At 36.2% G+C, this 72,089-nt stretch overlaps 1 long non-coding RNA gene across 1 annotated transcript; it reads right to left on the bottom strand.

Annotated features, from left to right (window-relative positions):
- Positions 1 to 33,515: 33,515 nt before the first annotated feature.
- LOC132072817 (uncharacterized) lies at positions 33,516 to 40,434 on the bottom strand. The gene is made up of 4 exons (XR_009418401.1): positions 40,083 to 40,434; positions 39,911 to 39,957; positions 36,174 to 36,295; positions 33,516 to 33,950 (listed from the first exon to the last, which is right to left on the bottom strand). It is a non-coding gene; the product is annotated as an uncharacterized LOC132072817 (long non-coding RNA).
- Positions 40,435 to 72,089: the final 31,655 nt, after the last annotated feature.

Here is a 72,089-nt window from a genome sequence, read left to right on the forward strand (position 1 = left end):
GGATCTATTTACTTCCTTTTCTCTATTTGTCCTTTTCCATCATGGAACAGCTTTAACGTCACTAACTCATAGGAAAAAACAGCTATTAAGAAACTTGACCTAGTGTTTTTCATGAGACTACATGTACAAAGCTAACTATTAAAATACATTATCTACCTGTTAGGACTTTTTGTTCATATACTCAGAGGTGTAATAATTGACTTGTTTTTATAAGTTTTCATCAGAAACTATGGTACTGTCAAGTTTTCACAGAAAGTGAAAGGGATTTTTCTAACTGGCTACCCTATTAGACGAACTTTATATTACTTCCTCCCCATATTCCAGACTGCATCGGCTCTGACAGCTAGCAGAATCCTGTCAGTGATCTTGTGTGTTTCATTCATGTTAATGCCTAAATCAAGGTTATTGTCTTTTCTATAGCAATTTTTTCATCTTGTATTTCCAGTTTTATGTTACTTTTAGCAAAAAAACACCTCCTAACATTCTTTTATGTATTGTTGCCATTGCCTTATTTCTTCCAGCTTATACAAGCAGATTTTTTTTTCTGTATAAGAATAAAGGAATAGATAAACAAGACAGTGCTCACAATACCCAGCTATCTCATCTACTGACTAACCTGGTGATAGGTGAACAAAAAATGTTATTTGCCCTGGCAGTTTCCTGGTGGTGAGTGAAAAGGAAATCTCCAGGTTGTTGGCAGATTGGTGTGTTAGCTCCCACGTGCAGGCAGCGTGGCCAATGCGCCACAGGGTGAACCACAACGTGATTTGTAGGTCAGGGCAGACTCTGTGCAGTGTGCCCACCCTCCTTTAGTTCTAAAAACACATATGCTTTTCTAGGTTTAGGAAAAATTAAACCTTCTCTGAGGAGTACGAAGCCTAACTTTGCTCACGAATGTCAGACGTAAAAAGGAAAGCACAGGATAATTTGTTCTGTGAAAAAAAATCTCATTGACTATAAAATCTTTTGTACTTCCTAAGAACATATTTACCCAGGTTTGCCTAGGTTTCATCTGGACTTCTGCTGTGGGGTTAATAAAGTATAAAACATTTTGAAAAAAGTTTATGATTAAAAAAACTTGTAAAAATTTAAAAATCCACTGAAATTTTCTGACCCACTTTATTCTTGAATGCCCAATAGAGTTGACTTCTTTTCTCCAAGAGTTTTTAGCCATGCAAAATCTGCTGTTAATGAGAACGACACAAGAGCAAATGCCCTAATACAATTTTTTTACGGGTTCATTATTAATTTATACTTTTTTTTCTGTTTAGGGTTAAAATTCAGGAATGGTGTCAACATTTTAGATCTACATTCATTTTGCTTAGTGAATGCCCCTTGAAAAGAGTCTTTGGGCATGAACACTAATGGAAAATTATGCTTTGGCACTGACTCACCCTTCTTTCATTGAAACTGATCTGGAAAGCAATTCTTACTTTTTTCTAACCAGAGCATTTCTTTGAAATTTTATTCTTAGCTACCGATGTGGTGTAAATGTGTCTTGTTAATATACCTTGTATTTACATCTTGTTAATCAATCTTCCTAAATTAGTCTTTTAAAATAATTTTATCATTTTTTATCTTGTTTTTTTTTCTACATCTATAGCTATGTTATCATGATTTCACATATCACGCTGGATCCCAAGAGATATGACAGTTTAGAGCAGTTAATGGTCTGTTTCATAATTATTGGAAACTGAATACTGTGTGTGTTAGCACACTGCAATAAATTTAAATACCCAGAAGACAGGAAGCCCATATGTTTGAGTTTTCTATCTAAAGGTGTATCCTGGTGGAATTTCTAACGTTTCCTAATTTATCTCAAAGTTCTGATTTTATAGGTAGATTAGAAACAATGCATTTAAGTATGCCTCAGCATATGTTCACTTCAAAACACTTCCCTTTGTTTGTTCTTCACCCCTTCATCACTTTCCCTCTGTTGAGTGTGCAAAGAGGATGCCCCTGAGTGTGGAAGGTGTAGCACAGCTTTAACACACGTTAGGGAGCCTTGGAGGAGCTGGGCACTGAGCACACGCAGCTGGGAGTCCACAGAAATGAACTGCACATAAATCAAGTCAGATACAGAGATTCAAGTTGCATTGCAAACCTGATGCTTGAAAACTTGAAACATTGGAGACTGCATTTGTTGTTTTGGCAAGACTGTGGGTCTGCTGACACAGGAGCAGCTAGGGGAGATGAATATGAGAGTAAATTATCTGAGACGGAGTTCGGTTTTCATCATGAAGTTTCCTCTGCCTGAGTAGTTGTAAAATGTTATTTTGGGGGACACAATAACAAAACATAGTGTCTGCTCTCAGCTCTCCTCTCCGTCTTAATAAAACCTCTACCACTAATAACCTTCCCCAGTATTTGCATATTTTATTTTTTTTTTAAAGCTAAGTATACTAGTGCTGGTAAATATGCTAGCTGCAGTCACTGCATACCAAGGACAAAACACTGTAAGTTTGCTAATTATAAAATCCAAGATGAGTGCTTCACATGTGAAGAACTTCTTTCTCCCCACAGAATTAACACTCTCATCCATTTAAGTAGAAGGGAGATTTATTTGGACCTACATAGACAAAACAACTTTCAACTTTTAATGTCTTCATCACACCTGTTCTGAAAGCAGGTTTAATGTAGTGTGTGAACTAGACAATAAGATATAGTGATATTTTTTATCCAAGAAATAAATAAAAGAATAAAGAAACTATTTAAAAGTTCAATGAATGTCACCTTATGTCTATATCTCTACCATGATTTATATTGTGCTATTGAAAACAAACATGCAGGTGATGGAATATTAGTCTCTGTTCATACCAAGCAAAGTACTAAAAAATGCAAAGTATTAAATTTCATCAATATGTTCACATACCATATGAGAAAAAATCTACAGCTGTTGAGAAATTTTTTATTCTGGAAGATACTTTATTAATTCCTCATTCTATTGTTTTAATGGATAAAATATTCTAAAATTGTTTTTATTCTTAATTAACATATAATGTTGGTGAAGCTTTTAATTAGTCTTCATTTTGCTTTCAAAATTATAGCACAGTAAACTGACTAAAACTCACATTTTTACTTTTTTTTTCTGTACTGAAGAGAAAAGCCTATGCTGAATCTGATTAAATTAAATCAAGACCAATATAAATAGTGGGGAAAATATGATGCTCCATAGAGCAGCCTCCATATGGTTTGAATTTAACCAGTTTCTTAGTTCATTAGTACATAGCTTTATATTCACTCTCTGTTTTATTTTATTTGTCCTAGCTGGTCTTTATTAAAATTAAAGTCATTAAGTCAGCTCTGTAAAGATGTAGGAAACTCAAAGGGTAAGTGAATCCCTGGGTTGCAGGGATATCTGGTTTGAGTCAGAGTATTGGGTGAGTGATTTACTCACTAGTAAACAGAAAGAAGAGATAGGAAAAGTAGTAAGTAAATACACATAATTAGTCAGGAGATAGCAGCGAGCATAACAAAGATAAGAGCTCCCATGCCACCAATGGCTGAGCCACTGACACAGTCCCTCAAGTGTCCCCATGAAGAAGCTCAAACATAACTTTGTAACTGATAGGAAGGGGAAGCTAGATTATGGCGGCACTCATGGGAATTAATAAACTTTTTATGGGATATATCAGGGGCCTGCTGGATCATGCAAAACTTGCTAGGGGATGTTTTAAAAGGAATGTGGAAATGTGCAAAACAACTGTGGGGTGGTTAGAGGAAAAAACAGAAGTGTGGAAATTGAGGGAGAAATTTGGATCAGGGTGGAACAAGAGAGAAGTGGGGACAGGGGAATAAAATATCACATTTAACCAGGATGCTGACAGTACATGGTTTTGGCCAAGCACTGTGCCGGTAATATTAAACTTAGAAGTTTTGTAAAAGTTGTTAAACTCTCTTCCTATTGTCTATGCCATTTAGCCCCTATTTTCTCTGTGGTTCAGTTCACTATTCTGTGTGTGGGTGTGTGAACCTCAAGGTGGACTCACTGGTATGTAGGAGATGACCCCTGAACTCAGGCTGCAGGGGAATACCTGCTCTGGCACATGGAGCGCGTCCTTCTCTGACTCTGCTGTTCTCCCTGCTGCTTCTCACCCTCTCTGTTCTGTCTGATTCTGCCAGTCTGGCATTTTCTGCCCCGTCTCAGACATGTTCCCCTGAGGTGCCACCAGCCTGCCTGAGAGGCTCAGCTGTGCCCTGTGCTGTGTCTGCTGCAATGGGCTGGAGCTGGCACAGGGCAGCCCCAGCCTCTCCCCCTGGGGCGTCCCTCAGCTCCAGCTGCCAGCACCGTGCTACATATTGCCAGCAAACCTTCCTAGTTCTTAGCAGGTAAATACAAATCTCATTCCTGAATCAGATGCTTTGTGTATTGGAATAACTGAATGTGTAACACTTTTTAAGGAGAGCTGCAACCTTTTAACCAAGACATATCATGAAAGTGTGTCTGACATAACCTACATAGTGCTGCAAGAAGTATAGAGGCCTTTCAAAGCAATATTTAAAATGTTTATTCTGTGTTCAAATTTAAAAGATAATTCATGAGTCACCTTGCAAGATATAAGTTATTTGTAAAGTACTCTGTGATTTTATCCGTAGGGACAAAGATGCTTTTACATGCTCATGCTTGGGAATTTCCAGTCAAGAAGAGATGTAGCTATGCTCTCATTTCTCAAAAGAGCCCAACTGCTGTTATCTTTCCCCTGATAGTTTAGGACAAAATCAAAACAAGGAGATGCTCAGCATATCCTGCTTCAAGTTCCCCTTTCTCCCAAAAGGAATTCACATTACTGTGTACCTCATGTCCAAGATAAAATACTGAGATGTCATATGATAGAGGAAAGGATTTTGATGCCACAAAGTATTTTCAAAGTCCTTTATGAATGGTTAAGTAGGCAGTATCTCTTTGCTAACTAAAAAGTGAAGGGAGAAAGAAAGCATTTGCTTCCCAAAGGTAAGCACCTACCTGTAGCTCCAAATAAGACCCATGAGATTATAGCTCCAGGTACAAAGCGCTCTAGGATTTAGTTGCTGAGTTACTCCATAGAAAATGAAAAAAAAAAAAAAAAAAAAAAAAGGAAGACAAAATCTAACAGAGACTACATTAGTGCACTTGTGTAACAACAGGGAAATCTGCCTCCTGTGTCTCAGCAGCCCCATCTGGGGCAGTGCCATGGGTGCCATCACATGTGGGTTGGTCCTCTGGGCTTCTCTCCAATTTTTCTGTGCCACTGCCATGAGTGGAAAGAGTGGAGAGCCTGTGATACGAGCAGGATTCATTTATCTCTAGAACAAGAAGGTAATTGAGCTTCTTCTACTCATTTCTGTTTATGTAGAACAACCTTCTCACCACAGGCCATGTGTGTGCAAAGTCAGTATTTTCAGTACTATACTTTTGTACATTTTAAAGGATATTATGGAATATTTTTACATTTACTCTGCAAGAATTTATTTTCTTTTCTCATTTATTTCTAACAAAGACATCAAAAGAAAGGCTGTTACTTTTTCTTTTGAAAACAAGCTTGCATAACATTGAGTAATCTGAATAGGATATTATCTGTAAAGTAGTGTAAAAGTAAACGTTATGCAGAGTTGCCAAATTATATCAAAAAGTTCTTAAACCACTATTTTATGAGGTTACTTTTAAAAATTACTTTTTCTTGGGTGATAGAGAGCAGTAGCATAGAAATGTTAACTCAGTACAAATTATCTTTAACACTCATCAATATTCCTCAAAAATAACAGAGTTTACCATAACTTTGAAGGAAGTCAACATGATAAAAAAGGAAGATTCACACATTTGGTTAAGGAATGTGTTGACTGAAAAAGAATGACTACAAAATACAGAAGAACCTGGAATTTTCTTTTTTAATTCAATTGATAATTGATTAATATTTTAGACTGTGAATAAGAAAAGTGCATCTTCAGTATTTTATGTTTGCTGCCTTTGAAATTATACAATTATGAAAATCAGCGTTTATGTCACAAATATTAAAGCAGTAAGCAACCAAAAGCTAGTACCTACTCTTTCTATCTAACAAATGTGGCTATCACTAATGACACCTCATAAATAAATGATGAATTTTATGTTAAAAATTGTTATTTTCAGTCACTTAATCAAAACTGAGTATTACATGTTACCGGAGATTTTCACAGTCCTTAAGTGACTGCACTGCTGGGATGCATTACCCGTGACGTTCACCTGTCTAATTATTTGCTGGAAATGTACACAAACAGTCAAAATATTCAGGTTTGGGCTTTAAATAAGCAGGTTTTTTTCAATATATTTCAGCCTAAAATTTGCAAGTTTTAATTTCTTAGCTGACATGCTTGATACAGTAAGTAACCCTGGAACTGCAGTGGTGTGATAGAGGAAAGTCAAAAGGTAAGAGACAGGTGATGCAACATTTCTTTCCATTCCAAACAAAGGATCTTGGCTGATATCTAAGGTTGTGCTTCCAGAATTTATAAAATGGTTTGGAAGATCCTTATCACAGTGAATGTGAACAGGGATTGTCAAATACATATAAATTTAAAATATGAGGAAAATATATAAAGTCTGATGACTAAATATAACCTTTCAAAGGTGAACTAAAAAAGAAGCATATGATAGTCTTGTCAGTCTAAGTACCTCCCAGCCACCTACATTTAACACTGATAAAACACATATAAGATCAAAGCAGTTAATAAAAGAATATTCAACAAAATGATTAATGGAATGCCTACGAGTATAATGAAAGGCAATTTGAGAACCTTACAACAAACTTAAGATCTTTAAAGAAAATTTTAATCCTTCATTGAAATTACATTTATTTTCTTTTTTTGATATCTCTAGGCAAATAAATTATGTTTATAGTAATTTTGTTAAATAAACCATGCATAATAAAAACACAGGAAAAAATTAAATTCTATTATAAGAAAGGAAAAATCTACAGCAAAGGCTAAAAAAACTTCAGTTTAAATGTTTGTTTGTGTTTCATGGCTATCATTAGACTGGATGGACATCTGCCTTATTTTAAAAGACTACTGCAAATGTGCAGTTACTGAGTCCTTTTGTTAGTTGTTTTGCAATTTATCAGTCTTACTTATTTTTCTATTTACTTCTATTTTATACTTGAGATAATTTCAGAATTATGTGTTCTATCTCAGGACATGTACTGGCTTGGGGCAAGACTCTGCCCTGATACAAAGCCACATCCAATGCAGAAGTTTCCAGATGCACTGAAATTGCTGCTCATGCGTGTTATCCTGTGTGCTGTGACACTGCGGGGGACGGGGCAGGTATAAGTCCAAGGGTGTCAGGAACCCACGCCTTAAAAAAGGAACCCACTAGGCCGCGGCAAAATATCCAAATATGGATAACATTGTAACCAGACCAGTGAAGAGATTTTTGCTTTTATTTCCAGCACATCAGTCTCAAAATACAAAATGGAGACATGACAGCTCACTGATCCACACCAAAAAATGTCTCCCCCAACAGCGCTGGTACAGCAATACATAAAATCATCTCAGACTAGAATTCAGCCAATCAGACACAGAAAACACATATTGACAAGCATTCTATCCAATCTTATAAAACATACGTAATCGTAGCTAAAACAAAGACTAGTTCATAAGAGACAAAGAACAGAGTTCTATTCATGCTAACCTTCTAAAGATATACATTAAATAACCTTGTTGCCATCCTAAAGCCAATTCCACAAAGACCTATTGTGGTTTGTCACGTCTACTGCTTGGGAAACTTTTCTGCTTGCATGGGAAACTTTTCTGCTGTATTTGCAATGCTAACAAAACTTCAGTCTGAGGCCTATACTTTTTTAACCATTTCCTAAAAACCCTCTAACCTTAAGGATTCCAACATGACACCAATGTGCAAGCCTTGCTGTATGAGATTCTCCAAGAAAAGCAGCTGTGTGCCCCAGCCCTGCTGAAGTCAGTGGCTTCAGAGATTGGCTTCGGTGGATGATTGCTCAAGACCCTGTGACTGTGAAACAAAGGAAATGTACACATATCTCTTTTTAAAAATCTATTACACAGTGTCAACAATATTTTATCTACATTCATTTCACTTTTTGTAAATTCTACACTTGAAAGTGAATCATAATTCAGATTAGTTACATATTGATTTTAACTGAAGCTGAAAAAATTTGATGAAGTATCCACTCGGCACTACTATAGTAGGCATACAAGTCACAATCAGGCAAATATTTATCTGCAAATAGAAGTTCTCAGGAGAAGAGTTAGCAAGTGAGTTTTCAGTGTTTAACTCCCTTTTAACACAGATTTTCCTCCCCTTTCATTCTCCATAAATAGATTGTAATGCAAAACATTAATTTCTAAATTTTGACAAATGTCTCTTTTCATCTTCCAGTTTTCTTTAGTTATAGCATAATTGCAATGTTCAAACAGCACAAAGAAATAAAATCTAGCTGAAAAAATGAGTAGCCAAATTGGAGGTAACAAAATAGGACAAAAATCTGAATAGATAAAAGGACAGATGGTGGATAAATTTGCCATTATCCAAGGATGGTTCCACCACAGGTTAAGTACTGTAGTATTTTCTCTTTATACTATTAACTTGTGTATTGCCAGCTCTTTATGGTAATAAAATGGTCAGCTCCCTAATTTCAAAATATAGTGATATTTATTATTTTCTTACTTTTCTATGGGTAGTGAGTCTAATTATCCAGATGGTGCATGTATAGACCACTTGTGTATTTTACAGGTTCAAGCTATTTCTTGTTCTAGTATGTAGTATGCTTTACCATATGGCATATAATTATTATGTAGCCAATACAGACTTATAATAGTGACTGTGCTGCAGGTTGGGGAAGGTTGGGGAAGATCCTCCCCACCTATTCTGCCTTGACGAGGCCACATCTGAAGGACTGTGTCCAGCTCTGAACTCCCCACTCCAAGAAAGACAAGGAGCTACTGGAAAAGGTGGTTTGTGGGTCTTAGCATCTCTCTCAGGACAAAAGATTGAGAGCTGGGCTTGTTTAGCCTGAAAGGGAGACAGCTGAGAGCAGGTATTATCAATGCTAAGCAATATCTTGAGTGTGGGTGTGAAGAAGGTGGAGCCAGACTCTTCATGGCACTCCTGCCCAGGGGCAGGACAAGGGCCAAGAGGCACAGACAGAAACACAGGAAGGTCCATATGAATATGAGGAAAAACGTCTTTATATTGAGGATGTCAGAGCACTGGAACAGGCTGCCCATAGAGGTTGTGGAGCCTTCTCTGGAGATAGAGACAAACCTGGGTGTGATTCCATACAATCTGCTCCAGGTGTACCTGCTTTGCTGGGGGGTTGGATCAGGTGATCTCCTGAGGCCACTCCCAGCTGCCACCATTCTCTCATTCTGTGATTCTGTGATAAATGTAGATCAAATTGTTGTCATCTGCAATTTATCAGACCTAGTGAGTCAATAACCTTGGGTAATGTAAAGCAAAAAGTCTTGTAGAAGTATAGGATAATAACAATTTTACTTAGATTTAAAAGCTACACACTTTGAAGTATTTGATGCTTCTAATCTAACATTTTATACAGGGTATATATTTTTAAATTCCACTCTTTTGTGTAAAACAGTAACAAATTCTCTATTTCAGTTTCTTGTTCCAACTTTTAAATATTATTGAGCTCTTCAGCATCTACTTACCTGCTGTTCTAAAATATCTGGAGTCAGTCTTGCTGTCAAGACTGTTCATGCATTTTATATTAATGGCCACTGAACAAAACCAGAAATGACCCTGGGACTCCCAAAACTAGTGAATAATTAATTTATTTTAAATAACTAATTGAAATAAAAAGTGAGAATCAGCAGAATGGATTTGCTTTTACTTACAGAAAGGAAAATGTATAAGGAAAAAATAGAGAAAATGATAATACTAATGTCAGTTGGAGTAAGATAGGGACATGTAAAAAACTATGCCCAGGAGACAGACTACTGGGAGAGGAACAGCTCATAAAAGCATTTATTAAATTGAAAGTAAGAGCAAATGTATGTAATTAATCATTGCAGGGCCAACAGAACTATGAACATTGCATTTAGAATAACATCATGACTGAAAATCATATTAAAGTGTATTTGGTGTCTATAAATAAAAGACAAGAACAACAATGTGCTACAATCTGTTATGAGGTATGAACAGATAATACAGATAAAACAGAATACATTTGAATCAGGACTGGTCTGAGGCAGTGTGGTGGATTGACTTTGGGTGGGCACCAGATGCACATCAAAATCTTCTATCACCCACCTTCTCAGTAGGTTGTGGAGGAAAAAAATTGAAAAATAATAAACTCCCCTATTTCTAATCCTAAATTAAATCAGTAAAGTGTTAGGTTAACTGGTATTACTGATTCTAGTTCCTAAATTAAGTATTTAACTGAATCGCTAATATTTCTCAATGTGAATATTACTGATTAGCAAGTTTTTTTGAGCTGATGCAACATTTTATTTTTAAGTTTCTTATGTACTACCAGCTGACACACATTCGTTTGAGTTTCCCTTTCAAAAAGAACTTGTAGGGAAATTAGTATATTCCAAAATATGTAGTTATGGCTGCCTGACAATCAGCATTAGCGAATTCATTGTTTTCAAGACAAAACTGTGACTAACAAATTCCAGGCTAGAATTAAGAAAACTAGATGCTATAAAGTCAGATTAAAAAAAAAAAAAAATTCTAGAAAGATATTAAGCAACATAATGTTTAGGTCTTCCATATCTTTCCTCCTGATAACTTTTTAATTAGATGATCATCCTTATCAGATTTAAAATATTCACTGCGGAGGCTGCTCCTGCAGTACCCAGTGCAGGAGGCACTGAGGATTTAATGCCATCAGGGTGCTTCCCCTTGTAGAGAGCTGGGAATGCTGAGGAGTCTGTGAGCCAACATGTGCAAAGCTTGCGAACTTAATTTGTGGCAAGCTGGCTTTGAGTGTCATGGGAGTGAGCCAGCGTGCTGTGCACCCACAGGTTTGACAACACCATTCCCCTGCACTGTCCCAGAATGGACTGCAAATGATGGTATGTTGTGGCAATCATGAAAATGCCCATTCTATTGAATAGTTTTTAGACCAAACTAAATTTCAAAGTGTTTCCACCGTACCTCTTCAAAGCAGGAATAACTGTTAAAATCTAAATTGTACATTATACTGTTTCAATAGTTGTATTCTTAAATAAAGAATAACTTTCTGAGAAGAAACATGTGAAATTCATGTAGCAGGTTTAAACTATATTAAAAACCACAAAACCATGGCACTGCAAAGGTTAACAAAATAAATTACGATTGTTTAAATCCTGGTTTCCAGTGAACCACGGAATTTCTCAAAATTCTCAATTGTGAAGGTTCATCAGAATGATAAATTGTTCACTGGTATGTCAGCATGGGGTATTATGCAAGGAAACACAATGTTCTTTTTTAATGGTGTGTAACAACAGGTTATCCCAAGAAATATGCAACAAGTCAAATAATTTTAAAAATTCATGGTTCACTGAAAGCAGTGGTTAAAAATATACCCATTTCCTTTTATAAAATATAAAGAACTGAAGGAGTTTAATTTTAAAACATTATTTTTTTTCTTATCTCTCCCAGTAGAAATTTTCTGCCCTGGATTAGGAAATTCAGTATTTGATCTGTTTTGTATTCATATTTCACAGCTCTTTTTCATTAGTTTGGTCTGCTTTCTCTTTCAGGATTTCATGCTGATTAAAGAAAGCTCTCTGAGTATTTTTACACCCTATTGAGTTTGATTTTGGATGGTTTTGGAATCATTCGCTCAAGAATATATTGATGCCTGTAGTATGGATGACTTACTATATCTATATCCATAAGGATATTCCATTGACCATAAAAAATAAATCCCAAGCAGTTAATAAAGGAGTGTACATAAAGGGCCATATTTTCATGCAATTTCTTGTTCAACAATTTAATTTCAATAAATTTCTAATTATCCTCTATGATGTAACCTGTTTGTTTTAAAGTCTAGCTAAAAAAGAAGGGGAAGATAAGTTTTAGTTAATGTTAATATTAATAGTTACACTTCAAGGATTATCTAATGCACTATAACAGTATCACTACTTACATTTCCTTTAACAATTGTCACATATATCTTTACATGTGAGCTCCATGCGAGTTAACCCTCCAAGAACAAAGAGCAGAGTTAGAAAAGCGCTGAGCAGAAGCAAATATATCAACCTTAGCATTATTTGCTAACATAGAGATTGGTGATAAGTGCTGTGTTAACAATTTTTCACACATATGTGGAGCATGGACTGAACACGACCCTGTCTGCCTATGAAATTTAACAGTTACCACCATTACATGTTATTGCTCTTTGGAAACTTTCCATCAGCCACAGGCATCTGTTCTTTAAAGGAATGTAGCAGTAGGGCTTGCTCATCAGTTACAAGGAGTAAAAGAAGAATGAACTTGATGATATTTGTGCATAAATTTCACAGATACTTGTTCACAGCAGAGGAGTAATAAGATTTCAGACTGCTGCTTGCTACTGTACATAACAGAGATTTTCTTGAATGTGTATTCTTCTACAAATATATTTTTTTCTTTCTATTCTCTTTAAACTACTCCTTGGTCTCACAGACAAATCTTCCATCATCCTACTTAAATGGACAGTCCTGTTAAATAGCTTGGTTTTAATTACATTTACACTATGTGGCTCTTCATAACTCATTGTTCCTTAGTGTATAGCCTTCATTATGTAATGTACTTCTACAAAAAAAGGATAAAATTAGAAAAACTAAGAGACAAAATGAGTTCTTTGTAGTGAAAGGAAAAGATAAAAAGAATCTTTTATGAATGTACTATAGAACAAAGTAAAATATATAGGTTAATTACTTATGGGAAAGAGAACAAATTATGATTTAAACAAAGGAGGTTTAAGTAGAATTCGCTTCAGTCTTTGCAAATTTAATTGGGTCCAAGCACATTACAACACTAATCTTAGCACAGAAATAGGACTGTAGGCCAGAATGTGAAAAGGCACTGAGGAAAACTTGAGTTCAAGTCTTCAGTGTCTGATGAACTGAGGAACTAAAGGAATCCACCCTACTTTAAAAATGTTGAAGTAATCTGAACTTCTTATCATGCCTGAGTATTTAATTCTGAAATTCACAGTTAAAATTGGAAAGAGACTAAAAAATAGAACACAAAAAAAAAAAAAAAAAAGAGCATTGTTTTCTGTCTGTGGAGCAGAGCAATATTTAATTATTAAAAATTAAATTAATCAATAATATTAATAATAACTAGAAATGGTAAAAAGCACCTTGTATTGATCAATAACATATCATCTCAATCCAGTTGCTTTTTCTTTATGCTAATATTGCAGTGAATAAGGGGAAAGAAAACACTACAATATTTACCAAGGCCATAGTAAGATTTGGGGACTATATAACACACTCTTATAAGCAGCTTCACAAAGTATGGTTCACATTTTCTTGCCACAAAATTGGTTTACATTTGGATGGTAACCTACATTTAGTATTTAGCATTATTGATTCACTGTCTGTTGGAAGAATTTCAAGTGAGGCACATTTTACTATGACTAATTTTATTGAAGATTTTAGTTCATTATTTAGATGTTGATATATAATTATGTGTACAGATGGTGTTAGATAGGAGAGGTTATGAGTGCTTTAGGAGATCAGAATTCAGTATGATTTGGAGAAAATGGAAAAATGACCTGAAATCATCTATAAAAACAAAGTATATGTGTCACAAATAAGAAGCACCAATAAAATGTATACAAATATGAAATTAAATTTTCTAGGAAATAATGGTGCTAAAAATAATGTACAGCTGCAGTGGGGGCACAAATTAGACAAGATTTTATGTATTGCTGAGGGAAGAAAAGGCAGTTGCATTCCAAGACTTAATTGGACTTAAAAAATATTTTGCATCATATATGGAGGATAACATTTGGTCACTGGCACTGTACAAAAAGGAATGATTATTGATGTTATTTATGTTGTGCATATCACATGTGTTCTAAATAAGCAAATGTGACTTGCACTCTCATGCCTGGGACTGTCTGGAAGAAAGGAGGATGTACAAATTGAGATAAAAATGGGAGTATAAGAATAACATTCCTAAATCATAGAATCATTGAACAGTTTGGCCTGGAAGAGACCTTAAAGATCATCAAATTCCAATCCCTCTGCCAAGATCCAGGACATCTTCCATTAGACCAAGTCTCTCAAAGCCCCATCCAGCCTGGCCTTGAACACTTTCAGGGATGAGACATCCAGTTTCTCTGGGCAACCTGTTTCAGTGTCCTACCAACCACACACAGTAAAGATTTTATTTCTAATATAATCATCTCAACCTACACAGTTTAAAGCCATTCCCTCTTGTCCTATTCTTACATGCCCTTGTAAGCAGTCCCACTGCAGATTTCTTCCAGGCTTCCTTTAGGTCCTGGAAGGCTTCAAATAGCTCACCCTGGATCCTTCACATCTCCAGTTTCAACAACCTCAGCTTTCTCAGCCTGATCTCAGGGGAAGCATGGCCTCTCCCTGCCTCTAATCAGTTTGGTGACCCTCCTCTGGACTTGCTCCAAAGATTGATGTCCTCGCTGTGCTTGGGAGCCCAGAGCTGGGCGCAGGTCTGCGGGTGGGGTCTCACCTGAGAGGGGCAGAGAGGCAGAATCACTTCCCTTGGCCTGCAGGTTGCGTTTGTTTGATGCAGCCAGGACACAATTGGCTTTCTGGGCTGCAAGAGCACATTGCCAGCTCGTGTCCAGCCTGCCATCCATGCACCAGCCCCCTCGAGTCCTTCAAGGCAGGGCTGCTCTCAGTCTGTTTATTCCTCAGCTTGTGCTGATACCCCACTCAGTTCTTGGGTCTTGCACTTGGCCTTGCTGCTGTAATGTAAGCTGTCCTTACAAAGGAGATGTCTTTGCAGAAAGAGATACCAGCTTGCTAAATAATAATAATAAAAAAAAGTATTTCAGTTTGATAGTAAGAGGAAATGGTCTAATTGTAATGTTGGTCCAGAATGCAGTAGGCTACATGACGTTGCAGAGAAATGTTCCTAGACAGGACTTTAAGGGAAGATTAATTGGATGCTCTCAAGTTTGATATAAAAAAAATCTCATTTTAGTGAAGAGGGATTGACCACATGGTTTTTTGGGATTGTCCCTAGACGTGCCTTTTTCTAAATTTGTAATAAAACTATATTTACTGTTTTAGTGCTTCATAAAACTTGGGAGGCTAAATAATTGCACAGGAACCCTGTTGTGAGACCCTTAACTTTTATTAATGTGATATATAACTATAACTACATCTACCTACAGAAATATTCTTTGATGTAAAAAATTAAAAATAGCTTCTTAAACTAATTGTTAATTGTATTTTGCTCCCCCAAATGCTTTGGGATTGGGAGCTCTAAGATGCTTTGGTACTTCTATGCGTTTTGCAAAATTGTATTATTGTTAAAAGTTATTAGTTGATTTAGGGATAAAAGGTGAAAAAATAAACAAAAATTTTAACCTACAAGTTAATGCAACCACTCATCATTTTGAAAACAAAAAGTTTCAGCTTACATCAATTACTTCCTGTCTTAATTTTGAATTGTGTTTTTAAAAATTTATCTCACAAAAATGAATTCACGTATTGTTATACAGAATCTAATTCCTGTTATTTAAGATAATATTTCTGTATTTTAGATAATTTTATTTTTTCATGGTTGTTTTATTATGTCCTACAAAAACAAATATATTTTTAATCTGTTTTTGATCCATTAACTACTCACTGATGAATAAGTAAATATTTTTAAAAATAATACCTTCAGGAGTATACATTATTTCAATTTACCAATGATCAATACCGGAAATCACTAGCAGACTATAAAATAATACATTTTTTGGAATAGATGTATTTTCTTCCATTTACTGTTTTATTGTATTGTGGAGGCCAGCAGGTACAATATTATAGGTGAGAGAACAAACCCCCTGACAGCACAGCTTTGACACTGCTGCTCATCACACTATCCACAGCTTATGTTAAACGAGTGACTAAAACGTTCCCAAGGGAACTCTGAACATTGCAGAGTTCCTTGGCAACCAAAAGTGCCTACAGAGAGCCCTGCCCATCACATTTTATTGTCTTTCTCTTTTCATGTCATCCTGTGGCTGTAAAGCCCCGGTGCAGTGTTCTTCCTGCGGGGGCATTTTGCAGTTCACAGGTAACACAGGGTATTTTGCAGTTCACTGATGAATTCTCCCTCCCATTCCTGTCTTCTGCACGGTTTTAATTCACCGACTTCATATGAAATCTTCATCTTAATGTGACAAATACTGCTAAAAATGGAAAAGAGGGATTTTGCCTGTATGGTTTGATTCTGTTATTGATGGGAAAGGTTAATTCCATACAAATGTCTAACTGCCATTTTGTCCTTCTAATAAAACTGTTCAGGACTTTTGCTGTTTGACTTGATGGACAACTTTGTGTTTCAGAATTTCAAAGATATTAATTTTATTGAAAATTAATTGCAAAGCTAGTTAGCTTTTGCTGCAAATATTTTGCTCAGCAAAACCTACCTGATGGTTTAAAATATCTGAGTATCTATAGAGCACCCAAGAATCTCAGAAGCACTCTTATTCTGAGTGCTGAGCCTTAGCTCAGCCCCCATCTAAGTGATTGAGTCCCTCATACTGTGTCTTTTTTTCTTTTTTTTTTTTCCAATATAGGGTGCATTTCAATAAATCAACCTGTGTTGAAAAGAATTGGAATTATATTTTGGAGGGTTATTTTCATGCAAAATTGTCTGAGTAATTTTTAGTAACAATATTATATCTAAATTGCTTAATTGAGGCTTTTTCTTGAAACTTTGGGATTTTTTTTTTTTTTTTTTTTTATTTCAGGCCGTAGTAAACAATTTGACCTGTTTTATAAATATCTGAAAATAAAATTAATATGATACATGAAAATACTGACAGATCATCAACTACAAGAACACCAGGGAACATGGCACAAATTAGATCTTGATGTGTTTTCCTACAGGAATGTATTTCTTCTGCTCTCTGCAGAAGAAAAGAATGTTCTTGTTTCTCTACATTGCTGAAATTGCAACATTAAAATATTTGAACATGTGAAAGGCCTCTTGAGCACAATCCCTTGTGAACAGTCTATGTAGCAGATGGTAAAACACCTAGATTGAATAAAGTATGTAGACTCCTGCCTCCAATTGAAGTCAGTGGTGAAACATAATTTTTACTCTTATAGAACAGTTCTTTTAGTATAAATATAACAGTACGAGAAGTTAATTAAAAAAAAATTTCTTTATGAACAGGATTATGAATAGGATTTGGATGAATAGGATGAATAGGATTTATGAATAGGAAGCACATGTACACCATTTTTTCCCACTGTAACAACTGCATAATGAATGAAGATTGCTTGCTGCTTTGAAAGAGCTTTCCATCAGGCCATTTAAAACAGGAAGATAAGTTAAAAGCATCTATAGTTGCCCCTGTATTGATATATAATTATTTGTGTGTGAATATATTTAATGTGTGCATGTATATTTATTTATGCATACATTATAGAAAATATACAAATACATCATAAAATTATTGTATGTTTTATCAATGTCATTTAACTTGATGTCAACAGGATTATCATGGAAGTTGCTAAAACAATATTTCATATGTTCAGTGATTGCAAGTTTTTCAAAATGTTGTTAAAGAATCACAGCTTAGCTTTTTGTTTGGTTGGGTTTTTGTTTTATGTTTTTTTTTTAATTCAGGCAGAGTTGAAGACAGTAAAAATAGTGTTAAAAGAGCCTAATGAAATTTATAGGCATGGGACTACAGAAGTGGAATATATTCCAGGTTATTTGGTTTGGCTCTTTCATCCTTTTATATCACTATCCCATAATATTATTTTCATAAAGTGCTTAAACTTAAGAAGAACTAGTTAGTTAGTTAGTTAGTGAGTCAGTAGTCATTCATTTATTAATGCATCCTCATACTCGAAAGTTTTTTCAGAATGTCTGACAATTTTTCATAATTTCTTATCACTTCTGTCCTAAAAACTTCATTTTCCCAGGAAATTAAATAATAATTGTGCAGATTGTTTGAAGGAAGCATGACAGAAAAGGTCTCCAAAACTTTAAAAAATTTATGTAAATCTTTTTCTGTCTGTCCTGGAGCCCTATTCTGAAACTTAGCTCCTACATCACAGAATTGCACTTTCCTGCCAAACAGACGCAACCTGCATGAGCTGCAAAGTGAAACGATGACCAGACAATAATCTTATACTGTCCCTTCATCTTCTGTTTCCAGCAGGTGAGTTACACAGCATGGTAAAAATTATTGGTATTAATCCTGAGGATAGTTTCCCTGTTTTGAATTTGTATTTAATTTATTTATAATTGAATTTCAGGTAATTTTTTATTATTTTACTTCCATGTCATACTGGTATTTCTTGATGTTCTGTTTTATTAATAGCACCTAATTTTGTCATTATCAGCTTTCATTGTTACAGTCTATTGTCACATTATAACTAATGAATCTATTAACCAAGTTTTATCCCAAGACTAATCTTTAGCAACTTAATCAGTAATCTCATCCAAGACTGAAAGTTCCTTTTTCAACACTATCTCTTTTTGCTTCTCTTTTTATCGAGTTTACATGTTAAACATGCTTAGCCAGCATCTATTACTTTCCTTATATTCTCATGGGTAGCACCATTTCAGATACAGGGTGAAAAATAAAATTATGTCTACTACATTCCAATGCCTATAAATCAGTTAAAAAAAAGAAAGGTGATATGGGAGTTTCCATTAATCTGAGAAGAATTCTGTTCTGTCACTGCCACTTCAATAGCAAGTATTTGTTTTGCACTGTTACTGGGTTACCAGCCTATATGCTGTAATGAAGTTTGATTAAAAAAAAGAAAAAACTTCTGATTTTTCCTCGTGAGCCTCCATTTTTGCAAAAAGAAAAACAGCACAAAAAATAAGAAAAAAATCAACCAAAATACCTCTCTTATATTGGTCTTTAAGCAATCTCTGTTACATTTTGTTTCTCTGTATACATATTCTACATGATGCAGAAGCTGAACATACCACTGTCTTCCTCAGAAGAATTTTAAGGAAGGGAGGCATAAGAAGCAGCTAATACTTACTGTGCATGCCTGTAAGCAGTGAAGATGCCTTTCTAGGGTGTCTTTCTAACAATTTCTGCCCATTTCCATGTGGGAATTGCAAAGAATAGTAAGCATAGAAAACTTCCAATAGAGTATGACAATTCAGTCATATTTTGAAAAAAATATATTTTGATTTCACTTTACCTACACAAAAGCAGGATGAGGATTTCACTGGAGTTCAGTTTATGAGTCATGCACTGAAGAATTCAGTCTAGAGTCTTCATAAATTAGAAATTCTACTATACTAGGTACCTAGTATATTAAGACCAACAATCTTTTTAAAATCCTTCACTGTGGAGATAATGAAGTAAAAACCTTATAAAACTCTAGTGGGTGAGTCACTACTGGGAAGTAAAGTGACTTCTATTCAAAGAGACTTCCTCAGGCATTTTCTTTTCATGACATGTCAGTATTTCGCAGCTCACATATGGTGTTAAATTAAGCTTAGCTGTTTATATCTGCCTGGTTTGACTTTTTGACTCTCCCTTTTCCATCAGATGCAGTGGTTTTGCCCCACAATGCTTAGATATTTTATAATATGTGTCTGATAGAGAAGTTTTTTAACATCTTAGTTTAAAAATCACTTTCCCCTTTGATTTGATGGGTTGTGCTGAACTTTCTAACCTCGGTAGGAAAAATAAAGTGTAAAATAGGAAGATTTTAATGCATTGCTCTTAGGTTAGGAGAATATGAACTTAATACTTTCATGTCTCGAAGACTCTGCCCATGGTTTGGATGAAGAGGATCATTCACACATTTCTTTATAATTCTAGCAATCTAGAATTTAAATTATAAAACACTTTAACATATAGAGGATTTGAAAAAAGAATAGCATATTTTATTATATTCAAAATATTATTTCATTTTCTCATTTAAAACTTAATACTTTCATGTCTTGAAGACTCTGCCCATGGTTTGGATGAAGAGGATCATTCACACATTTCTTTATAATTCTAGCAATCTAGAATTTAAATTATAAAACACTTTAACATATAGAGGATTTGAAAAAAGAATAGCATATTTTATTATATTCAAAATATTATTTCATTTCCTCATTTAAAACTTAATACTTTCCTGTCTTGAAGACTCTGCCCATGGTTTGGATGAAGAGGATCATTCACACATTTCTTTATAATTCTAGCAATCTAGAATTTAAATTATAAAACACTTTAATATATAGAGGATTTGAAAAAAGAATAGCATATTTTATTATATTCAAAATATGATTTCATTTTCTCATTTAAAATATGCTAAACATACTTATTGAAAATACTTACAGATGTAATAGTAATCACTAATTAAGAAAATTGTTATGAATTTCAGACAGGGAATGGTAGCTGTAAAACTGCATGTTTCAGAAGTTAGTTAGTTCTTCCACCAGTTCCCTCAAAACCCTCAGGTGCAGTTTGTCAGGTCCCATGAGCTTGTACATTTTCAGGCTCATGGCCTCAAATCTGATTTTGTCTTACAGTGGAGTAGGTGATTCTTCTTTCTCCCAGTCCCTGCCTTTGCCTTCTGTGACTTGGATGGTGTGGCTGGAACAGTTGCCAGTGAAGAGTGAAGCAAAAAAGTAATTCTGTGCCTGAGCCTTCTCCATACCCTGGATAACCAGGTCTCATTTCTTTCCTCAGAGGGCCTGCATTTCCTCAAGTCTTCCTTTAATCTCTGACACTTATAGAAGCTTTTTGTGTTCCCCTTGATGTCCATGGCCAGGTTTAATTACCCCAGGGTTTCAGCTTTCCTTTCTACTTGGAAAATCTGTCTGTATTCCTCCAGGCTGTTTGTACTTGCTTCCAATCTCTGTAGCTTCCTTTTTGTGAAATGTTTTTCCAGGAGCTGTGTGTTCACCCATGCAGCCATCTTTTTGTGCTCAGCTCCTCTTTGATGGGATGCATCACTCATGAGTTCCTAGGAGGTGATCCTTGAATATTAACTGGTTTTCTTGGGCCCCTGTTCCCTCCAGGACTCTATCCCATGGTACACTACCAAAGAAAATAGCCCAAATTCTGCTCTTCTGAAATCCACAGTGAGCTTGCTGTGTGCTCTCCTCACTGCCATAAGGATCTGAACACCACCATTTCATGGTGACCAAGTCACTCTTGAGATTCACATTCCCCACCAGTCCCTCCATGCTGCTGAGAGCCAGGCCGGGCTTACCACCTCTCCTTGCTGGCTTCTCTATCACTCAAAGACATTTTCATCACAGCATCCCAGGAACCTCCTGAAGTGTTTATGTCTTTCTTTGTTGTCCTTTCAAGAGATACCAGTGTGCTTGAAGTGCCTTATGAGGACCAGGGGTTGTGAACTGGAGGCTACTCTGATCTGATTATAGAGGGCCTCATCCCCATGGTCTTGCTGGTCAGATGGAACAACACAATAATGTTGTCTGCCCCTGCCCTCATTTTAATCCTGGTTTGTTAACACTAGGTCAGCTATTTTTTAATTTCAGAATGTTGAGGGTAGCACTATGGTTCTGAAATAATTCAACACATTTGTTAACTTTAGTCAATTTTTATTTTTTTTTAACTAGGAAAAATACTTAGTCTTCATTCATAAGATACTTTTCCACAAGATATAGTACTAAGCAATTATGGACAGGGCCAGCACACTCCCAAGACCAGCTACTCATGGTAATATTATGTTGAGAAAATAGTAGCTACAAATGCACAGTCAAGACAGAATCTGATCCACAATGCTAAGGGAATGTTTGCTGATTCCTTTTTTCTTTGCTAAGAGAATTAAGTTGCTGTGCTAAAAACTAATAGATGAAGAAATTGATCTGTGGTCACTTGGATGTTACATGCTCAGTATGACAGATATTCCTTCACTGGGCATTATCTCTGACAACTTTGCAAGGAGCACTTCTGCTTAGATAAATAAAGTACAGTTGCTTTATTATCAGGATCATCTTTTAGGATTTAGGAAGTCTTCTCAAACCAAAGAGTTGATAGGTACATACCTGTCCAGGACTTCAACAGCGATTACAGGGTGTACACTTGAAGAGCTAGAAATGTACAAAAAGCTAATCTAGCAATAATGGATGAAGATTCTATTCTTTAAAACCTAGAAAAAAGGATAATTTTACCATATGTATTCACTTCTGCTTTGAGCATTTGGTTCATGGGCCAGAACTCCCACTTAGCCCAACCAGCAGAGGTGATTCAGTAATATGTAGAAGGTCAAGGTTGTCCCATAGAAGAATCTCAGTGAGATGGGGGAATGAATCTACATGTTCCTCGTGGATTTAGCAGACATGTGAAAATCTTGCATCTGAGACAGAACAAGTGCACTAATGCAGGGTGCAGACTATCCAAGGAGAGAGCTCTTCAGAAAAGGACCTGTGAGTCCTGGTAGACTAGAAACTGAAAAAGTCAGCAATGCGTGCTTAAGATAATTGCCTACTGGGCTGTGTTAACAAGAGCATAAACAACAGCTGAAGTGAAGTGCTTACTCCTTCCACTCAGCATTCATGAGGTCAAATCTGAAGCACTGTCCAGTTTTGCGACTCCCAGTAGAAAACACATAAACAAACTGCAGTCCAGTGGAGCGCTATTAAGTTTGTCAGGAGTCTGGATCTCATGTAATGTGGGAAGAAGCTGAAGGAGCTGATTTTTTTTATCCAGCAAGGATAAAATTAAAGGTGGATGAACTAATTACAGTGGTCCAAAAAGCTGGAACCAGACACATAAGTGCATGGCAAAAGGGCAAGGGGTAATGGTAAGAGGCTGCATCAAGGGAAATCCTGATTGAAGGAAAAAGCACTTCAGAGTGATGGTGATGCAGGCTGTCCAAAGGGGCTGGAGAACCTTCCTCTTAGAGATTTTCAAAACTCAAATGGATATGATCATAAGCAACCTGATCTTATTTTCAAATCAGCACTGCTTTGAGCATAAGGTTGAACTGGGTGTTGTCCAGAGAGACCTTCCAACGTAGATGCCGTTCTGTGATCAACATCAAAAGTGGCAGGTTCATCATCTTCCTTACAAGCTGTTCTGCAGCTCTCAGTTAGATGCACCAAAGGAAGTGTATGTGAAAAAATGTACGTGCATCTACTGCCTTTTAGACATTGCTCTTGATTAATTTGGCATTGAACGTCACAACTAGATCTTGAACAAAAAGTGCACCCCTAATTTTTCTCTTTTTCCATTTTTTTTTTTAGCTAAGGAGAAAAATTAATTCCCTTAGAAATAAATATAAAAATTGGATAGTATGGATAAAATAAAACTGTCAGGATCCTCTACTAAGAAGAAAAATATTTTTATTTGTTTAAATGCAATTTAGAAAGAGGGTTGGCACTACTGCAGTGTTGTATAACTCGTAATAACAAAAATGGATATAGAGATGAACTGCACTGAACAATTAGTTCCGATACTAGTCAAACATAATATAAATATTATTTACTTATTTATTCTCTACCTCCTTAAGCTGACCTTACCAAGTATTACACAAATGTATTTATCACTTAACAAGCAGCAGGAAGATCTTGAACATGCTACACTGTAAAAAGAAAATCAGTAAGAACACATAAAATAATGAAAAGCAGAAATATGCTGTGGAAAATAATTAGGCTGATGGACTTCCACTGCTTTAGGGGAGTGGCTATGATGGAAAAAGAGGTAGCAAAGAAACCTTCAAAAATTGTATCCAACTAAATGGAGACAGCTTCGACTAAGCGAGTAAAGAAATATGTTTTACAGGCACTAAGTCTCATTTGTCCTGAGGAATGTACAGCATTTCAGATACAGATTCTAATTTAATAGACACCATTAGAAAACATAGCATGTGTAATGAATAGATTCATTGGAATCAGGCAGATTGCTAGGTACCACATACTGAAAATGAGTTTTCAAACAAATGAGACTAGACAAATTCCAGCTATCAATTTAATTCTTGGTGTGTCTGTGTGATACATGCCATTAGCCCCATATAGGTTGTTGGTACTCAAAACGTTTAAGTTCTTTTAGCTTCAGAATATTAATTTGTATCTATTACCTATAGAGTAGAAATACAATAAAATTCTGTATGCAATTCAACACTGGCATCACAGGAATATTTTTGACAGAATTTTATCTCTGTGGTTTTTCACTCTCGCATCAACATAGATCTTAAAATATCTGTGTCCCATACAATTTTCAAAAGACTTAAATGAACTCAAATGGAAAAGATCCTAACCCGAAAATGATGGCACACTAAAGGTCTTTTGCAACAGACTGGTTAACCAGATTATTAGGAGAAAAAGCCCCAAAACTGCAGGAATACATGTAAAGGGGAGGAAATAATGTATCACCTTTCTCAAAGGCTCCATAAATACTAGTTAGAACACTTTCTGACTTTTTCCTATGTTACATTTCTAAGCAGTAATGTGTAGCCTCAGTATCCAAGTACTATCACAGCTGAGCATCCTGATGCAACTCCAATCAAAGTGGGCTTGTTCCTGAAATACCGAATGTATCTCATAAAATATCTAAGCATTAAAATAAAAATCCTAGAAGATACACAACAATGTAAAATGATAATGGGCTTAAAAAGTATTTAATGGCTGACGCTTAGGAGAAGAGGAAAAGTTATGTGTATTTTATTAGTTACTTAAAATAAATAAATTATTTAAAAGGTCTTGAAATTGTAGCCACTTTAGTTTTGAAATATTATGTATCTTAAAAGAGAAAAGAATCTTTCCTCGAAGTTTAACCTAGATATTAGAGTGTATTAACGGAAGAGGAATGAGAAATTCTTGAAAGAAACAGTCCTTCCTGCTGAAGTGCAGCCTATGAATTTTATAAATTATATTCTCTGCTTTTTGTGACTGTACAGATGACATTATTGTTAAATTGCTAAATCAACATGATTATTTGTCTATGATGTGTCCAAATTTATTTAGCTAGGCTTCAATTATGTATATGACACTGATTAAAAATTTAACAATTACACAAAAAATCATCTGAAATTAATTTAGAATTTGCTTGCTTTCACTTTCAAACACTTGCTGTCTGACTAGGTCTACCTATACTGTGCTTTTCTTTGCCAATGAATTTTTTTTCAATATTTAAATGGAATATTTCTTATTATCTAAGAATATTGCCAGGTTGACATCCTTGCTTGATGTGAACAACTTGGAAAGACTGGTAAATAGATTTGTTACTTCAGGGGGAGATTATCACACATTTCATATCTTGGCATTTCTGGTCTATAGCTCATCTAAAAGGCAGCAGCTTAAATCTTTGTCATAGCCATCTGTTAGTTGTAACACTTCAGTTGCAATATATAAAATTTTGTTTTGAATAGATTATTTTTTTATCATATGGATTATTTATAATTGCCTATTGCCACTCCACCACTACTGTATCCTTCTGTATTTCAGTGACATCTACATTAGGATGACATTAAATATTTTCTGCCTCTGCTCTCATGGAAATCACAGGATTGCCTTTTAGAATATGTTGTAACTTTCTGCCTGATGATGATTTCAAATTCTATCAAAGAGGTCTAGGCTTTACTACAGCTTTTAAGTGATTCAAGAGTTGCAGAGCTTATTAGTACTATTTGTTACAAGAACTTCTATATCTTTTGGGGGAAAAGTAAATATATTTATGTATATTTCTGTTTGGGAATTGTGACATCCCTCCTTTGGAGCTATCAATTTTGAAAGAAGTAGCATGTATTCAGAAGTGCCTTTGAAATGCTGCATAGAATGGTAATATGATACGAATTCTTCAGACTGATTATTGTCTTATGTAGGTTTCAAAATTCAAGAAGGAAGTTTTAATTCCTATCAAGGTCAGTTGAATTTATGGAGCTAATCCATCATACTTTCTAACTTACAGCTTAACAAACAAGGAAAAGAAATTTAAAAATTCATGAACTGTTTATAGTCTTCTCTGAACTGTAGCAGTACCATATATGCTCTATGGTATATTAAATTTGCATTATTTAGTATTTTCATTCTCTTTATTCCTTTACAAGCAATGTAATAAAATACTAATTAAAACCCACATTTGCCACTGAGGAAACTCAAGATTTGTCTACAGTTTCAATGATTAATTAACTTCTGTATATCCTTAGGAAAGTTGTGCCTCCAGACATACCAATCATAGGCATAGATATGAACTTTCAGTCATGGGTTGCATTGGAGGGAGCATTGTCAAGGTTTGACACTGGCACAAGGCCAAATGCCCCCATGAAAATACACTTTCTCTGGTGTCTGCTGTGAGATTTTGACCAGGAACAAACAAAGCAGGCTCTCACTTGAAAAAAAGAAAAAATTTATTAACTAAACTACAAAAACAATTACTAAACTACACATAAAAGAAAAAGAAAACACAAGGAAAATGAAAACCTCAGAAAAACACTCTCCTCCTCCTCCCCCCTAAATTCCCAATACAATACATCTTCCAAAATCACCAATTCTGGGTCCAGCACTACCCTTTAGAATGCTCAACTTTCAGTTCCTCAAGAGGAGAGGGAGTCCTTCCGTGTGTCATGGTGGCCTCTTCCGTCCTTGTTCCGGTGCCCTCACCACCGAACAGGGATCAGGGCTGCTTCCAGGGTTGTCTTTTTAAGGATGCTTTGTCCAGTTCCAGAAAAGCACAGTATCTCACCTTCTCACCTTTGGGACATCTATCCCCCCATATTTTATATACCCCCTGGGGCTGAGGGGTACCCACACTGAATCTTCTTTGGCTCTGGGACATTTCTCCCCCTGGACTCAGTCTCTGTATCACACGGAAACATGGCTCTGTCCATGGCTACACAAAAGAGTCCAGCATAAAATGCCACTCCATCTTCTCCATTCTTCCAACATCTCTCACTCTCTCTCTCTCTGGTCCAGACCTTCATCACTCGTCTAGGAAGGGTTAATGTTCTGTGAAGTTTTCATTGTTCAAGAAGGGTTAAAAACTCCTCCAGGCGGCTGGACTCCTGGCTGCACCCTCCCCCCATCTCCTCAGCCGGGCTGCCTGCTGCCAGCACATGTTTACTAAATTTCACGGTAAGGGCCACAAACACAGGCTGCTCTCTCTCTCTCTGTCTGTCTCCAAGGGGGGGAACAGGCTGCACATTGCTTCCTGGAATTTCTTTACTTCTTCCTTCCACCCTTGAGGGGGGCCAGGCCTACCTCTCCCGGGCCGGGCCGCATGGCTTTTCCCCTGCCCCCGCCCAGCCAGCAAGTGGGCCGGGGGAGAGACCCAACTCCTTCCCGCCAGAAACCCAAAGAGAAACTGCCAGGGGAGAGCCCTGCTTTCACCCTGTGTTCTCAGAGGAGGATCCAATGCCCAGTGGTTGGGCCAGATGGCAATATTCAAATCTGAGCACTCATTGGCCCCATCCACAGCATCCCAGAAATCCTGTTTCCGGGTCAAACCATGACAAACATGTAGAAGACACTTCAGAAAAGAAACAACTAACTTTTCTGTCATTGAAGCAAGAGTCCTAGAAATAATACCTTGTTGATATTTTAGTAGCCAAGTAGAGGAAAATTTGAGGATTTGAGGTGGAGTGACCCTTCACACCTGGTTATAAACCAGACACAGTGTTCAAACCAGTCTGTGTATGCATTCTGACTTTGGACTTGATACTCTGGGGAGAAGAATGTAGACTGAGACAGGGTTATGATGTTTGAGGTATTTATTGATATTTTACTTCTTTTATTTCTCCTGAGAGTCTCTCTGGCATGTGTCCAGGTTTATCATTCTCTACTGCTCATTAGTTTCTGTATTAAGAAAATAAAATATTGTGCACTAACTAAACAGAAATACAATGCAGCTATAGCAAAGAGGCAAGCTAAGCAGCCTATAAAGAATGGCTCTCAGTGGGGATATTAAGGGCAGAGTAGAGATTGGTTTATATTTCTTCAGAAACTGGCTCTGTACTGCTCCATTTTGAGATTTATGTTTTCTCTCGGGAAGTCATAACACTTGCAGTTAAGTACACATGCGGTCTATAAAATAATCTTCAAACTAGATATTGATCAATCAGTCAATTCATGTAAAAAAAAAGAAGGAAAAATATAAAAAATTGCTTTCATTTTGCAATATTCATGACTTGGAAAATTTAGTTCAAAAAGTTTTGAAGTTCTTTCATATTACACAAATAAAACAACTGCAAAAACATTTTGGCAGGGTTTTTTTTGCAATTCAGAGCCTAAGCAGGTATATTTTGCTATAAAATTCATTTGGCATTTTGTTTTTAATTGTCTATAGAGACTGAGAGATTCTTGTGATTGTTCATTCACTTCCTACTTCTTGGGGGAAGAAGGAAAGTGATCAGCAAGAAAACAAAATATTGCAAAAAACAGTAAAGCAAACCAAAACTATGGTATAAGCACTTCTCTGTATGCTCCCTCTCTAAATCACAGACCTGACCAACCAATACGTTTTGTTCACGTATTAATTGAAGTTAAAGTTGATAAAAACTCAGTTAAGGTCTTATATGTTGATTTGAAGAGAAGCTATTCTTTTTTAGAACCTATATGAATAAATAAATCTGTGGATTACTTAGACCCCATTGCAAGTATTCTTTCTTCTAATATGTCCAACATGGTGTTTGCATTGTGGATTCATACCTGGCACTAATCTTCATCCAATGTCTCTCATCTCAGAATATTTTGATTTTATATAAGTAGTGTAATGCTGAAATTTAATAAAGAAATTTAAAACAATAAAGTTTTATCTTTTTCATGTCTTCCTGAAAAACAGAGGATAAAATTTTAAAATATGTTATTATTCTTTTTTCGGCAAAAAATCCCACAAATAATTCACTTATAAGTTCAGATTTCAAACATAAGTAACAGAAAATTTAAAATTCTCTTTAATAATGAGAACTCAAAAAATATAATTTAACATCCATTTTAAAGTACTTTTATAAATTTTAGTAATCTATTTTTCAGCTCCTTGAATATAAGGGAAAGCCTGTTTTTAGAATCTCATTGACCAGTGATAGTCCTTCAAAAGAAATCTACACAGGAGGAACAAGAGAAATGTAGGTTTAGATTGCTACCTGAATCTGAAAACCTTCAGTTCCTCACTAGGAGACCCAGGATAATATTTTTTTTTTCATTTTGGAAATGGGGTAGTAAAATCTTAACTACAAGTATGGAGTGGTTCATAAGGAACAAATTTGATTAAAAAATGACACTGAGATCAGGAACATAAAATCATATTGCCAATAATAGCACCATAAATGTGATGGGAGAGTCAGCAGGTGATGGATGCAAACAGAATAAATTTTTCACACAGAAAAATGTCCCATCATCACACTTATGTTATGCTCTTGTTAAAATAAAATTACCATGAACATTTAAAAAAACAAAAAATTCCTTGTCTATTCCTTACCAAGTAACTCTTTTAGGTGTGGCAACCATTTGTATAGAAAATACTTCTGAAATGCCATTGCTTTTATGTGAATTTAGAAATGTATCTTTAGATACATCTAATATATGTTTTTCTAATGTCTTTTTCTTTCTAATATATCTTGAGAAAGTCTGCATTTAGGAAAGAAGATATGACAATAGCTAATCCAGGAGCTGTAAGTAAACAGGGTTTATTAACGCTATGATGATTAATTATAAAAGATAAAATATTTTTATATGACCAGCTTGTTTCAGAGGCAGAACTAATCTTAAGCACAAATTATAGTCGGATTAAATAACCATTGTGCACAGAATATTTTCTCAGGACTCACTCCTGAAGAGCCAAAGCTATTTCTTTAGAAATAAAAGCCTGTATGTTTTATTTCTTTTGTGCCATGGACCAAACGCTTTATTGTTTATATGTAAGTACTTAAATATTGATGTTCTGGTAGTGCCATTGGTGCAACATTGGTGAGGTTATGATCAGAAAGAAGGTTGGTCCATACAGAAAAAATACAGCTCTAGCTATTATTGCTTAGCCAAAGTAATAGGAAAAGAAATTGGAATTTTTGTTTGTTTGCTTGCTCGTTTATTTAGATTTCATAGTGCTTTAGAATAGAATTTATTTTACAGTGAGAAAAATCATTTGTCTCATGTCAAGATCCAAGTCTTTCATGGAGAATTAGGCTCCATTTGAATCAAAGCATAATGCATTTTGACATGAATAAAGTCTGTATTTGTAATCCTGCACTCAATCAAATTGAGTAAAGCCATCACAGACAAAAAATTTTACTCAGTTTTCAACTAATAACAGCACAACTATTGTGAAAGTGATTTACCAGCATCGCTAACCCTTTTCTAGACAGCAGGTACAGTCTAGTTATGAAAAGAGATGCCATACAATCCTCTACACTCAAAACTGGCTTTATTCTACCCAAATTCTAATTAATAAAACGAACCAATAATGCAAACAAAAACCCAGGTAACACTGGACAAAACAGGCAGAGAAAAACGGATAATTTTTTTTTAGGAAATATTATTTATTAAAAAATACTAGCAAGATATGGACTTGAATCAACCCTTAAACACTCAGACTTATATCTTTAATTTAAATTGTTCTTCTTAATTTGAATACAACGATAAAGTTAGTCAAAGGAGCAATGTCAGCTGCAAAATCAGATTTTTGTTGAGATTGTTTCGTGGTTTGTTATCAGTGGTAAAAATTACCTAGTTGAACTGAAAGTTATCTCTAAGTAAAACATGGCAGATCCTTCAACATTAATGGAGAGATGGAGGTACTTGTTGAAGATAAAAGTATATCTGCCTCAGATACATGCAGTGAATGTACAGTTATTGCACTTATACTGACAATAGGATTCATCTTACTGAAAGGTGACAAAAAAGAATTTGGATAACTAGAGTAGGCTAATCATTGAGATCTCATCACCAGAGGAGAGAGATAAATACATTGCACTTGGCTCCATGTGGAGACAGGTTTAAGGTAGGTTGAATGACTTCACTTCCAGAGCTGCCTCTGTGTCTTTGCTGCCTAGAGAGAGATTCCAGATGTGTAGCTATGACTAGAGACTCAGCATCAAGTTATGAGACAAAGGTCTCACCAGCCACTGCTTTAGATAAACTTGTTAGAATTTTACCTCAACTGATGGTCCTTCTGCGTATAGACATGTATAAGCAATATACATATTTCTATATATTAAAATCTGTATATTTTTGAGAAATATATTGAATTCAGATCATTGATAAAATGATAACAAGTGTTTACCGCGTTATTATTTTCACTTTCTCAGCTGCCTATCTCCCCTATGCCAACAAAGTCAACAAATTAAGTCAATGAGAAACTCAATGACAATTTTCATTGCCCATCTTCTTCCTGGCAGGAGTGGTGTTTAATCCACTGAGTGCTGACAGCTTTTAGAGAAAAATGTAGAACTTTATTTCTAACAGTAAGATTTTTGCTCCCCTTCAAAAATTCTGTTGAAGTTCCTATTTCAAACTTTTTTTTCAAAGTTCAAAGGTGGGCTTTAGACACCTTTTGAAACAATCCCTAAAAAGGATAAATCTAATCTCTTTTGTGTCAAGAAAAAGAAGAAGAGTTTTCCTGAAGAATGTTGATTTTGTTTTCCTTCTTCATTCTCTTTAATGTGGAAGAATTTCTGTGTGACTGAATGGGAATGAGGATGAGATCTGGGCAAAAGACCATCCTCAGGAGATGTTTCTTCAGAGACATTCCAAATTTAGTTGCAGTAAGAAGGATGAGGTGTGTATTAGCATGCAATTGTATTAGGATGTATTCAGACATGAATCAGAGCTGTGTTCAGCAAAATATAAATAATGTCAAAAAATCATCCACATCTTTGACTTAAAAATTACCCATTTTTTATCCTGTGGATCTCATGTAGGGCTCAGAACAAAGAGAAGAAACTGCGAGACAGAGGTGATGGATAGACAACTCTAATTAGAATAAAATTTTTGCTAAACAAGGCTACAACTACTTTACAATTTATTTTGCAACTTGCAGTTGGTATCAAAGTAGTTCACTAGAAAGAATTTATTAAAGGACAAAACTAGTGGATTTTCTGATGTAAATCAAAGTAAAAATGTCAACAGCATGGAAAAAGTTCAGTCCCTCTCATGGATACCATGTCATGATTTCACTATTGGATTTAAGTGCTCAATCTCTCTCTAAAGGAAATGGCTTTAACTGACTTTGTATTAGCTAAAATCATACAAAAAACTATTTCTTTGGTGCCTTTGCTTGTAATTTTTTTTTGCTTATATTTTCAAAACTTCTTAGATGTTACTGCTGAGAGCTGTCAGAATGCAAAAAAAAAGCAATGAAAAAGTTTACAAAGTTACTACTAAAGATGCTCACTGTGCTAATATTATACAGTCCCCAGTGATCCTGTCTTCTATCAGAAATTGTATCAAGAATCACTTTGCGAGAAAATATCATGAAATACATTTTTTTCATTGAGATTCTCACTGTATTAGCTGATTGGAAAAGTAGCAGCAGTAGGTAGGAGTTTATAGCAGGAATTAAAGAGCAATAGCTGCTTTAAAAGCTGCTGCTTTGATCCATGAGAAATGGATCCATTATTACCCTGAGAAGTACCCTTAGTTTTTCTTGTATGCTTATGTGTCCAGAAAAGAATAACATGCTCGTACATCTATAATGATTGCCTAAACTACCCAAAACTGTGGGTCTTAAAACTGAAGAACAAATCTGTTACAGATGAACTAAACCTCAAAATGTTATAATTTCTCTACAGATAGGGATTAGTCAGATTTTAATAGATATTGGAAATAACATATAAAAGTTTAAGGACCTATCTAATACGAGAAAAAGAGCAATGTTAGACCTCAGTAATTCTCTTGTAGAAGTTAACATTACCATTCAGGAATTTCTCTGTGAAGCCCTACCATGTCTTTAAAATGGTTTCATCGCTTGAAGGTCCCTCTGAAATGATTTGAACAATTAGAAACTCAAACTGAGTTGAACAATATGTCCAAGAGAGATTTTGCGTTTCAGTAAGGCAAGAAGATGCTGCTTGTAAAGATTTGACCATGGATGTGAAATGCTATTTGTGCTGACTGTGTTGGCCACAGTAGAAAAAAGAAATGGAAACATAGGGCAATGTGGGTAACAGAGTACTCAGTCTTGAGCTAAAAAATCAAGAATTCCTCTAGGGAAACTAATCATAGCTTATAACTCCTGACATATGATTTTATTTTTCACATATTGAATATTTTAAAAAAACAGTTAAAAAAGAATATTTTAGTATTTCACATCTTTTCAAATCTACCTCTCTAGTTTTATCCTGGACTCACATACAGAACACAAACACACAAAGCATCAGTTTTTAATAAGAATAAACAGAATAATAGATAAGCAGTCACACAAAACTATGGTGTTTATCTGTCTCAGGATATGTTGACATAAATCATTAGCACTTTGTTTTTTAAGTTTGGCTTATTTGTTTATTTCTTTAATATTTTAGATTCCTAAAATCTACATATAACCCTCAAATAACTACAAAAATAAAGACTAGTTTGACTTTCTTTTTTATCCTTGTTGATTTTCAGCCTTCTTACTTTCTCATAACATTCTGTCCCATGTTCCTCTTGAGAACATTGCCCTTTTGTTAACAATTGCTTCTAGCCTAAGGGGACAAGCACTTCTGCAGATAGCAGTGGACCCTGACATATTACATCTGCTCACTCCAAGGGAAATTACTTCTCCTTTTTTTCCTTACTTATGCATTCCATCATCAACTTAATAAAAAATTTGGAAAGGAGCGTTACAACTACCTGTCCTAAGCTTCCCACTTCTCCCTCTTTTAGTGGCTGGGGACCCAAGACTCCAAGGATCAACTCAAATAAGACACAGCCTTGATTCACACAGGAAGAACGGTGAGAAAGTCTGCAGAGATATAAGAAAGGTAAGATTACAGAGTGAGGATTGTTAAAACGGCATTAATTGGTGCAGCAGGATTCCGGAGAGAAAAAACCTGCATAGAAGGTTATAAAATGTTAAAGAAAGCAATGGTAGTTGAGCTAGTGCAAAAATGATGACTTGGGTCAAGTTATCTGTGTTAACAGAGAGAGTGGATGGTGCCAGCTGAGCAATATTAAGTCTTGGTCTGGTGTTTGCAAAGGCTGATGGAGCAGCCTTTCTTTCTCTCAAAAGACGCCAGCCAGGGCAGCAAAGACTGCTTGGATACCTTAGCAGGGTGAAAAATCCATTAATCTTAAATACAACAGTTTCCTAAAGCTTGGAGTAATTCTTGGAAGAGGATTGAACACTTGTGTTTTTATGATTTTTATGTGCTTTTTCTCCCAAGATTTCAAAAGCGTTAAGTGTAAAAAACTGCAATGGCTTCCAGTGAATACAACAGATTACGTATAGTTATCCTAACACAAATATTGTGCCACTGAAGTAGAGCTAAAACATTCTAAGAAATATAAAAAAATTAGTAGAAATTAAGAAAACAGAAGAATCTCCAATTATTATGCTTAGGAGGTTGCAGGTTCTTCCTAGTCTATCCCAGGGCATTTTTTTTGTGTTCATTTGCTTTGCTGATCCACCACAGTCTTTCATTTAACTAGATAGCCTTCCTCCTGTAATCAATCACTAGGTTTTTCTGCCACATCTCTTTCTATATTAATTACTAGGCATATAGGTAGCTTTACAGGGTTTCAGAGGAGGTCTAAAAATCCTAAGTATTCCTTTACAGGATCAGGCTAGACCTGGAGGCATGTATAGAAACTATTAGAGGTTCAACTTTCAAAACCTGAAAGTCTCCAGCTGTTCCTATGGTAACCAATTAGATCACTGGATTGAGAGGTACAGCTTGCTCTGAAAAGGGAAAGTTTTAAAACCAGGGATTTCATACCAGTTTAAATACTGAAATAGACTGCTATCACAAACAGTGGGCAAGTGGTCTTTGTTGCTTTCCTCTGCTTCTCCTATTGAGTCAGTTTTTTCTCTCTTTAGAGCTGTTGTGGCTTTGTGTGATTTGATCAAGTAGCCATGCTTTTGGACTGGATTGCTCAGCATTTGGTCTGCATTTATAAAACTCCACAGATCAATTATATGAATTTCCTTATGTGGGTCTTTCAACAATTTTAAACCTGAAGGAAATAGTTTTAATAAGAAACAACTTTGTATATAGACTAAATAAGTGCTAAATTTAGACATATCATTCAGCTGCACTATTGCAGCTTTTGTCTCCTCCATTGATATAATAAACTACTGCAAAATATTTCTCCACTGCAAACCTATTTAAATCCATAAACAAAGGTAAGAGGGTTATTTTCGCAAAAAAATCTATTTAAAACTGTAAAACTATCTTTCAATACATAATTTATGATTAATAAAAATGATTAATAATTAAAATATAAGATAATATTTTAGAAAGATCAGAAGATTAATTTATATTTTAAACACAGAAGACTCTTTCTGTGTGTCTGGAATCAAATAGTCAGGCTTGTTCACCATGTGTGTATGTGAGAGAGATAACATTCTCACCAGTATGGTGCAGTCTTAAATGGTCCATATTCATCAAGGAAACAGAACTGTTAAATCACACTGCACAACAGCAAAGCACAGGAATAACTCAGTTTTACTGAACAGTGGTTTTTTACTTCCTCCATATGACCTCACATTTCTCTGTTCTGGTAATATACTTGAAAATGTGTATTCTGTCCATGAAAGACTCCAGATTGCTCCCTCAACTTTCTTTCATACTGAGTGGCCTCACCAGATGTATCATCTATGGCTAGTAATTTTGGGTGATATCCAAAAGTGGATTTGGATAAACACACAAGGTTGCCCTGGATGCTTGTCCTGAGCTATCTGATGAACTCAGGTGGTTGGCAGGCAGATACAGTAAGCACCTTCAGGGAAAATCAATTGTCAGAGTTGTAATGCATCTACGGTGGGTAGTTAAGAATTTAGTCGCAGCTTAGTTAAGAATTAAGAGGAAATTAAAAGTAAAAAATTATATTTTAAGAATCTAGTATATGTGCTCACTTCTATCACTTCATTGGTCTCATTGTTTTCTTTGCACCATGGTTTTGATAATGCAATAATGAGCAGAGCTACATAAGTGTAAAATTGGGTTGGGAGAAGAGATTCACTTACCTAGAGCCCTTGTGTTTTTCTGATTTCTTAAAAGGCAGAACAGAAAAAAATGGGTAGTTGTACTTTATGGGAAAATGTCCTGCTGTTTCTAAGTAGTGACCTTGTAGACAGCTTCAGCACTTCTGTAAGAAATTCTGTTTAGTTATTTTATACATTTTTTTTAATTAATAATTGGAGTTTTTAAAATCCCTAATCATTATATATATGGTAACTCAATGTAGGAAAAGAAAACAAAAATCAGAAATTAGAAAGCAGACTTTTTCCATCTATAAACAATTTGAAAACTGATAAAAGCATATGCATATACAAAAAAGAAACACTAATGAATACGCAGATTTCCTATTGGTACATTTTTCTGTTCCTTACATGGCAGAAAAAGAAAGGGGAAGGCAGTATTGTAGAATCTCTTTAGTGCAAAAAGATAATCTACTGGGTATTGGAGTTCTCATAATATAAGCAACCCTTTTATGACTTTCTTTTGCTGCAGGTTTGTAATGGTCCAAGGCATTTTAATAATTAGTCTACAGGGAGCCTTAATAGACTAGGGCAACTCTTAATTAATTTAATCCCCAGTACATGAGTTGACCAGGAGACATCAAACCACATTTTAGCTTGGAGGGTATGTGAACTCAGACAAAATCTCATTTTTTAGCTACTGTGGTGCTGCATTTTTTCCTTCTAGCATAGTGTGGTTGTAGCTAAACACTGTGCCATTCTGTCCTGTAGCAACCAGGAGCTTTTATTTCCAGTAGAGTTAATAATAAATGAAGATGGCAATTTCGGCATATTTTTAAGGTGCAAAAATTGTCACAGGATGATGTTCATATGTGGTTAAAACAGAAATTATTTTGCTTAATTTTTTTGCTATTTCTCTATTGTGTATTTCTGATGCTTAAAAGCTCTAGACCTGTTTAAATATATGAAAATATACTGATAATCTTTTTAACTACAGTAGGTTTTAATTAGACATATTCTGTACTTCTATGATTTGGTACTGAGGACAGTATTCAAGTACAGGATTATGCTCCAAACATGTTTTATAAGTATTCAGTTTGTACTTGATATTCTATTCTTGCTTCTCATCAAGATTTGTGGCAAGTCTTAATAGCAGAAGAAAAAATTAACTTCCTGAGGCAGCCTTTCTCTTTTCATTTCTATGTTACTATTCACATATGCAATAATACTTTTAATGAAGTGGGTGTTGCTTTAGGAATATAATCCTGAGGTATCTAAAGCTGTGTAAAACTAATGATTATCACTGAATTGCATGTAGTGACACTGTGGGCAGCCTAACAGCGATGAAAGGAAAAATGTCAGCATAATCACAAAGCATCCATGTGAAAGACAAAGCTATTCTATAAGGTTCATATGCTTCTGAATCAACATTGTTAGCAACAGAATCTATTAAACACACCTATGTTTATTCTTTCAAGTGAGTTGTTTTGGTGTTGGTGTTTTTAGCATTTGCAGCTGATTTCCAACTAAATCTATGAAAGGTACATTGAAATTAAGTGATTTAAGAGAAAAATAACTGGGCATAGAATTTTAATCTAAGCTGTGACACTAGGATACTGTTTAGCTCTTCAGGGATCCAATTTGTCTGTCCCAGCTGCTGAATGCTTTAGGGAACACACCTTAATACTCATTCCATTAGAATCTTAATCAACATCTCTAATGTTACAAATAAGTTCAAAACTAGTTGCAATCAGGTTAACCAAACCTTCAGCTGGACACTTACAGATCTCACTGTCAAGGAAAGAATAATAATTTAACTGTTGCACAGGATCTGAATCAGTGAGAGAATAGAGAACATAAATGCTTTTGTGATATATAAAATCATAAACTATTAGGATATTTCCTGAAAAGGGATTTTTTTACCATTATAGAAAGAATTAGCTATATCTGTGTGCATTGCACAGTGAGGCATTGTAAAACTCAAAAACTATATCAGTAGTAAAATTGCACACATATTTGTTCCTGCTATTAATGTCAAATTTAATTCTCCTCATTAAAACACTTCCCTTCTATTTCAGTAATGTTGCATGTATTCAAAAGCACTGCATTTTATAGTGAATTCAATTTCTTATATTATTAATCCCCTTACACATAGGAAAATTCAATCTCTTAAAAAATCTTGATGTAGTCAGTTTAATTTCCATAACTATAAATCTTTTATAACAAATGAGTTTTAATTAGTTGCTGTCCTTGGCCATGTGCAAGAGGAAGGAATCATCCTCCAATTAATCTATTGTTAGGTTACACTGAATTAAAAAGTCCCATATGCTTAGGATGCTCAGAACACTGTCTTTCCAACTTGTTAGACATTGACTCATAAATTTCTAATATTTTTCAAGTGTTTCCCTTTGTTGCTGTTTTAGAAAAGAGGCCACTTTTTAAGCTTTATGGGCTGATAGGATAACACTAGAAAATAATTCCAGAATTGTCAATAGATATACTCAGGTATAAACTGAATCGAAATCTCCAAACAAATATCCCTAAAGTTAGATTGCTTGAAGCTTTTCAATTTTCTAATTGGAGTATAAAATTAATTTAGTATAAAAAAAAGTATATTTATTTGGAGTATAAAATTAATGGGTGTTGGGTTGATATATGGTCCAACTGAATTCAGGAGTTCAGGAACAGGCTTGATTAATCCCCATCTTTACTTCCTTTTACATTTCACCATTCTAAATTTGCCTGCAGTTTCATGGAGTAATGCGAGTTGCGAGATACCTCAGGAAGTCATCCAGTCCAGCCTTTGGCCCCAGAGAGGGTCAGACCAGGTGTGCCAGGTCATTGTGCACTCACTCTTGCAAATCTCCATGCACCTCCTAACCCATACCCAACCTCCCTGGCTGTCTGTCTGTCCCATCCCCAGCAGGGCCCAGGGCCAGGCTGGATGGGCTTTGGGCACCCAGGGCTGTGCAAGGTGTCCCTGACCATGCTGAGGAGTTGGAAGTAGATGATTAAGACCCCTTCTGACCCAGGCCATTCTATGATTCTGATGAGGAAGTTGCTCCTTTCTCCCCAGTATTTATCTGGGATTTTATGTCTGGTTTTGTTGAGAGCACCGAGAAGGAAAGGGACAGGAAAGATATTACATGTAATTTGTTTCTATGACATTGAAATGAAAATAAAGGTTTTATAGTGACATTTCAAGAAAGAGGTGTTTCAAATGACCTGGAACAGAATGACTAAAAAAAATATCTAAAATTCTGTTTATCTAATGCTTCCTTTCACAGTAAGGGTCAATTTTAGTGGAGGAACAAAAGACTATGTTTGATTTTTAATATAATTATATTGACCTAATTAAGCAATGACACAACAGGAGTTTATAATATTTGAGTAGGTGCTTGTTGGGCTTTTTTCTTTGTGGAATTTCCAGCAAGCTAGCTCAATTAGATAAGCTGTCTGTGAGTTAGAAAATGTAACATAATGTGCTACAACTACAATTTTTGTCAGGGTGGCAAGTGAGATACTGCATAATTAGAAAAGCAGCACAATTGTCACTCTCTCCTTAGAGGCAACAAGCTTTGTCTGCATGGTGCCAATGGGCCCCATGCAAACACTTGGTTCACAGCCACATCGTTACCACAAAAATGTGTCTGCATTACTGCAAAACGTGTCTGAGATGTGAAATAAGTAATGTTACAGGTTTGCTTCATATGTGAAGAAGTGGAAAAGGATTAGTTATGTAACTTCTATTAAAGATTATTCAAAAGCTGAGACTAACTTACCCTAGATTGGCATCTCTGCATTATTCATCTTATCTCCTCTCGTGATCCTGCACACATTAAGCATAAAGGAACATGGAGAGCTGTGAATTTTATATATAAAGATCCCTGGATGTCTGAAGTATCTCTTCTCTGCTTGGACAGCATAAGTCACTTAAGAAGCCAGGGCTCTCACCTATTCCCAGTTAGTATTGGAATGCAGTGCTTATTTTCAAGAGATCTCAAGCTGGCAGCGCAACCTGTGACAATGAGGATGAAGCCATGTGGGGCTCTATTAACAAGAGTGCAGACAGATCTTCAAGAGATGTGGCTTTTCTTCTCTATTGTGCAGCTTGGAAGGCCATGCCCGGAGCACTGCATTTGTTTTTTGTCTCTTCAATGAAAGAAAAAATAAACCACATCCTGGAGACAGTCCTTCAGAAGGTAAGCAAGATGATAAAAGGGACTGGGCCACGTAAGGAGTAAGAAGGTGCTAGGGGAGCTGGCTTAAGTGAAAAAGGTTAAGAGGGGATCTTCTTGGTCTCTTTGGTTACCTGGTGGGAGGTTACAGGGATGATAGAATCAGCTCCTAGTCAGAAGCACACAAATATTGATTTTTCAAGCAGTAGACAACAATTGCAAAAAAGAAAATTCTGAGTAGGTATTAGGTGGAAAAAGATCACAGCAGAGGGATAAAATACTGAACCAGATTGTCCAGAGACATTAAGGAATATTTATCCTTGGAGATGATCAGAACTCCACTGGCAAATGCCCTGAACAAGCTGTTCTGACTTTTCAGTTGGCTCTGCTATGAGGCAAGACCACCTCACAGGATTCTCCTCCATCCTCCAACTTTTTTTTTTTCCTGTGAATGGTTATTATAACTCCAAGATTAAATTATTCTATTTTTAGCTGTGGTTTTAGCTATTACTGACCCTTCCCAATCCAGCTTAATAGGTTAGCAGTGAGGCTGCTGCAGAAGTTAAAAGGTTTCCCCAAGATTTACAAATCTACTGGTTTTACACTACCTTATTTGATCTGTTGAGTCAGCAAATAGTCAGCAAAAACTCTTTGAGAATGCAAAAGGCATTTTCATGGGAATTTCAGATTAGATAGGTATGGACTAGCTGATGGAAAGTAACAGACCAAGGAGGGAACTCTAGTAGTAAGGTAGAAATAAAGCTAGGAATGGTTTGAATTGGTACACAGGAAATAGAGCAGCTAAGCTTATATAAATAAGAGATAGTCTAAAAAGTGTGGAGAGACCACTGGGAAGACTTACTACTTTTGTCACCTTATCACAAAAGTGTCACACCTTCTTGGTGTTTCTCATGGTCATCTCCTCCAAGCACTGCCTCACTCTTCTCCACAAAGCAACCAACCAACCCCAGTTCCACTCTCAACCAGCCACCGTGTTCTTTTATAGCATCTTCTTCTCATTGGTTACAGCTGTGGCCTGGTAAAGTCAGGCCGGTTCCTAATCTTTGATAATTGGCTCAGCTGCAACTCCTTAGGGGTAAGATTACTTTCTACACTACCTTTATTTTCTTATGTTCTATCTCCCTACATTTTACCACCACTTAGGTGAAGGCAGTGCAGGATGGTCTGACAGAGTTGAAGGAAGTCACAAAGAAAACTTGAGGAAAGTCTCAGAAAGCATAGCAGCAAGAAACCAGGTTGTATACTGAGTGACACTGAACTGTGAATAAAACATCAAGGCACCATACCCATTATCACCCTGCCACAGGCAGTTTTAGCTACAAGGGACTAAAAAATAGCACAACTGCTAACAAGAACAAATAGAAAGTACATGGAGATATTCTGGGTAAATCATCTGAACAGTTAAGGCTAAGGTTAAAAAATTGTTCAGGTCACAGGGTAACATGACCTAAAGAGACAATAACACAGAGTAAATCAATCAAAATCCCATTTATGTAGAATTGTATTCATGTAGCATCTGTTGATTAAATGCTGTGAAAAGGGAAAGATGATGTGGAAGAATCTCATAATACAGCTTAAAAAGGTGGTAGATGGTGTCCAAGGTATATAAATTAATAGTAATGAAATAAGTATCAAGTAATGTACTAAATTAAAAATAGAACCATATAATGATTGGGGTTGGATCATCTTGTCCAAACCCCTGACACAGGCAGGGATTCTTTCTACGAGACCAGGTTGCTCAAAGTGCCGTCCTACCTGGCCTTGAACACTCCAAATGACATCCACTACTTCCCTGTGCTACCTGTTTCAGTATCTCACCGCCCTCATGGCAAAGAATTTCTCCCTAATTTAATCTAAATCTATCTCTTTGAGTTTAAAGCTATTCCCTCATCCTACTTCTATATGAACTTGTAAAAAGTCGCTCTCCACCTTCCTTGGATGCCCCCCTTAGGTACTGCAAAGCTGCTCTTAGGCCTCCCTGACTCCTTCTCTTCTGCTGCCTGAACAGCCCCAACTCTCTCAGCCTGTCTGCATGGAAGAGGTGCTCAAGCCCTGTGTTCACCTTCTCTTAGTAAAATTAAAATAACAACTCTGGATACACAAATAAATTGGGGAAAAATAAAAAGAGAACAAGGATTACCTAGTGGGAGGTTACCTAGCAGAGTACTAGTCCCAGCTTTAGTGTAAGGGTGCAAAACCTTATATTACTCATGTTGTGTATGGACCACCCATCAAAAATTTTGATTATCTGACTCTTCACAATTAATAATTTAGATGCTTTGAGGCAATGGTAATTAAAAAGGTGTTCTTTTGTCCCATAATTCGTAGCACAGATAGGAAAAAAAGGAAAGAAATAATTTATTCAGCTATAACTGGCATTGATGCTATAATGAATATATTGCAACCCAAACAAGAAAAAGCTACAAGTAAGTCTCAGCAATCCATAAATCCACATGCAAAATTCCTTTTTTCACTATGTACAGCAAATCACCTGTTAGGAAGTAGCAGTTCTCATTATTACTCCAAGAGTTTTTGGGCATTAAACTATAGGAAGTTTGGCAGTGCTGATTCATTAAATAGGAAATCCATTTACTGCATTAAAATAGAGGCATGGGAACAAAGGATTGTATTGTGTGGAAAGAAGAGCAAATGAAAAAATAGAAGAAAATTTGATTTTTCTGATATAAGATACATGAAGAAATTACATGCTATCTCCTGATATCAGTATTTGAGGTGAAAAAGTATTTAATAGGTTGACTTAAAACATATACAGAACAAATTTTTTAAAAGTCAGTATTTCTTTATTAAACATAGTTTTGCTTTAACTTTGCTTTAAAAATGTTAAATCTTTCTGATTTTAAGCATGTATTTCAGGTAGAATCAATAATGATTAAGTACATTTGTATTGGCAAGAACATAGTAACAATTAAGCTATTATCAGATTTTCACTGTATGAAATAAAAGAGAATGTCCTTATTTGTTTTTACCCATTTCTGTGCTTTTCACTGTACATATTAGACTAAACACCATCAATAATCACCTGTCATACTCTATTTGTGTCTTTAAAATAATCTTTGTTCTATATTTAAAGGTTAATGTACTTGTACAGTTAGTAGTGGAATTGTGGAATTGAAGTATTTTATTCTTGCAGTATGATATTTGTCTTTACTCTGGAAGAAAAATTGTAGAAAAATATTTATATAAATGAAAACATTACTTGGCAAATTTTGAAACATTTCAGCAAAATTCTTCAGCTAGCATTTTAGTTAGTTAGTTAGCAATTCACCAATATTCACCTTGATCTAATTGTGAGGTATATCTATGCATTTTACTACTAGTAATAAGATATAGATTGCTTTTATTTTATTAGAACTGTAGAAGCAATAAAGTTATAAGAAAATGAAAGCAGACTTTTTCCTCTCTCTTACCCAGTCAATGAAGGATTTAATTAAAATGTCTTTAGTCAAAATCCTCTTCTCAGCCTACTGAGAGCTGAACAGCTTCACTCCTCTTACACAGTTAGGTCAGTTAACCTGGTGGTAGTTGGATGGAATAGAGTTTATTTTTCAGATTCAAAGAAATAAGAAATATTAACTGAGACAATAAATTAATCTAGTTTGTTCACTTTTGCTAATGAATGAGGTCTGTACAGCTTGGATCAAGACCAAGGTATTATGGGTGAGCTGGATTGTGGAATAATGGCCGTATTAAAAAAATATTGAGGCAATAGAATGGAATTTCCATAACACTGTTAAACCTATGCTTTAGAGCATATAGTGAAAGTAAAACAACTAGGAATTCAAAAGTCTGGCCTGTTACAGAGGATTCTATACTTCTACAGTCCTAGTGGTTATCTCCCAATTCATAGATCTCAGCTCTCTGATCCACTCTGATCCATTAGCATAAAGGTATCAGAATAATTTTACTTTTCTTCAGGAGGATTATTCAGTGGGAAATGATAGGTCTGTAGCTCCTCCCTATCTTGTCTACACTTAATAGCTTTTCTTCAGATTATAGTATTAATCATTTCCATAAAATCATAATGTCTATTATATTCTAAGTTATCTGAATAGCTGAAGAAAAGCAGGCTGACTTTATTAGATATTGCTAAAGAAAAGAAAAACCTACTTTTTCTGGAACAAGTTTATATTCTTTATACAATTTAATGCATTGTAAAGAAATACATTCAAATAATTTCTAGTGTTAAAAGAAGCACTGTAAAGATGCTTATTTTAAATTATTTTATTTATGAATTGCATCTTAATTTTTTTCAGCATTTTCTATATCATGACTGTCAGTATTTCAATATCTGGGGATTTGTCCCTCTAATTTAGTCATAAACCCTGCATACCTGTTAACAAAGCTCCATGGAATGTATTTGAATACAGGGGCACTGACATAATTGGTACTGTACTAAGTATATCATCAGTACAAGTGAATACTGCCCTGAGCCCATCTCCATCTGACAAAGCACAACCCTGGCAACAGCCATGGCTCAGCAGAGCACGTTTGCTCTTGGGTCATCTCACTGTGCAGGCAGAATATTAAATTAGCATTGGTCCTTCCTAGTCCACAAGCAGATTTATGTCAGCTTCTTAATTTTGCATAAGTAGCTTATATTAATATTCTAGACTGTAAACATGTAAGGAATGAACAAGTATCTCATTCAGGATAGATTCAAATATTTATTCACGATAGATTCAGGATGTCTTTACATTTGGAAAAACAAAATTTGTCACATGGTCAAGATAAAGAGCTGGGACTGCTGACCACTTCAGTCATCCCCGATACATCTTGAGGAGAATTAGTATCTCTCTTTACATAGGACATAACACCAGAAAATTCTACAGTTTGTTTTCAAAGTAACCAGAATCCCTTTAATATCAAAACCACAGAATATGAAACCTGCAAATTAACTCTTAGGAACCTAAGTACATGTCATACAGCCTAGTTCTGAACTAAGACCAAAGCAAAAGAGAAGTTCCAAGGGAACGAAAGACATGAGTTTGTGATATGTGCCATTTTATTCTTTCATTCTTCCTTGCTTTGCCCTTTTCTGAAAATGAAAATTAAAAACTTTTTACCTCAAGAAGAAGATTCATTTGCTCTTCTACTTGTGCAGGGAGGTAGAGAAGAGGAACAGGTAGAAGGAAGAAAGTTTTACGGGAATGCAAAATGCCATCTCATGAGTTTCTGTGAAACCAGAGCAGGGAATCTTGCAATATTTTAATTACTGTGTATGACAGTCAAGAAAAAGTACTAGAAAAAAGAAAAAATAAGAGTAGGTCAAAGTTTCTTAATTAAAGTTTTGATTTTCAAAAGTACTGAGCCTTAATTTATCTTCTGAGATCAACACGAACTGTGCTTGACTTACTGTGAGTGATCCAAATGTACATATATGAGATTTAGTACATAAAGACATCGTTTGCATCTGAAGATTCTATAAAATTAACAAACAGATCTATTTGTGAGTCTGCTTTAGGTACTTAGATAAGAAACATGACCTAAACATTATTAACTTCACTCTAATATTTTTAGAAAAAGATTGCCCTCCTAGTTGAGAATACTATGTTGTTATTATTTTATAGATGTTATCTTAGTGATTTTTTTTTTCTGTGGACTATTTCTGAAATTCCTGAAAATTCAAATATTCAGTCTTTATGAACTCCATCACTTGAATCCTTATAAATACAGAAGAATTTCACTTTTACCTGCAGCTACTTTATCAATTGACAGAGATCCTTCTAATATAATTTGTGCCTAGGTTCTTATTGACCCCTGTTTTATTTCTAGATAACATATTTTAAACAGCCTTTGAAAATTTGCATTAATAAGAAAGATTCATAGCTCTAATAGGCTGTTGAAGAATAACACCTACAATGTTCCTCATTTTGCAAAGTGTGTCCTTTCTGAAAGGGGTTCTAGGTTAGGCATTTAAAAATGGATATGCCAATAGTCATTAATCCTTTAAGAAATCATGAAGGATCATGCCAATGAGTTTCTAATAAAAAATTTCCCATGGGTAAAATATAACTAGTCTTATAGCAAAATAGTGTCTGTGCCATGCAAGGCCATTTTATTTTGTCCTTTAATTCAAGTTGTCAAAACATTTAAAGTGGTAGTGGGATGCCAGGAGCAGATACAAGACCAAAGGTCTTTTTTTTACTTCATAACCTCTCATCTTCAGGTGACATCATAAATCCTTGTCACTGTCAGAAGGCTGCAGTGAGCAGTAACATTATTTCCCCAGCTACTGTGAAATACCAGCTGGTATCTTGCATAAACTGCACAGTAAATCATGGGAAAACTGCAATGTTATTTTACAATAGGGCTGTAAATAACCTGTGCCTTGATCATAAATCTGTATCACCAGCAACAGCCCCAATCAACAATAGCAACTTTGAAACTGAAAGGATCTTTCTCTTTGCCTGTAAAACTGTTCTTGTTATTCTGGCTTTGCCTAGTGTCTAGCGACTATATACTCACCTGCTCTGTGAAAATGAGCTTTGAATAAATATTTGAGATGTGTAATTTAAATACATGACAGCTTTTGTACTCAAGACTCACTATATTTTCTGATTCAAAAATGAATGTATGCAGGGGCATCTTCCCACACTGTTTTTTTTATTATTGCTTAAGTGGCTTCCAACAGCACAAAAGCCACAATCCACTGAGCTTTGATACAAAAGCAAAATATATCTATTTCTCAGGTCTGGGTCACAATTTATTTCTGAAGTTACTCAGATTGTCAGAGGAATTAAAAGAGACAAAAATCCAAATGGATGGTCATAGATAGAGCATGTGAGTTTTTTCTATGCATTGTATTATGACTCACTAGGGCACTAGCAGTCATATTGCCTATCTTTATAATCCTGCCCAGATTGCCAGTACTGGAAAAATAATTACCTCTACACAAGATATGGTAACCAGGGGATATGACTTGCTCATATTTAGTATTCTGTTGTGTTTATTAAAACACATATATAAAAAAACTTACACATTTTTAAGCAGGAGGAGTTTCAACTGTCTTGTTCAAAATTTTTTTTTTTTTTCAATGTGCTCCTCAGAAAGCTGTTAAGGGAGTTATTAGAGCAATACCTGCCACTTTCTTACTGTCATTCTATTCAGTATTCCTTAAATACTATAAAAAGTATCTACTAAAAATTCAGAACTGTGATAAAATTGGCATGTCACCTTCTTCTTTGCCCCTTTCCACCACTGTACACTTTATTCACAGTTGCTTCATCACTAGTTGTCCCAGAAAGAGTTAAATTTAAAAAAAGTAGGGAGTTTTAAATTATTTCATGTTTCAATTTGCACATAAGGAGATACCGACTTTAAAGATTCATGCATGCTTTTACTGAGTGGTTATATATTTTTTCAATTTTTTTTACTTTCAGATTTAGCAAAGCCCTGCCAGAAGACATTTAATGCTGTCATCGATATTCACTCTACTGTCAGGGATATTAAACTGAGAAGAAAGACCTGGCACACTGACTTCCTCTTGAAGCTTTGATAGCATGTTGGCTACAGCTTAGCAGTGTGAAGAATAGTGTTGCACTGCAAGCAAAACCGGGGAATTTTCTTCTTGTCAATTTAGAAAAGTTGTGAGGAAAGTCAGCTTTAGACCAGATAGGCTTTGCAGATTAGAAGGATTACAGGTTTTGTTTCATTTGCTAAGTAAAAATTTGCCTCATTTCTTTTGTCAGCATTGACTATACTGTTACAGGGCACTGGACTTTAGGAGGCTATTTTAGTTCCTAGAACCCCAAGGGCTCTTGTCCAATTTCATCCCCTTTACCTATTCAGTAGTATTAATGAGAAAATGTGCAAAACAGCTAATTTTAACATACTCAGTAGACAGCAATGAACCTGGAAGCAAGGAAATGATTTGTAAGGAGTGTATATATGTGTAAGAGTTCTAAGTGTTAGAAATTGGAAAGACAGCAGATTGAGACAGGTGATTTCATCCATCTGTTCATCTCTGGGAAGCCCCCATCTGGAGTGCTGTGTCCAGTTCTGCAAGGGAGACTTGGATGCAAAGCAGTGAATCCAGTGTAGAACCAGAAAGGTGATTAAGGGATAGGAGAAAGTGTCACATAAAGAGAGGCTGAGAGAGCTGGGACTCCAGCCTAGAGGAGACTCATGATGGGGTCTTCTGAGTGTGTATAAATATCTTGTGAGACAGGTCAAGGAGGACAGAAGCAGACTCCTCTCAGTGATGCCCAGTGAAGGAACAAGAGGCGATAGGTATCAACTGAAACAAAGGAATTCTGTTTAAATATTAAAAACTAAAAATAACCCCAAGAGTGATGAAGTACTTGGGCAGGTTGTCAAGAGATGTTTGGGAGCCTCCATCCATGGAGATATTAAAAGCTTAGGAGAATATGGCCCTAATCAATGTTCTCTAGCACACCTTTGTGCAGAGGGTTCAGGTAGATGATGTAGGTCCCTTTATGCTTCTGCTCTTTCTGCAATTCTTTGAAAAAGGGAGATGTTTGGGACTTGCTGAGTGACAGTTTTAAATTATTACTATTAATGTGGATTGTCTGTAAGTAGGAATGACTGAGTTTAAGTACTGCAAATCAGCAGAAAGAAGTGTACCTTGATTTAAGGGTAGAGGGTAGAAATATTCCTTTAACAATTTGACATGTTTCCTTGACAATTTAAAAGATAAGATTCTAAAATTCCAAGTAAATTGAGATGAAAAGTATGCTGGCTGCATCACCTAGCTAACCACTCAAAAATACTTGAGAGTTACATTCAACCAGAAGCTGAAAGTCATAAAGATTATAATAATTAACCAGCCAAGTAACCTTCACAAATCAATTTTCCTTAACCTACTATCAAGTTTCAAATACATCTGGGGTTTTCACACATACTGCTCAATGCTCCCCCTGCCTCGCCTAACTCCACATATCTATTAGACACTGGTTATTTTCTCTCTGATGATAAAATTTGTGACATCAGTCAGAAGGTTTCTCAATGTTTTGTTCCCCTGCTTGGAATTCATGTGGGAAACTTCCAGAACACTCGAGTTGTGCTGAGTGGTGACTATGAAATGCTTCTTTCCATGCTGCATTGGGTAGGAGAGGTGGTCTTGATTCTCATCTGCTTTATTGCTATCTGTTCACTCATTTATACTGTCTAAGACACTGAATTCAAATTCTTTTTGTGGACTTTGAGTAACATTTAATAGCAACAGCTTTGCAGTCACTTGTTTGACTCTTTTCCCTCTCAGAAGCCAGATGGCTGGCTAACGTAAATTGCCATGGCTCCACAGTCTTTGTTAGCAATCATAAAAGATTGAGCCTGAACTTTTTACTGTTTTAAAGCAAAATAAATTTTGCAAGGTTTATATTTTGTTTAAATAAGAACTGTGAACTGCAGCTGGAAACCCTAAAGTTTGCACTGGCTTTATAATTCTGACTTTTAACTGAAAACTCTTAGAAATATGCTGCAGCTTCCAGGCTTCTATGATAATATATGTCTTAGCAATTTTATAAGAATGTTAATAATGTCATATATAGAAGGCTTCAGAAACTGAGAGTAAATATGGGTATTAGTCATCCTTAGCAATTAGTTATTTAGTCAAAAAGCTACGGAATTAAAATAATTTGTTAAATTAGTTACCCAATTGAGTTAATTTTTAAATGAAAACTGTTGAAGTGTTTAGAAAAAACAAAAGGTCTGTAATATCACAATCATACCAGGCTACAGAGGATTTCCTTTTTTTATTTCTTCATTTTACCAGAAATAGGTGTGACATGGCCTGACTGGTCAAGGTCCTAAACAATCTGAGTTACATTTTGGGATTTGAGCAGAGTATATCCAGAGATTCCTGCATCATTATTTACTCTATTTAGTTTAGGCTAGTACTGAACACAAAGAATGACTGAGCAAAGAACTTGCAAGCTGTGCAACATATTTTTTGCAGACACTTTCATAGAGTTGGTTGTGGCAGTTAATGAGTTAATAACATTAAAAAATAGAACTGTTTAATTTGGGATTTTTTCAATGTATTTTTCATATAAATTTCATATAAATGACAAATAAATTCTTTTACAGGGTGGGGCTCAGGGGAGCCAAATTCAGAGTGGCAGAATTATTTTGGGAGGCATTTGCATTCTAAAGGAGCTGTTCTATGGACAACAGTATTTGGAGTTCATGCGTATGCAACAGAAATTGAAAGCTCAGAAAAAAGATAGACAGAAAAATTATTACCTTCTAGGGAGATAGTCTGAGCCACTATCTAATCAGGACATTTTAAGTTGCAGCTGAAGAAGCTGTTGGGAAAGTGGCAGAATTTACTCAGCTCTTATTCTACTACAGTGAGCTGAAATAGTTTGAAAGTATTTTTGATTTCTGTTAGGCTGAATTTTATAGTTAGTATTTGAAGAAGAAAACGTGTACCATTTCTTAAATCTCTTGAAAAATTAATTTTGTCTTTATTGGACAAGAGAGAAATAGTACAGAGTTTTATCATTACAAAGATCTTTTTCTCCTATGTCTTCATAGAATCATTTCACTTGCATATATACACCACCACAACTGAGAAATCACAAACATGTATCTACAGAATGGAAAACAGGCCAAGAATTATGCTAAAAATCTTCCTCTCTGCCAGGGGTTGGAAAGCAATAGGGAAACTGAAAATATAGAAGCCTAGGATCTGGCTTAATTCAAATTAATACTGCCAAGGTTTAAATGCTCCCTCAATCTACTCAGTTGTAGATACTCAACCACCTTCCCACAGGCACGTATATAAACTGGTGTTTGGTTGCAGATGAAAAGAAAGAGTTTCCTTCTGACTACTGTGTTCAGGCAAGGGCTTTCTCTCTGCTGTAGTAGGTCAGAGGGACAGTGATAATTAAGGAATGAAGAAGCTGGCATTCCCTATAAAGGAAGCCAACCTATAGGAAAGAGATAGTAACAAATGGAAACTGTAGGACATCACTTATTCAGAAAGCATCTGAATGTTAAGGATCAGTGAGATATAGCTCCTAGAGCTCAGACAGAACTCTTGTTGTTTTAGAGACACGTACAGAGGAAGGGAGAATGCAAGGACAATAGAAATTATAATCCAAATTGTTTATTTCAGCCTAAGCCATATTCAGTTATTGAATTTGTATAAAATCCTCACCAGGACATGAATAAACTCTAGATGGTACAAGTTTCCTGAGCACAAAAGATTCATGCCCATGACCAGAGAGCTTGAAGCTTGTGCATGGACAAATATTCCTCCTGGTTTACAACCTGATAGTCTTTTCAATTAGATGCAGGAGTGTACTGAATGGGAGTGTGAGTCATATTTATTTTCCAATAAGTCATGAAAAGAGCTTCAGTTCAACTGCAATGGTTCTATAAAAATATAGAAAGTTTTCAGCTATGGACAGATCATAACTTTTGGATTTCCATATGCTTTGGGTGACGTACATTTTGATCACAATAAACTCACTGGGCACAGAAACAGAAGCTCTTCACCCAAAAATTACAAGCTGAGATCCAGAAAAGGGGCAAATTTTATGTATGTTCTTGAATTTTTCTTGCATACAGTGAAGCTGAAACTGCTTTGCTTGTTACCCCTCATCTCAAATCCCACAATACTTCATTGATGCATACTAACAGCTCTCATGCACAACTAGACCTAGAGAGTGGATCTGTTCTCATGGCATGCTATGCTCAACACTTAGTGATCCATAGCTGACAGTGACTGAAAGCCACTGAAAGCAAAATGACTGTGGTGTGTGTGCACAGAATACTCCAGAGATGGCTACTGTAGGACATTGCTGGGGTTTGAATGCCAGTACATAAATAAATGTACAATTGCACTACAGTGATATTTAAAGGCAGAGGGAAGGGGTGTCTAATTTGGCTTAGTTTCTGAACATTTAGTACTATCAAGCATTAATTTCTCCACATATATCTGAATGGGTATTTTACTAGATGATGGTAATGCCAATTATTTTTAAGGTAGTTTGATTCTTTTCATTATAAGGTTTTCCTTTCATTTGTTCCAAACATCAATAAACTTCATCTATCTGGGTATATGTTTTTCCATTGCAAGTGATTGCTTCAGATTGATTTTCTTTGTGGTTTTTGGTTTTTGTTTCAGCTTTAATGTCACATAAAACAGCTCATTTATTTCTGAGAATTAAAGCAGAAAATTATGTATTGTTTTCTAATGTTAAATAATTCTGAGAATTTTTTAAAAACATTAAAAAAATCACATTTTTGAACAGTTACTTAGAAATTGGTTGTAAGGGGTCTTTGTTTAAAAGGTAGTTCCTTAGTCTTCTATATGAATATCTGATCTGCTAAAAATTTTCAAATCCAATATTAATACATAAAATAAAGATGATTAACAACACATATGTCTTTGCTTATGTAGAACATTCTCTGTTCTATTACAAAGGTGGACTTTTTAAATTTGAAGCTCCAAGACATTACTAAATAGAAATTTTTTGATGCTATTCATTGGGAGATGTGACAGAAAGAAACTGACCAGTTCAAGCAAAATGCAGTCCAGTAGAGACCAGAAAGTGTAAATAGGAGAATAGAATGGAAATAAAAATGTGAAGTTAACAGTGAAACAGGCAGCATGAGAAGAAAACTTCCAATCTTAACTTTCAACTGAAATCTGATCTTGAGTTTCAACACCTAATTGGTCATAGAGACTAAGGGTAAAGGTGGGAAAATTGTGGAAAGCCAAAGATATTATTTTTTCACAGGTAACTTTCCATTTCATATAAAACATACTGAACAGAAAACCTCTATGTTCTGCAAATAAAGTTATGCCTGATTGTTAATTCCCATTCTTATCCTTAGACCATGAAGTAAAGCTGTCATGGTGAAGTCTCTTTTAAAGTATAAACCAAAGCAGACCGAAATAAGATTAAACCTGAAACTGTCTATAACTACCTGGATATTGTGAGATGAGGCATGGTAGAAAATACAAGGTTTTACTTGCAGTACCTAGGATGCAAAATGTCTAGGCACTAATAAAGAGGAAGATACTTTCTGTTCTCTAAGATAGTACACTGGTACTCATTTCCACAGTACCTGCCACTGATAGACTTTACCAGCCCTGTTTTTATATGTATGGCTGAGCAAAACTGTGGGGAGCATTTAGGATTAAGTAAGAGTCGATAAGTGAAAAGTTTAATACAGCTAACATTCTCTAATTACTTGAATTAGCAGCATAGGTTAATAGGACAATTCAGTCTGGGAGGAACCTGAAGGGTTTTCTAATCCGGCCTCCTGCTCAAACCAGGATCAGCAGATAGATCAGACCATTTCCAGATGGGTCTGGAAAACTCTCAAGGACGGGTATTTCAGATTGTCTCTGGGTGTTCCAAATGCTTGAATCTCCTAATATCGAAAAAGATTTGCTTTATATTCAGAATCGGACTTAAAATTATTACTTTTTTGTCATACTTTTAGACAATAGGTGATTAAAGAACAGAAACATTTTCTAGAGATATGTGACATCTGGAAAACAGGAGAGATTTCAAATGTCTCAGAAAAACAAATGTTTAAAAGCAGAAATCTAAGACATTGGTCTCATATTACCTGTAGATATCTACCTAGATGACAGCTATACTGCCTATATTTAATCTCCAGGACATTATTTGCTATAGTAAGCAGTGATTTAAAACAAAAGGAGAGTGTTTGGTGAGAAGGTATGAGGGAGGAAACGCATTATAATATGTAAAATTTTGAAATCATGAAAATGTTTCATGATGTAATAATAAAAATCAAAGAAAACTTGGGTAAAATATAATTCCTTTTTGTTTGGAAGAGTATCCTGCCCCAATAAAAAAACACCTTGCACAAGTGAAGGAAATTCTTTTGACCTCAGGGAGATGTAGAACTGAGACTGCTAGATTGAGAACATTTGGATCATTAGCTTCAGTGGTATAAGGCTCAGTTCCTCATGGACAAGGACATCTGCTTTTAGCCCTGAGAATGACCTCAAGACTTTTTCAATGCAGAATGGTGCATTCAGTAGAACTTGGTGTTACCAACACTTACCTACAGATTTTATGGTTTTCTTCTTGTTCCTGTTAGGAATATCTCAAAGTATGCCTTGCCCTCTCCAACACATACTGGCCAACAAAGCATGGTACCCATGCTTTATCATAATTAACAGAAAGTAGAAAAGTCCCTCAGGTTTCTAGAAATTGTTATAATTAGGATAGGTTTATACTTCTGATTCAGAAAAGTAAAACAGAAATTCATAAAATGGAAATTATTAATGGATTCAGTATTGCCATCTTACTGCTAATGGTTTAAATAAATTATAGGTATGGAGATTCCCTTAGCTGTTTAAAAATAGCACAAGTATCTCCAATTATTCATGTTTAATGTTGCTCAGTGAATGAGAGTGAATCTTTGACCCTATTAATGCCTTGTTAGAAATGAGATGGATGTCTAGAATTTTGGGGATCATACAGTTCTATTACAGCAGCTATGTAAGAGTACTTTGGCAGCAAGAGATATAGATTAATTAGAACCACTTAATGTTAGGAATTTTTACAGATGCTAAACAAAAACTTTGAAATACTCTTTCTATGTGTCTATATGTGGATGCGCATATATGTCCATGCATATAACACAAGAGAGGTTTAAAGAATACCACACTAAACAAGATCAGGGAAGACTATTCAGTATCAAGACAATACTAAAAGAGACTATCATTTCTAGTGTGTTGGAAATGAAATAATGGCCTTCTTGTTGAAGGACCTTATAACTTGCTTCCAGGTGTTGTTTTTTTACACTGTGCCTGAATTATCAAATGCCTAATTCTGTTAGCTTGGATATATAACCACAATATCCCAATGCAGGCCTGCGGCACAGGCAAGTTTTTTCACATTTCATGTGCATTGTGGTAATTTGCAATAAAATAATATTTCCTAGATCCTGTGCAATTTTTGAGTTTTATTCTCCTAACATTCTAACTCTATCAGGTTATCACTCTCTAAGCTGTATTTTTGATTGAAGTGTAGGTTTGGTTCAAGCCACTTTCATGAAGAGACTTGATATATAGAGTTGCTTCAAGCAGTGGGAAAAGCCAGATCTGTTTTGTAGCTGCTACTTTAGACTTTGAACTGCAGCTGTAAGCTTGGTACTTTACATTTTGGAATCAGGGTTACAAAATCATTCATATCCTCATTTTTTTATTCCTGTCCTGTCCTGCTAGGGGATCCTTTAATTATCTAACACTCATATATACATGTGTGTATATATATATATATATATATATATATATATATATATATATATATATATATATATATATGTATGTATTATATATGAGTATACATATACATATTTAGGTGACTGAAGAGAGGAGAAAAGAATAACTAATTTCACTTGTTTATTTGTTTTTTTAATCCATTACCATTCCTGGTTATGACTATCAAATTCAGAGATTAAAATATTCTTTCCATGTTTGATAAAACTGACATCTTAATTGTAAGAAAAAGAATAAAAATATCTTCCACAGTATTGCTGGACTCACCCGGGAAATAAGGAAATGTGACTTGCAGACTTGCAAAAGTTTTCTAACATTTTCTGTCTTCACTCTTGATCCAGTTCCCAGCATGTTTAGGACTCCCAGGATTCACCTACATCACATGCTGGCATAGAAATCCCTCAGGAAGGATAAACTTTCTCTGCTGTAAAACCCAGTGGAAGGAATAGAACTATCCTGATTCTCATATCAGGAGTCCAAATTTTTCTGTTTATGCATTATGCTGCAAGTGTTGATCCCCAATTTGACCAGTGTGGGAAAATGCATGTCCTCAGATTTTAATAAATCTAGGCAAATCCTAGTTTCATATTTTGTCTTCTCGACAGTCATTTTAATGATGATCACAAGAAATAGAGAGTATGAAGGAATTACTTCCCTGTTGGGTATTGTACAATTTTTGTGAAATTAACTGTGTTTCAAAGCAAGAATAACCTCCCAAGGAATATTAACTAGCTTTGTAAGTACAAACATTTTCAAACAGAAAAGTGCTTAGAAGGCATTTACTGGGTCTTTAGATGGGGCTTATTTCTTATTTTTTTAACTTACCTGGAATAAGGCAGCATTCATTTATCTTCTGGACAGGTATAAAAAATATATCAAAAAGTTATCTGCAAAAGCTTACAAAATTTCTGTGCATCTGCATATTTCTACAGCACTGCAATTCAACAAGTAATTAATACTCTTGGCAAAGTAACTGGTGGAAGGGTTAATAGCTTCTGCTACTGAAAGAATATCTAATGTGGTTTTAAACTATAAATGAAGAAACCTATCACAAATTTCAGTACCCAATACTTTTCATGTTTTCATTACATTTTATGTACTTTTAACCATTACAGAATGATAGGAAGTTTTATTTTCTTAAGATATTAATATTTATGCACTTTCATTATTGCCAGAAAGCCAGCTTCTCAACGGTCAGATGAGGTTGTCTCCAAATTGTAGAACTACAACATTCGTTCATTTATTATTAATAGAGCTCATAAATACCCATGCCATCCAAAATAGCCTTAAACAATTTCACTTGAGCATGATCTGAATTATTTTTTTCCCCAGGGAGTTCTATTTTCTGGTGTATAATTATGTGTCATCAGCTGTGACTGGAAGAACTCTGCTCCACCCCATTTTTTACAATAAATGACAGATATTATAGCCTATAGCTGGTAAAATATTTGACTAGCTAGAAAACAAAAACAAGCAACATGGAGTGGTTATTATTTTGTACAAAAATATAACTAGATCACTAATAAACTTTTCTTAAGTCTGCTTCATATACAATTTGAAAGACTGTTCTTGAAAGAGATGGAGTCCAGCAAAACCCCACAACACATTTAAAGTCATTGCAGACAAGAATGTATTAAGTGACCTTTAAAAATATTTGAACAGTGAAATATACCAGCCCTTGTATATATGAATGAACAGATTTATAAATAGCTACAGAAAACAAATCCACAGCTGTATACTCTGCTCCTAATTTGGAGGTTTGCAATGAGAGCAAACTACAAACTCCTAGAAAGAAGGAAATTTTCACTGGGCTCGCTTTCCTTAATGTACCAAACTCTGAAGTAAAGACATTTCATCATCTTTTGTTGACTGACCTGTTTATGCACAAAAGAGACAGACCAAGGCAGGCCCCACAGTGGGTTCAAGACTTCCTGCAGCAACTTAAGCATGTTACCATATTTTTTAGCATTTTGTACCATATTTCAGTCTCTTAAGATGTGATCCACTGGAGAAACTTCAGTTTAACTCCAAACCCAGACTCATAATTCTTGCCCTCTATACCCTATCTTGCTGCTTTAAAGTGACTGTCTTTGAAATTATGAGCTATGAATTATTAGTACAATGGATCATCCACATGGACTATTATCTAAGTATTTGTTTATTTGGTATTTAAAAATGTATACATTGTAGCTAAGACAGGGACAAATGCTTGTCATTCACAGAAAAAAATTAGGTCAGACAGGATGAAAATAAAAACGGCTAAGATTAGAGCTGAGGGGGTAAATATATCTTGACAAGGTGCTAAAAGGAATAGCACAGTGATGGGTTGATCTTGGCTGGATGCCAGATGCCTACCAAGGTGCTTTGTCACTCCCCACTTCTTATCTGGACAGAGAGAGAAAATAAAATGGAAAACCATTCATAGGTTGAAATATGGCAGTTTGCTAAAGCAAAGGTGAACGATCCTGGATGCACAAGCAAAGAGAAATAAAAAAATTATTCTCTCCTTCCCATCTGCAAGCTGTGTTCTGCTACTTCCTGGGAAGCAGGGCACCAGTACACAGAAGCCAAAGTCTGTAAATAACAAATGCCACCCTTTCCTTGTCCATATCCTAGATTTTTATCTGAACTGTGTCACATGGGATGGGATACCCCTTTGGTCAGCTCTGGTCAGCCGTCCTGGCTGTGTCCCCTGCCAGACTCTTGCCCACTCCCAGCCCTGGATGGGGGGAGATGCTGAGAGACAGCTCTGCTGCTGTGCCAGCCCTGCCCAGCAGCCCCCAAACCTCTGCTGTGCCAGCAGCACCTTTCCAGCTGCAGCACAGCTCTGGGAGGGCGGCCGTGGCAAAAATTAACTTGATCTCAGCTAGACCAAACACAGCCGCATACAATACTGATAATTCAAAATAATATTTAAAATCAAATCGATTCCTGGAAGGAAAAGTGGCAACAAGCTCAGGAGTGGAATAATGACTTTCAACCCTGCCATTGGAATAAATGTATGAGCAATTTTATTACAGAGTCATCATGAAGCCTGTTTTTTAAGTACTTGAGATACTTTTAAGTATATAGGCTCATGAAGTGGTAATTAAAACAATACAGAGGAAACAAATGTCCTTTTACAAGGGAATTCAACTTAATTCTGCTAATTTGAAAATGAAAATTTATATTTACTTAAATTAAAAATTGTTGTCAGAAAATTTCTCCAAGTTAGAAAAGGACACAGGTAAACGGCAAATGCCTGTAAAAACCAATGTTATTTTAGAATTCTTCCTGTGGCCCTGGTCCTATTGATGTTGATTTTTCTTTCAATGAGAATCTAAGATTATATTTCTTAAGCTGCATGTATGCTGAGGTACAAAATTAAATGTGTTCATTTTCTGATATTTTGATATAAATTTAATTTTACATTAAAAAAGAAACACGCTAACAAAATCCCAACTTGTGAAAGAATGATAAATGAATATGGCACTACTATATAGAAAAGGAGGTATAGGTTTTGTCTGGTCATATTTTCAAAAAATCAAGATGCCATGCAGATGAAGGAGAAGGAGCCTGCTGGAGAAAAAATAATTCAAAAAGAGATGTATCTGACATTGACTGAAAATGCTCAAACAAACCTCAAACAAAAATAAATAAATAGCTTCTGTTATTGAGATTAAAAAAAGAAGATAGTTGAGATAGTACACTCACAATCTGCAGACTCCTTTGTGCACAATTATATTTGTTATTGTATTTCCCTTGTAAAGCATTCAGTGACTAAATTTTAATTAAGAGAATCAATAACACTTTTATCTGTTTTTCTTTGGAAAGGATAAGATCCTAAAACTAAGATCTTAGAAGTACTTGGATTAGACTTTAAAAAAATAACTGCATGCATATTTTTTTTCATAGGATCATGGAACACCAGGTTGGAAGGAACCAAGGTTCATCTGCTTCAACTTTTGCTGGCAAAAGAATGAAGTAGGCAAGACAGTCCAGCCTCATGTCCAACAAAATCCTACGTGTCCAGTGTTGGGAAATCCAATGACTTCCCTGGGATGATTATTCCAATGGCTGATTGTTCCTATTCTGTAAACACTTCTTCTTGTGTCCTGTTAGAGTCTCCCTCTGTACAACTCCTACCTCTTGTCTTTTCCATGTAACTCTTTGTAAAAAGGAGTCTCCATTCTCTGTAGACACCCTATAAATACTGGAACAAGGTCTCCCCTAAGCCTCCAGTTCTCAAGGCTGAACAAACCCAGCTCTCTCAGCCTTTCACAGAATCACAGAATCACAGAAATTCTAGGTTGGAAGAGACCTTTAAGATCATCGAGTCCAACTTTCCTCACATTTCAGGCTGCCCAGTTCTTTGAACATCTCTGTGGCCCTTCTCTGGACCCTCTCCAGTCTGTCCACATCCTTTACTGTGCAGTGGGGACCAAACCTGAACACAGCACTCCAGATGTGACCTGACCAGTGTTAAGTGGAGTGGGACAATGAGTTCTTTATTTCTGTTGGTGATGCCCACATTGATGCAGCCCAGCATCCTGTCACCTTTCCTTGATGCACTGGCACACTGTCCACTCACATGGAGTTGGTTGTCCATCAGGTCCTTCAGGTGCCTTTCCACAAAACTTCTCTCCAGCCAGGTTGATCACTACCTGTGTTTCACTCCAGGATTATTTTATCCTATGTGAAGGACCTTACTGGGGGAGGATACAATGCAAGAAAATAAAGATGGTGCAGAAGGTAGTCTCACCCCTGAGGAGTTGCAGCTGTACTAATCACCAGAGATTAGGCACAGGCCTGTCCTTAACAGCCCCAGCTGTGTCCAATTAGGATGAGTGCTATAAAAGAGTGGGTTAGACTTGATTTGCTGTGGTGTGAGGAAGGAGTTAGTGTTGCAAGGAGGTGCCCATGAGACATCACTGAGAAGGTATGGGAGCTTTGCAGTAAGATGACAACACCTTATATTTGTTCATAAGGCCTACTTTTCGAGCCTATCCAGGTCTTCCTACAGGGTGACTCTCCCTTCTGAAGTGTCCACTTTTCAATTTGTCGCTAAATTTCATCAGGGTACACTTGATCCCATCCAATGTGAACAGATTAAACGCTCCAGGGCCCAATATTGATCCATGGGGGACAGCATTTATGACAGGTTTTCAGTTTGAAAAGCAGGTGTGTTCCAGCATTCTGTGGGTGTGTCTGGTCAGTTTACCACCCACAGCACAGGCCACTGGACCACAGTGCATCGGTTTCTTTAGGAAAAGCTGTGGGAAACCACACTGAAGGTCTTGAGGAAATCTATGTAGGCAATTTCCGGTGCTTGGCTGATGTGGGACATAGAAATCAATCAGGTTTGTCAGGTGTAAATCACCCTTGGTGAATCTCTCTGGGCTTTTCCCAAACACACGCTTCATCTGACTTGTGGCAGCCTGCAGGAGGTTTCATTATGTCACTTCTGCAGGGCCTGAAGTAAGACCATATAGAATAAAGACTTCATATTTTGCCCATATACCGTGCTATGTTAACCTAACATCTTGATAGAAATGAAATAAGTCAGTATAACCCAAATGATAGCTGAAAATTAACTTCTGGAATCTGGTGGGCTTAGCCATTAGTAAAATAATTTTTCAGGTCACATTTTTCTTATGAGAACAGAGGCTCCTGGTGAATCTTTTATCCAGTTTCTGTGTATGTTCTGTAACTGATAAGTTATCAATGACACCCTTTTATATGTAAGAAATTCTATTAAGGACTTATTGAGGTTACTAAGGAACATGTTAAATCATGCCATAGGAATTCAAGAAGAAAAAAATAATAGGCACTCTGAAGACACACATGCACACACACAAATTGAAAATTGAATTAAGCTAGTTTCTACCTATTTATTTAAACATAGAAAAGACAGTTTAATAAAGCATGGTTTTCCTGGATAGGACAAGTAGCTGGAGTTAAAAGAGGAGTTTGTTTCTTAACTGCTGGGGTTTTGGAACTAAAAACCCAAATAAAACATTATTAATATATTTATAATTATAAAATAAAAAGAACAATGGTGTGTACTACAAGTATCAGGATTGCAAAAAAAGTAATTCACAATAGAAAAATGATTGACTAGCTGCTTCTAAACAGATTTTCCTTTTGACTTCTTCATATGTAGACACAACAGAAAAAGTATGTATAACTTTACCTGTATTTTGAAGAACATTAACATTTTTTCAGTATCAGTTTGTCTTAGGGAGTTCTCAGCTATCAGTGTAATCCTCATGCCGTTTTCTCAGTTAAGCTAGCACAACTGTTTGCAGGTCTGGACTGTGAGACTGAGAAATTGATCCAGAGTAAAAATAAACCATTTTTCCTAGTTCCTTTGAACAAAAGGAAGTGAGGATAAGGAACATCAGACATGTAGGCACTGCCTGAGATGGCACAGGTGCTGAAAGGAGTGTTTACCACACTATAGCCCTTCATGTTTTATTCTGCCACATACCTGCAAAACCTTGAATTTAGAGGTGATTCAGGTGCAAATCCTCACTGTCTGCAGTAAGGCTACATAGTATCCTTTTTTTTCCCCTGTTCTGACTATTAGCAGAGCATGAAGGAGTGCCTTAAAACAAATACGGGGGTATCTAATTTTAAAATCTGTTTAGTACAAATTTTATTTGGGCTGCAAAGCAGTGTGATTCACTGAACATAATGAAAACTTCTCTGAGTGGAAGGAGAGACAATAGAAATCCTGCAAAACTACAGATATGATAAAAAGAGCTGTCTCAGGGTAATGTACAGCAAACAGTACCTGACTATATTTTCAATGTATCTGTTTGTCTGTTTTTCCCAGAGCTGCAAATAGGTCTTGAAATGATATCTTACGCATTCTGAAGATTTTGACAAAGCATCTTCCTACTCTCAAGAAGTGCAATTATAACTCATACGGTATGAAACTGAGCATCAAAAATCCCTGAAGCAGAGCCCTGTGTCAGCCTTCCTTAATGCTAAATACATTCCAGGCTCTGGTGATGTGACAAAGCTAGCTTGAATACAAGAAGTGCACACTTCAATATTTGGTAGTCTTTCAACATATAACTGCTTAAAAAAACCCACAATAGAATTTTAAAGGTAGCATTCTGATGTATTTTCTACTACATGGACACAACATTGGTAGCTGCACTCCAATGTCTCAAATAATCAGGAAAGGAATTAAGATTATTTTTTTCTATTTTATAACATGTAAATTTGGTGATTAAAAATACCTACTGCCTAAATCTTATTTAGCACAAAATAACACATGCTGTTCTTGTTGCCTATTTTCAGCAAGGGATGCTAAACAGATTGCAGTAGTTTGCTTGAAACTAAATCAGAGATCTCAAAGACAGCATTACCAGTATATAGATGGCAATAAATAATGATTAGTAATCACAATAAAAGAATTAAAAATCCAGCAGGAATGTATATATAAAAGAAATTTCCAAGCCTTATTGTTTTGAATTTCTCAGAAACTTGGTTTCAAAACACTTCGTGGAGGATTAAATTATTATCAGGCTTTGCCATAAGCAAAGTCAATAACAATTTTGACCTTGCTGACTGATCAGTGTGATTGCTTTTGAAAATCCCATATGATTATATTAAAATTACAGTTTATCAAAGTAATATCTGAAACAATTTTTTCTGAGTAAAATGAATATTGATGTTAAAAAATTAAAATAACTTTGTGACTAGAGAGGATATAGAGAAAATAGCATCTCTTATTCAGCTAATATGCATAAAATACATTCTTTTTATTCCACCAATGTTTAAAATTTATTTCATAATTCTTTATTCAGGGCCAAGTCATATATGCCCTGACAACAGGTTTTGGGTTTGTTTTTTTTTTTTTTTTATTATTTCTAGTATTCTTTATCCCTATAAATTGAGTTTTAATGTTGAAGGAAGAGATGAGAACGCTTGATGTTTTCAGCGATTCAAAAGAAACTCTGTCTGAACCAACAGTCTGTGCTCAGGGTCCCACATGGGGCAAGCAAACATCAAAGCCTGGCGGTGATAAGCAGCACCAGTCCCCAAGGCAGTGCAAGTGCCTCCTTGAGGCTCCCTCTGTGTCAGCCAGCACTGGTATTTAACCCGCACTTGTTGCAGTGTGTTGCAATTTCCTGTTGTAAACTTCCCAGCCCCTTCCCAGGTGTGGCAGCACCTCTCTTCCCCTTCCCCTCGCCCCTGCTGGGCTGTCAATCAGGCTTGACATTCCAGCAAGGCCATCGTGTGTTGGTCAGGTTCAAAGGATGCAAGCCAGGCCTGGGCTCATTGGCCTGTCTGGGTGTCCCTCGTTCCCTGAGACCCTCCTCCTCCCACCTGGCTGGTGCTCATCTGTCCCGTCCCTCCCCCTGTCTCTGGGCTTAAATTGAGCCAGAACCACATGCTCGGGATGCTGTTGGAGCTGTTAGCAACATTCAGACGTCTGTGACCACGGAATAGACTCTGAATATAAACCCTCCGGCAGAATCCGTCTCCTTTTCCTCTTCACCATCGCCTGAAGCCTTTCCACCGGAGGTAAACTGAGTTTCTACAAACCTGGACTTGTTTCAGTGCCCAGCTGCACCATCCAGCCAGCCAAAGGTGTCTCTGAGGTGAAACACCACAGTTGCTGCCTCTGGCCCAGCAGCAAGGGTCAGACGAGCCCAGGCACAATCTACCTGGTAATATTGGGATCCTATTCCAATATGCACTGACTTTAGCATCTGAATTATGGTCCTGACGACTTTGCTGTGCCAGGCAGCTGCCCTGAATGCCTTGACTTTAGGTTTAACCAGGGTATAGAAACATCCACTGGCCCTGGAATGGTTGCAGGAAACATCTGTGAGATCCTTTGGGAACGGCCCTCCCTTGGAGCCACTTCTCCTGAGCCTCCCAGAACAGCTGGAGGCTGTGTGGACAATCTGCATAAATGAGTCAGTCTCTCCCTCCCAGAGACCCACACAAGTGCTGCTGAGTCAGTGCTTTCATGCTTCCATTGATTCTTCTACCATGTATGCATTCCTATTTTATCATGCAAGAGAAAGTTATCATTCATTATTTAATAATTCAATCGTCTTATAAATGGAAACTATTTTTGGAACTTAAAAATCTTTCAATATATTTTAATACTCAGTATTATTTATTTTTTGTCTTATTTTATATTTTGCACTGCAAAGTATCTTTCTGTATTGCTTTGTGACACATTTCTCCTCAAACCCCTACAAAATTGTAGTACTTACTGTACCATAGAACACCAATGGAAAATATCTCTGTGTACATGAAACAGAAATCCATGCTGGAAAGTCTAATGTGTAATTTCCATTCTAAGAGATTTTTCAAAAGAAACATGATACTGAAAAAAATATATTATTCATGGTGTCCAAGACCCAGCTGCAAATAATTGCAAAGTTTATGAATCTACTGTGTCTTTAAATGGATTTTTTTTTCTAAAATCAGTTTGGGATCATGAATTAAAAGCTCCATTTAATCTTTCAAAAAATTTGTATTTTTAATTTTACCATTTTTCAGCATCTATTATTGTGCAGAGTGCTACCCAAGTAAAAACTTATAAGACTGTAAAATGACTTTTTAAAGTACGAGGAAGTTGGTTGGGCGTTATCTTTTTCTTCCTTTTTTCCACTGAATGACCGAGGAGGGACCCTCCTGCTCTTTACAACTAGGTGAAAAGAGGTTGCAGCAAAGTGAAGGTTGGTGTCTTCTCCCAGACAACCAGAGACAGGACAAGAGGACGCGGCCTGAAGCTCTGCCAGGGGAGGTTTAGGCGGGACATCAGGAGGAATTTCAGCACAGAAACTTTTGTGCAACGTGGGAATGGCTGACCAGGGAGCTGGAGGAGTCACCATGCCTGAAGGCGTCCAAGGAATGACTGGACGTGGCACCCAGAGGCATGGTCCAGTTGGCAAGGTGGGGATTAGTGGAAAGTTGGATTCAAAGATCCCAGAGGTCTTTTCAAACCTAAGTGCTTCTGTGATTCTCTGGCTACACATAGATTTCAGGATGTGAAATCCTCGTTACCCAACCTATTTAATTTTCTACAATTTTTAAAATTGTTACAATTTCAATTGATTGAATTTACTGTATAGAGTTGAATAAATTGGTTCTGACAATACTCACTAAAAACTCAATATATATTGATTAGTAATGATTGTTACAAAAGTATATTGTATTTTGTTCTCTTTTATTTATGACTTTAAAGAAAATAATTTTACACCTCTTTATACATTGTTTCATAAAAAGGAGAAGGCAATTTTAACTAACTTTAAATCTGTTCAGTCCTTCAATATTGCAAGACAGAAGCTTGGAGCAGGCTACAGCAAGATACACTGGCCAGGATCAGCACTTACATTTAATTGGTTTGTCATGTTTCTACAGAGCAATTAATTTAATTTGAAAGTATTGTATTCATAGAGAACTGTACACTCAAATGTCTTTCTGACTTATTTAATTGCCTAAGTAAGAGGAAAGTTAGATTGTTGGAAATTCCTGTTGCTTACTTGTATTGCAATGGAAAACTTAATTTGAATAAATATACAATTTCTTTTGTGAATAATCACTCAGATTAATAGTACTTCATTATATATTATATTCTCTCTATGTTTCTCTTTATATATGTGAATATGGACTGAATAATGTCATTATTTGGACCCTAGTCCATAACATAAGGCACATTCAGTGAATGGTAAATCCACTTGGATAATTTCCAACATCAAAAGGGGTAAAATATAATATTTATTCCCCTCAAAATATCTTCTTAGAAGGCTATGTGTTAAGAATTGAATTCTAAAGCTAATATTGGGAAAACCAATTTTAAACTAATTTTGAATTTACCCTTATTTTTGTTTATTTTATATTTCTTAAAACAGGGAAAAGAGGGGAATCCTATTATGACGTTACCTTTATCAAAATGATAATTTTGAAATATGTTGTTGAAAAGTGAAGGGTTGCAGATTAATGTATTTTATACTCAATGGGTATGTGCTGTCCAGATTGAGTTCAAGCAATAATCATAAAAAGCAAATCCAAAATTAGGCTGCATTGGTACTACTTGGCCACCCTCAAGTGTCTGATTAATGCTAGAACCTGTTAACATGGCAGGCTCTTCTGAGGGACTCGCCAAAGAGTGAGGCAGTTTAATGAATTATTTTTCATTTTGATTTCACTCAGAAATAAGTTGTGAGTTCACTCAAAAGTGTGATCCCTGTTCAGTGTAAGGAACTTGACATTCGCAATTAAGGCAGAACAGATCTCATCCAGGTGGAGGTGTCACAGTACGGGTCAATGTCAGGTGCACAGTTTGACAAGGACTCATTGAGAGGTCAGAATGAAATTATGCCTGACTCTAAATATCCCACAAATACCAGGGATGGAATGATAAGCACAGCTAACTACAACTGAATGTAAAGAATATCGCACATTCCAGTGTCATTATTAGGAATTATTGATATATGTCATTTTTATATGTTTTATACAAAGTAAGAAATACTTTGTATTTTTTATATTTCTTTTTAGCTGCTCAAAATTTACCTTTTTTTTTTTCGTCTTGGACCATCCCATACATCAAGAGTTCATGTTCTCCTTGTGATTAAGTCACCAAAACAAAACCAAATTCATTTTACCTTCCCACAAATAGATAAAATTTTATTTTATTAGTGCAAAAAAAACACCTTTAAAGGCATTGACGAATCCTTTCAGCCAAATCAGGGTTATTGACCTTCAGATAAATTTGTCCAAGATTTTATCCATTCTGATAATCCTCCATTATTTAGAGACTAAAGGTTTTGATCAAAGATTTTTTTCCCATTTGCACTCAAGTTAGCAAAAGTCAATTCCTCTCTCAGTGACCTTTAATGTGTTTGGACACTGAAAAAAAAATTATAAGTACAGGTAATGTGAAGGTTTTTCAAGAAACTTCAAGATCCAAGTCAGCCAGGAAAAAGCCTTTTATGCTGAAGTATAAATAAATATATTAGAGAAGATGTGCTGAAGTAATGATTGCATTTGCTACAGATTGTGACTTTCATTTAGCACAGTGAGAAAAAAAAGTTTACTAAACTCTTTTACTGAAAACTTTTTTGCTGTAGTATATGGAAAATATTCATTATATGCATTGTTGCCCTAAATAGCCAAGTAGAATAATTCCTAATTTTTTTTAATATCAAGGCTGTAATCTTTTAAAAAATTATTTTGGCAGTAACTGTAATTTCATAGTTATAAAATAATTTAATCTGGAAAGGGCTACTAGGATAGTTGAGTCCAATCTTTAAGCTACCACTTCAAAGCTGACTACTAAGCCACATCTGCAAGCACCGTGTCTACAGCTCTTTTAATTACCTCCAGAAATGGTGACTCAATCTCTTCCCTTTGTAGCCTGTTGCAGCGCTTGACAAACTTTTCTGTGATGAAATTTTTCCTAATATCCAATCTAAATCTTTGTTGGCATGACTTTGAGGCCATTTTATCTTGCCCTGTAATTCATTACTTGGGAGAAGAGGCTGACCCCCACCTGTCCACAGCCTCCTTTCAGGTAGCTGCAGAGTGAAAAGGTCTCCCCTGAGCTTCCTGCTCCCCAGGTTAAACACCCCCATCTCCTCAGCCACTCCTCATAAGAGTTGTTATTAAGGCTGTTGACAGTCCTGCTGCCCCTCTCTGGACACATTCCTGAAGGGGGTGACCCAGAACTGGGCACACACTTGAGGTATGGCTTCATCAGTGCCAGCTACTGGATGATCACTGCCCTGCTCCTGCTGGCCACACTATTTCTGACACAGGCCAGGATGCCCTTGGCCTTCTTGGCCTCCTGGGCACACATGGGTTCATGCCCAGCTGTCAAACAGCACCCCCATACAGCTTTCCAGCTACCCTCTCCCAAGGCTGTACCACTGCCTGCAGCTCTTCTGACCCAGGTGCAGGATCCAGCACTTCAGCTTAAACTCATCAAACTGGTCTTGGTTTTCCTCCAAGAGGTTGAGATCCCTCTGCAGAGCCATCCTACCCCCATGCAGATCAACATGCCCACCCAAACTGATGTCATCTGCAAACTGGCTGAGGGTGCACTTGATGCCCTCATTCAGATCATTGATATAGATATTAAACAGGACTGGGCCCAGTAGTGAGTCCTGAGGAACACCAGCTGGATGGAATTCCACTCACCCCCACTCTCTAGGCCAAGCCATCCAGCCAGGTTTTACTCAGTGAACAGTTTACCCATCCAAGCCACGGGCAGCCAATTTCTCCAGGAAAATGCTGTGGAAAGCAGTGTCAAAGGCTTTATTAATGGCAGACTGAACAGGTAGAGAGATAGACCACAACTGATTTAGGTAAGCTGTTCCTAACTGTAATATAAGGGTGTTCCAAATATACAACAAAAATCCCTCCTACTGCAAACAATTATTTTTGTTTTGTGTTTGGTGGCAGCATTGACAACAAATGATTGTTCTCTTTGCAACAAATTTATATTGGAATATTGTTAACACATGACACCAAGGTTCTCTTTTCAAGACTAAATAAGAAAGGCTTTTAATATTTTTATTCGCTCTTTGAGAGTTTTTTGTGCAACGTGCTCATATTTTCCACATCTATTAACCTTGTGTTGCTTCTATCTCATCCCCTCCTTTCCTTAGGACTTAAAACTGCATTCAGTAATCCTCTTAACACTTCACAAATGCTGACTAGAGTGAAATAGTTACTCTGTATGTCTCAGGACTTACATATTTTAAATCATACATTTTCTGCTGGTTTTGCAATATTGGTTAATGTTCCATTTGCAACCCATTGTAATCCTGAGCCCTTTTTCTGCTGTATATCTGCCTAGCAAGACATTCTGCATTTTACATTTTCCTTCCTAGGCAGTTTGCATGTCTTTGTTATATCCTATTTTATTGCTTTGTACCATTTCTCCAGTTTATCAAAATTGTGTTGAATATAATTCTACCTTCCAGAATTTCTATAACCTTCCTGGTTAATGTAATCCACAAATACTGGTCCTTTGATTGTAATAAAAATATTGCATAATGCTGCACTCCAGTTATTTCTTTCAGACTGTCAGTGAACAGATGCTAAGATGTTTCTGCTAAGTGATTTAACTGATTTGACTGTAATTTCCAATGGGAACATATTACCATACTTCTGACAGTGTCATATGGAATTGTCACATGTCAGCAAAGAAGAAGTATGTAAATACTTCCCTGTTACTCTTAATTGCACTGTTATGGAATGGTATCAGATTGGCCTGTTGTGATTTGCAGCTCTTTTGTGATTTCAGTAACTCTGTTGTGATTGCTTTTAATCAACTTCAGATTTTCTAGGTGCTCAGAGAGAACAATCACTGATTAATAATTTATTGTCTTAACATTCTAAGTGCAAGCTAGGGATGATACATAGTATTCTTTTTCTTTTTAGTTTACGAGTTGTATTTTTCCATTAGATGTCCCCTCAGTCTTTATCTGTTCTGTAAAGTTCTCAAAGGTGACTGCTAATGGTTCAAAGAAGATTTCAGATCATAAATACTTTAGGGAAAAATGTTGTTAAGTTGTGGTGTTCTAAGAAGTTTTCTGTCTGTTAACCAATTCTGGCTTATAGTTCTAGCACTTAGTTGCTAATGTTAATTATTTTAAGCTTCTGGTCACAATTAACCTCTTTGGTGAAGAACGAAGAAAAAATATAGTGAAGATTTTGCACTTCTTTATGTCATCTGTTATTTGGTCCTCATTTCTTTTAAATAATAGAAATTTTATTTCTTTCATCTTTTCTTTATTTTAATGAATTTGAGGAACTTTTTCATATTTCCTTATACCCAAGTTTCATATGCTGTGTATTTGTTCCTTGGCTTATTTTCTTTATTGTTATTTCTTTATTTCTTCTTTATTGTTAGAGCACCATAATAGCCATACATAGGAACAGACTCTAAAAGAGTGTCCTGTTAAAGACAATAAGAATTGTCACCATTGACTTACAAGGAGAAGGAATTTTTTCCTAAAAATGCAAATGTTTTACTAGAGCTTGGATTTGGCTGGGATAAAGTTAATTTTCTTCCCAGTAGATTGTATTGGGCTATGTTTTGGATTTTGTGCAGAAAACACTGTTGATAATACAGGGATATTTTCACTACAGCTGCTGGCACAGAGCCTCTTCTGCTTCTCACTGCACAGCAGCAGCGAGGCTGGGAATGCACAAGAAGTTAAAGGGGACACAACTGGGACAGCTGATCCAAACTGACCCAAGGAATATTCTACACCACACATGCCCAGCATATAAAGCTAGGGAAAGAGAGAAGCAGGGTGGTGACATTCAGGGTGATGTTTTTTGTCTTCCCAACTCACCCTTCTTTGTGATAACACCAGACTCTCCTGGAGATACCTGAACACCTGTGTGCCAGTGGAAAGCAGTGAATTCCTTTTATTGTTTTCCTTGCCTGGACAGTTTTGCTTTACCTATTGCCTCAGCCCATGACTTTTCTCACTTTTCCAACTCTCTTACCCATTCCACTGCAGGGGACCAACAAAGCCCCTGAGACCAGCTTAGTTGCCAGCAGGGGCTGAATCACAACAGCCCTTGGAGCACTGCGGTGCCACATATAGGGTCCCAATCACAACCCAGAACTGAAGGCAGCTGTGGAGGGTTGACCAGGGTTGGAGATCAGGTGCCCACTAAAGCAACTCTATTATTGCTCTCCTCAACAGGACACAGAAAATACAAAAAAAGCTTGTAGGTCAAGATAAGGACAGGGACTGATCACTCAGCAATTACTGTCATAGGAAAAAGAGACTCAACTCAGGTAAATTAATTTATCACCAGTCAAAACCAGAGTAGAGTAATGAGAAATAAACCCAAATGTTTAAAGCATCATCCCCTCACCTTCCCTTCTTCCTAATCTCAGGTTCACTCCTGATTTCTCTACCTCCTCCCCCACCAGCAGTGCTCAGGGAATGAGGGTTGTGGTGAGTTCAACATGTGCTGTTTCTGCCACTCCTTCCTCAACAGAGAGAGGAGAATTCCTCATACTCTTCCCCTGCTCCAGTGTAGGGTCCTTCTCACAAAAGGCAGTCCTTCACCAACTTCTTCCACCTGAATCCTTCCCACAGGCTACAGTTCTTCACAAACTCTTCCAGTGTTGGTCCCTTCCATAGGTACAGTACTTCAGAAACCTTCTGCTCTGCCATGGATCCTCCAAGGGGTCACAAGTCCTGTCAGCAAACCTCCTCCCATGTGGGCTCCTATCTCCAAGAGCCCACAGGTCCTGCCAAGAGCCTGGTCCAGTGTGGGCTCTCTGCAGGGCCACAGCCTTCTTTGGGAATCCATGGGCTGTAGGTGGATCTCTGCTTTGCTATGGACCCCCATGGGCTGCAGTGGCACAACTGCCTCACTGTGGTCTTCACCACGGGATGCAGAGGAATCTCTGCTCCAGTCTGAAGCACCTCCTTCCTCTTCTTCACTAACCTGGGTGTCTGCAGAGTTCTTGCTGTCCTGTCTTCCTCACGTCATTCTTCTTACAGCTGTTCCACT

This window comes from Ammospiza nelsoni, chromosome 4 (assembly GCF_027579445.1).
Source record: "Ammospiza nelsoni isolate bAmmNel1 chromosome 4, bAmmNel1.pri, whole genome shotgun sequence".
NCBI lineage: Eukaryota > Metazoa > Chordata > Aves > Passeriformes > Passerellidae > Ammospiza > Ammospiza nelsoni.